We start from the raw sequence: 62,978 nt of genomic DNA, 5'->3' as shown, positions 1-62,978 counted from the left end.
GATCTTGACAAATGTTATCCAGGATATCCTGAATAACATTCAAGAAGTTTTAGCCATCGGTCGGACAATTTGCGTAATGCTAATGCCGGCTGTATTGTAACCTTCGAGCCTTATAACTCGAAAAATACTTAATGAAAAAATATTTTATTATAGTGTTTTGGAAAGCTCTCGAGGTAAGCTACAAGAATATGTAATGAAAAATAGTGGGTTTAATTTAAGAAACTTGAAAGTGACCTTCATGTGACCTTTGAGCGACTATCCAAGATCAAACCAATAGTACCATTTTATGGCCTCCTTGAAACTATACAACTTTTGTCTGAAACATTTTCTTGTAAAATACAAGGGAACGGAAATATTTGGAGTGATAGATTAAAATAGATCACCCTGTGTATACGAGTGTATATATATATATATATATTATACGTATACGTATCTATAATATACGAAAATTTACCTTAGCACTAACAGTTTCGCAAATATAATTTAAAAAGAATATCTTGGTCACATGTAAGAATATCCAATAATGTAGACCAAACCATGTGAACGTTGTAACTATAAAATGGCCTTTCGTTTTTATATGTACAAAAATGTAGTTACATAATCTTATTATTATTATCAAATAAGCTCCTATTTCCATAGTTATTTGTATTCCAAATATTACGTTTAATTGACGAGCGATTTGACACAATTCCAAATGTAGATGCCTATAAAAAAATAATATTTGTTAGTAAAACCACAGTAACAAACATGTGAGCAAGAAATGAAATTATTTCTTTATTATTTGGATAAGTTAAATTTCTGTCAAATCCCGAATGCACTACTTTTAATATTTTAGATCAGATCCAAATGGGTAATCTACCCAAGCATGTTTGTATTCCAATTTACATTGAAGTCCATAGCGCGTGCTTGTAATTGTCAGTACATGTAATATATCGACGCGGGATCATTACAGCTTTTTTCTGTGTACATTTTAATTCGTGTTCCTCTTTCACCAACAGACATTTCACGTATTCGTTTATCTTGTCAAACTTCGTACCAATGTACCTGTGTATATTAAAAAACGATTCCAATTATAAATTATGAAGAATAAGTCAAAACAACAAATAATAAATGAATATGTATGATTACTACAAGATCTGTAAATTTCCTATAACCTGCTTCATTTATATCTACAAGAATATTCTAGATGTTTTTTCTAATCTATGAATTACAGATATATGTTTATATAAAATTTCTTTTTTCCTCTCTCTTTCTCTCTCTCTCTTTCTTTTTCTTCGTTATTTTTACTAAAAAATATTAAAAATTGTTTAAAGAAATAATTGTAAAATTTCTTATAAAATATATATAGAGAAGAAGGTGGTATTATGTGTGGCCAGTGTATATATTATGGCCTCTTTCTCTCTCCCTTAATATCTCCGCTATTATATAGCGAATCCTAATGATTACTTATGAAATTATTAGTTCAGTAGCTCGCCGTTACACCACATGACGCTAATATTACCAATACTCAATAACCAGCACTTATTATAACGCATTTTTACTTTCAAGTATTTCGAAACATTTCTGAGGTACACTTTAGCATTTAATTACACCTACTTCCCCTCATTTTTCTTAAACTTGAGCGTATTATCATATGAATATATGTATTTTTGAGTATGTTATTTGTTATTTAACTCAAAATATATACAGTCAAATAAAATTATTTGACTGTATATATTTTGAGTTATACAAATTTAAACAATAGCATGATATTTTGCTAATGTGGCCCTCCATGGATATTGATCACTCACGACCTCTTCTTTAAGGTTTTCACATCAAAATAATTATTTGATAATCGATTGTAGCTGTATTGTTAATCTATAGCTTTTTTATATTACGTGTACTATTTTTAGTACTGAGCAGCTTATATGCAGAAGTTATGTGAATATATATACATTCATTTGCATACATTTTAAAATATTTTACTTTTTTATTAATTTTGTAACCAAATACTGTTTTCTAAAGAAAATTAATATTTAAGGCTATTTTTATGGAAGGCCACATTACGATTCATTTTTTTCTTCGAGTCATTATGCAATGTCGCCACATTTTTATTAATAGTATTCTAAGTAATAAATATTTCGTAACTTTGAGTCCAGAATCGATTCAACAACATTTTAACGAATGTAATTGTCAAGTTTTAAACTCAAATATTGATTATTAACAAAGTTATTGTGTAAAATATAACTGGGGTGCCATAATACCATCTTCTCCACTATATATTGAATGCATTAATTATTTTGATAATTATATAAAAATTACAGAGTATACTTAAACATTTTGAATAATATACTAACCATAGAATAGTTACAAATAATAAATCCACAAACGTATTGACATGATAGAAATAATTAGTGATATTCGGTATAAGTAAATACCGACGATCTTTTTTTACGTAGATCCACCATATCATGTCGCACATATTTGCCATACAACTACATATTAACCATCCAATTAATATCCCCTTTGCATGTATGTGCAACTTGCGATATAGCTTTGGTATACCTAATTCTTTTAACGTATTATCCACGGCAGCAAGCCTTTTTATGATTATCTGAAATCTCTGAATATAACGTTACGTAACAATTCTATATTTTCCTATATGAGGTATTCTTACAAATCAAACACCTAATATGAGATAACATTTTTAATTTGTTTCAAACTTTTTTTACGCATAAACATAATAAAATAATGACATGATCAATAAATAATTTACAATATTCACTGATTTTGAATTTAGTTATTCACCTCTTTAAAATAACATCAACACACATTTTTTTCCTTATTTTCGGAGATTCATTAACCTGTGATCGTATTATGATCGCAATCATGTTTTCTTTATTTTATATTATTCACATTGCTATCATTGTTATTATTATATATTATTATCGAAATATCATCAATCATATTAATAACAATTTTATTATAATTATTATTTTACCGAATTATAATAAATAAAAGTTAATTATTATCTTTTTAAATTTCTTTTAGTCTTTCGCACACTTACTGGGCTGCGTTCCAAAACCTTACTCTGAGTAAGAGAGTTAACTCATGGACGTTCTGAAACGCGGCGTAACGTACTATATGGGCGGAGCTTGTTTGTTCCAAAACTCGTAGTAAACGTACACAGAGTAAACTCTCCCAACCTTGCTTCTGAGGTCGGTTGAAGAGTTAATTTTGAGGCAAAACGCGTCATTTCAGAAAACATATAAACTGGGTACGTATTACGAAATTATTTGGAATGGATTTCGATCGGAATTATTCCGTTTTTTCTACAAAACGTTAGAGAATAATTAAACAATTCCGATCAGATCCACATGGATCTTCGAAATAAATTCTTATTACTTATATAAACGATTCTGTCGGAGAGTTACATCTTTGTGCTTAAGCCCAAAATTCTATACAGATCAAAATAGATCCATGTTCCCAATGATCTATAACCTCTGCTATCTGATACAATACTGTATTAGGTCGCAGTATCAGTGTTGTATCACATCATTAAGGTTATAGATCATTGGATTAATATTTTAATAACCATGTTTAATGGCTCTATTTTGATCTGTATAGGATTTTAGGCCTGAGCACAAAGATGTAACTCTGACAGAATCGTTTATATGAGTCATAATATTGACCGTAAGTCAATATACAAAAAGATTATTTGCGTCAATTTATTGTAAATTACGTTTATGATTAAACCGTAACGACAATCTTTTCATCTATGTACTTAGGTCCTTTGTATCACGTGCTGACTCGTTTTTTTAAGAAACAAGATACAACAACAGAATCCTGTTATTTCTTTTAGTATCACAAATTTTACTATCACAAATTCACTGCTAATGCAAAGAATTTATGTATTTAAAGCAGTGAATTTGTGTTTTTGAAATAGTACTTTTGTGTTTTTAAAGCACTGATCTTTTGTGTTTTTGAAGCAGTACTTTTGTGTTGAAACATATTATGTTATATATAAATATTAAAGCCTTTAATAAAATGTATAAAATATATTGAAATATTAAATGTAAATGGTATAATGCGGAAGTGTCAATGGAAATATTAATGTTCACCTAACTTGAATAGTCGTTAACTTTAACGCTTAATAACTTCGCAGAGCGACACTTTTTTCTTGTCGAAGCTTTATTTTTACGCGAAAACGTATCGATTCAGTGTATTTTTATGTCATTTTGAGGTGGACGCGGTCTCTTGTACATTTACCAATTATTTTTAATACAATTGTGTATGTCCGCCACTTGTACGTTACTCTAACCTGTTCCAAATTATTCCAATACAATAGCTAACTCTGACTTAAGCTGGAAACGCAATAGACACAGGCAATAGGCACAGGCAACAGGGAATAACGAGTCGTCCAATCAGAGCTCTGGGGTATAAGTTTGATATTATATCTCAGAGCTTTGATTGGACGGCTCGTTATTCCCTGTTGCCCGTGCCTATTGCCTGTGCCTATTATGTTTAAGGCTTTACTCTGCCCCTCACTACTTGGGGTTTTACAGAGTTGACCGAAGATTTGTTCGCGTCACAAGTTCCAATATGCTCCTATCATAGCTCCTACTCATTCTATCAAGCGCGTTGGAGTGAGTAAGAGCTATGGTAGGAGCATATTGGAACATATTGGAGCATGCGACGCGAACAAATCTCGAATAAAGTTTTGGAACGCACCCTAGACTGGTGCAGTCGACATGACGCGACGGCGACGAAGCGGACATGACTCAACGGCCAGCGTCCGTCGCGCCGCTCGTCGCCGTGCCGGGGAAATTATTTTCTTCCGCGCAGATAATATCAAATGACCATTCTAAACAAATATAACTTTTAAGATTAACTTTAAGACTTTATAGAAAATTTAACGAGGAATACGATGGTATTTTTTTTAATTTTTATTTTGGTGGCCTTGAGCAGTAAAATGACTTTAAATACTTTAATTATTTACAATAATTATAATTTAACAATTATAGTAATAATGAATACGTAAATGTAGATAATTCTTTTATTTTTGAAATGAGCCCAATTTGGAATCTGTAAAATGAATAGAAGTGGAGTTATCACGATTTTAAGAAGTACATAATCAGCGAGTTTTTAAAACTTTAACCTTCCGTATTTTCGAAAATATTAATTAAAAAAAAATTATCCAAATACGTGTCGATTTATTTTATATAAGAAAAAAAGTAAAAAAGTTTGAAACAATTTAAAAATGTGATCCCATATTTTTGATGAAATCCGTTCGATTTGTAAAAGAATGTCTCATATATAAAACTGCGTAAAAATGAGTTATAGTATATTTTAGTCATTTGGTATATTAAAATCGATTAATCTGAATATTGTATTAATATGAATATTGTATTAATATGAATATAAATTAATATGAATATTGTATACTCATCTATATATACCTTGTTCAAATACATATTTATAATAACAGATGTAATGCTGGTAAGAATGCCAAACTGCAGATCGATTATAGCATAGGCTGATTGAAACCATATCTCTACTTTAAGTACGGTCACAATATAGTAAAAAAGGCAACCATAAGTAATCCATAATGTCAGATTATAGAAAACACTTAAATAAGGTTTCTTTGAAGAGTAAATTCCTAAACCGAGTAAAGAAGAAGTCAGGATTAGCGGGTGTATAGCCTCTTCTATGGTAGTCACCATAACTATATTACTACCGTTGTTCCGGTCGTAAACTGACGTCGTATATTAATTCGAAGTTGACATAAGCCTCGTTTATTCGTAATTTACTTATTAAGATGATAGAATAACATAATAGATTAATGCATTAGCATTATGAATTATATAATTCTTTTATAAACGTAGGTACATAATGACATAATCGATCAACGTCGTTAAATATTATATTTATACACACCAATAACTAGCATAAGACTTTCAGCTTACAAGCAACTTAGTTAGTATATATAATCAGTTAAAATGTTTATTTTAATATTAAAGTTGTATGATAAGTGCGAATTAGGTAGATATTTTGATATTTTTTTTAATTAAATGGATAGTCGATTTATGAGCTTATATATATTTATAATGAGAGGGTATCTTAAATTCTAGTATACAACCCATCAAAAGTTCGATGAAGTCCATGAAAGTCCGTGAAGTCTTGAAGTCAGAAGTCTAGGTGTATACCTATTTTCTGAATGGTTATCCCTTCGATTTATCAATAAAACACAGATTAATTTTTTTAAATAAATATCAATTTATAGTCTTTTTATGGTTAATCAAATAAGAACTTATCTTTATATGTTATAAATATTTAAAGAGCTCTTATTTAAACTGTACATATAATTATACTTGATAATATATAGTTGTAAAATAAATTGAAATAAATAACAATGTTCAGATGATATAAATACCTAAACTAAATAAATAAATATTTAGTTAGCAATTATACATACAAATAATTTTTTACATTAATTATATTCATAAATAGTACAAGCTACAAAAATAATACGGAAGATATATATTATAATTGTAAATTTCTTTTCTATATAACAACATCTCTTTCGAAACATGTTTCATTAATTTCTTCAGTTTTTAATATTTGAGACATGGGAGAAGTATCCATTTGCAATACAAAAACAATAACGGTAAGTACCCAGATAAAGAACTAGAAGAAAAAAAGAACAATTTTACAATAAATATCGTTACTTTAATTCTTCATATTTATTTATTTTAACTATAGATTATTATTACACACAACACACACATCGAAAGAACGGCTTTACTAAACAATCTGAAAATTTAACCAGGTACTAATCTGAAAACAATTTTGTTAAATTGTCAGAATAATTATGTAGAACGCTCAAGCTAGAATAACAGAATTTTTTTGCAACATTGCTTGAGTTCCCTACATAATTATTTTGATAATCAACAAAACTATTTATCCAGATCCAGGATCAAAACGTTTCGAGGAATAAATATTTTTTTATTTAAACTAAGAGATTTAAATATATTATTATGGCTCTCAAAGGCATTTTACTTATTATTTATTGATTAAATCGTTAGAGCTGTTAATATTTGAATTTAAACTTATTTTTATTTTATTTGAATTTAAAATTATTTTGTATCGACCTACATTTTAAATATTTCAGAAAATCATTCTTTTTCCATATACTTATACAATGTGAATGATATTAAAGACTCACCTTATTAATGAATTTGTGGCCAAAATGAAATATGCCCTTTACGCCGAATTCCAATGGCCGAAGTGATATTTGCAAAAGAAACTGATAAATCTATAATATAATATAATTCTTGTCTAAAGTTACTATATACTTACATGAAGATATTTGAAAATTATGTACAATTAGAAAAGTATTAGAAAATTTGTTTCTCACCTCTCTACGCGTTTCTGTAAAACATATAAGATTTGTTAATTTATGTATCAAAACTTTAGTTTTTTGCACCTGAAATAATATGAAATTAATTACATTATTTATGATTTTGACATTTATAATAATTGTATAACTTTCAATAATAGTATAGACATCTATATGATTAAATGATCTTACAATTTTTCTAAAATATTTTAAAATATTTTAAAATCTAAGAAAATATTTGTCTTTATAGTATTCATTCTTTTTATATATATCAGTTATTATTTATATTTGCTAAAAAAGTTTTGATATTATCTTGAAGAAAGAGAAAGAAAGAGAAGGAGGGAGAGAGAGAGAGAGAGAGAGAACGAGAAATTATATTATAACTTCTATGTACTTGTGAGAATATTTTCTCTTTAAAGTAGTATGCAAAAAATCAGTTTACCTTGGCACTAGCATTTTCGCAAATATAATTCAGTGATATGAATTTTATTAAAAATACTATGCACCATATGTCGTTGGCAAGAATAAGTTTTAGTTTAGCTGAATTGTTCTCATATATATATGTTAGGCACAGTATCATATGGTATTGGGCAAAAAATGTTGTGACTAAAATAAAGAAACAAGATATCATCTGCAATGTTAATTGTGTCCCGAATAAATCGTTTATGTCACGAGCTATTCGACAGAGTTCCAAATGAAGATGCCTAAAATGACATTATATTAATAAATAAATATATCTATTATAAATTTATATTTATCAGATTTTGTTATTACTTTATATTTATTTTTTTAGTTATAGTTATTTTTTTATAGTTATTACATTTTGTGTTTTATATGCGCGTGAAGAATTTGTCAAAATTCTGATTTGGAATAAATCGACGACATATTGTGTTATGATTTCTAATTCTAAAGTATATGAAAATTAAGAAAAATTAAATAATTAGATAATAATTTAAATAAGTAGATACTAATTTATATTAGTGTAATTAATCATAAAGTTCTGATTTACTCAAATTGGACAATTTCGCACAAATAATAATAGTAAAATAATAGTAAATTTTATTTTAATTGTTACTGCAAAAATATATAACATCTAGAATGTAACATATTATATAATTAATTTTTATTCGTACATCATCATGTAAATTATAATTAGAAATTTAATAAATTATTATTAATAAATACAAAATTGTGTGCTATTAAATTAATGCCACGTGTCATTTATTAAACAGATAAATGATAATATACTTATACGTTTAGTAAATATAATAATTTTCTCTTTTTACGAAATATTGTTTTCTTAATTATTATTGTGTCACTTTAGTATCTATCAATTTACATTACGGTCCATATCACACGCTTGCGATTCTCTGAATTACAGACATAATGGCGAACAATGAGAGACTTTTCCCACTTGAATCTCAGCCCACACTCTTCTGTTTCTGACAGTTGTTCAATGTAGCCATTTATTTTATCCAATCTGGTACCGATATATCTATGATTTTTTGTTTAGAAAATATTTAAAAAGATGTTTTTAAATATTATTTTTTCGTACGCAGTAGTTAAAAATAAGAGATTTATCGAATTCTTTTCTTTTACTTAAATTAGAATTTTATAAATTTATATAATAAATCATAATCACTTTATGAATTTATATAATCGATTGGAAAATTTAATTTTAATGAAATAGTAAATAATTGAAGTCATATATGACATCAATATAAAACAATTTAATAAATTTCAGAAGACATGGTAGTGTCTCGGCGCTAAGATAAGCGCAGCAATCTATTCGAGATATATACACATTTAATATAATACTTTTAATTGTCAAGTTAAATATTCAACAATTTTTGTAGATTTTAATTGATCAGATTTAGTCAGATATGATTAACAGCATTTATTCAGAAGTTATGCATTTTGCGGTTTATTTCCTTGCCCAGATAAGGGCGAGGAGCCTGATATCTTATGAAATGGACTGCAATGTTTACGAAATGTTAATATTTTAATAATGGATCTGTATATGGAAAGATAACCAATGAAACGCATAGCTTCTGTCAATCCGTCGAAATCTCAAAAGTATAATAACGTTTATTTTTAAGCAGCTTTATAATCATAATAGTTTTTATCAAATATAGTTTACAAACCTTACAACAAACGCAAATATTATGTTTCCAAGAGTGCTGACGTAAATAGGATATCCCATAATGAGACCAATAAACATGGCTTTTATATTGTTGTGCTTTTCTATATTCCAAATAGAATCGGTAATAAATAATATAAGAACCACTATAAAATATATAATTAACGTCGATCTTATCAAGTTTTGAATTGTGTGATATTCCTTGGGTGTTCCGAGTTTTTCTAATGTATCATCCACGAGACTAAGTTTCTTTATACATATGTGGATTTTCTGAAGACCATTAACAAAAGAATATATATAAATTGTATCGTTTTTAGAAAAATATATAAGGAACATATATGTACATAACAGTAATGCGTTGTCTACAATATGCGAAGCTTGATTTAAGAAGTAAAAGTAAGAAATTGACCAATCACAGTCAATTATTCTTTTCACAATCGACTGTGATTGGTTAATTTATTACTCTTACTTCTTAAACCAAGCTTACTACGTGTATTGTAGACGGGCCTTAATGGGTTCAGTAATAAAACAATAACTTTGATAAGAGCCTTGATAATACTTTTATATTATCTAATGCAGAATAAATTAAATACAAAATTGCTTAATTAACATTTTGTAAAGGTTCTTCAAAAATTAATATTTTTAAATAAAAATTTTTTGAAGAAATACAAGGGTTTATTCTACGTGAATGTAAAAATAGGTTTGCTTAGCTTAATTTTTAATTAAATTTGATTATAATAAAAGTAATTCCAAAATAGCAATGTAAAATTATTGTATATTGTCTGTTCCGCTTTAGATTAGATATTACAGCAATAAGAGAGATGTAACATTTATAAAGAAAAGATATACCTGGTGTTTGAGAACGGTGATGGTTACAGATATTAACGTCACAAAAATATTTGTTTGTGTTGAGTAATAAGACAAATGGTTATTAAATATATGTTTTGGCGTATATGCAATTAACATAGCATCAAACACATATTTATAGAGGCTCCACACAATTATTACATAGAAAACACTCAAGCGAAATCTCCAATAATTAAGAGGATATCTGAGATTTCCAGAACCAATGAGAAAAGCAATTAAGGACAGAGGTCTAAAAGCTTTTTGTATAGTATCAACCATGATCGTAACTGTTGCAATTTCAAGAACAAACTATTGGATGCCAAGTTGAGAGCTATGTAATATACAAAAGAACACGATTATTTGATTAGATCAACTCATTACAATGTCGTTAAATCATTAAACGATATCATATGTACATAAATATATATATGTATACATGTATGTATGTACATAATTAGGATGAGAATCAATATTTTTACAAAGAATGTGTCATTTTTAAACTATATTGTTATTCACAACGCATATATATGTATAATGTAAATGTTTATATATATATATACAATGTATATACATATACAAGGTGTTAGTTAAGTTACTTGAAATAGGGGAGACCGGGGTCAGTAAACTATAGGGGTAAGTAAAATAATCGAGGCTACGTTATAAACAAATCGCGCCAGATACGCGTAAACTCGTCTGAGCACGCAGCAGCGACTGCCGCTCAGTCTGCTGTAACATCTCGTTCCTAACACATCTATGATAGAAGTTACGCTACAATTTAAAAAAATCGTACACCTAAGTAAACATTTTTATTCTTAAAGTTTTTGTTTTACAATTGTATATAATTGTCTGAGATATTTTATTTCCATTTAGGTAGTAAGCATAGTTCTTACTTAATAAAGTCCAACAGATTTTTTTTGTTTATCTGGTTTTGTTGTCGTATACTGTTAATGTTTTTAAAAAATGAACGGATGGGGCTAATAGGCTAACCACAATACGAGGCTATATGATTAATTTAGTGACGACTCTGATAGTATCTACTCCCAAACTTCTTGAAATGAAATCTCGATACAAATTGATAGAAATCTTATCGTTCTCAATCATTCTCTATCAACTTTTTTTACCAGTAATAATAGTTAAATTACATGTATAAGAAATTTTTCATGCATATGTATAAATATGTATAAACATATATAATATGATAAATTATATACGTTTATGAACATTTATACATAAACATGTATAAATATTCATAAACATATATAATTATATATGAAACATATCCATATATGTTCATACATCCTTCTTTCTTTTGTAAAATTATTTTTAAGTGTAATAGAAGTAATAATAATAATGTGAAAATATTAAGAATAATTAAAAGTATAATTTTGTGAACATGCGTGTGGATACTCTAAATGCATAAAGGGTAACTTATCGTATTATGTTTGTTATAACTGTAATTCGGATAACGATTCGGATTAGATAAATTGTCATTTAGTACAAAGTTATACATTTTTTATAATAAATATGTTTGTGTTTAAAATACATTTTTATAAAATTTTTGTTATTATGTAGCCAAAGATGTACCTTAAAATATTTATTAATCTTCATTTTAATAATGTTAATCAAATTACCCCATACCATCAGTCATTTTACCCCGGTCCCGGGGCTAGTTAAATCAGATGGAATGCATTAGAAAAATGCATTTTTTTTCATAGTAATTATCAGTTTTCCCTTATTATTAAAATATTATTAGATAGTCAAATGTATGTAGTAACTGGCGTAGAATTCATTTTTTCGATAAGTCTCTTAATTTCGTCTATAAAAATTCGAAACTAAAAAATGAGTCTACTATCCCCGGTCTCCCCTAAACCAAAGAATCGCTCTGTTGAATATGGCAACATACTTAACTAACCCCTTGTATATATGTACATAATATAAACAAATTTTTTTTCCAATGGCCTTCAAATTATATTCTTATAAAGTAAATTTCTTATTATATTAATAATTTATATTACTTGGAAAAGAAAATTATGATTCGCTAATTTGTTATTATACAATTTACCTTTTTTAAATTATTGAATTTGATTTATTCAAATTTTCACTATGGTAAGAAAAAGCAAGATTATAGGCGAAACAAAATTTTAATCAATTTTACTAATTCAGTTTGTATATAATAATAAAATATTTAAAAAAAATGAATGTAATGTATACATTTTAATATGTTTAGAAAATTTTTATTCTACTTGAACATTAAATACACATGACATATATATAACATGATTTATAAAGAATAATACTTTTTTTTTTAAAGCATTTAAAAGCTCTTTCGTAAACTTTTATTCCTAGGAATAGTAATATTTTAATGGAGATTTATCCAATATTTTCAAATTTTTTTATCTTACATATCACTTTGTTGCACAAGTTATAGTTGCATTCATTTGTATTAGAATAACAACATACGTCGTGACCGTAGCACAAAACTGAAAAAAATATCATATGGTTTTTTCTTTTTCTTCATTCTCAAATATATCATATGATTATATTAAATAATGTAGTTTAGAATTTTAACTTTTTATATATAATTTTATTAAAAAATTATATTATTATTAAGAATAAATAAATAACATTAGCTCATTTAATTGATTAAGTTAAACAAATATATAAATAACATACCTTGCCAGTAAGTGAATTATCAATTGAAAAGAAATCCCAAGCAGTAAAATTTAATGAGTTAAGCGCTATTTGTTGTGTAAATTGATGAATCTGCAAACACATTTTTGCATTCTTATTATTATATGCCTAATTATTGTAATTATACATTACCTAAGTTATGAATAAACAATAAATTAAACAATAAATATAAAACAATAAAGTAAACAATACATTAATTTTATACGAAGGAGAAGGGTCCATAAGGACTGATTTTCGCCCTATCCAAATTTTGTCCAAACTCACGAAAATTTATTCTTTGAGATCAATTATATTCAATTTAAATAATTTTAGCTTAAACGGAGCGGTGATATTGCCATATTTATACGAAAATTAATATTTTGAATACCGCATGTTCTATTGAAAAACCTAAAAAATCATGATAGTTGTGTTGGAAAATGATCTGAATCATTCTAGAATGGCAGTTTTCTTAATTTTCTCTTTACATTTGATACGGATGCTCTTATACAGGGTGTTCCAAAAAGGTCAGGATATCTGAATATCTCAGAAAATATAAGTTTTACAGAAAAGTGTTTCAGACAAAAATTATATGGTTCAAAAAGATTTATTTACTGATCTTATCAATTTAACCTTGGGTGGCGTCACTAAGGTCAGATCAAGGTAACATTGATTTTTTTAAATGGAATACCCTACTTTTGATTCCAGAATCTAATAGCTGGAGTCGAGAACTTCCCAAAACGCTATAAGAAAATATTTTTTCATTAAGTACTTTTTGAGTTATGATGCTTGAAAATTATATACAGTGCCGCCGAAATCGGCCTTCATGGATCCTCCTCCTTTACAATTTATGTCTGAAATAAATTACTCTGTATATAAATATTAATAATGTTTTATATTATGAAGAAAGATCTAATTTGATTTATATAATTAATAGTATATAAACAGACTTACTTCTTCTCTCATATCATTATCGATAATAGACCCTTCAAAAGATTGTATAATTTCACTGGTTTTATACGCCTGAAGTGAATATTAATTTATTCAATGCGAATTTAATATGAAGTTTCAAATAAATCGAACAGTACCTATATGTGCGATGCGTGTTATATAATATAGAGAATTAAAATATTATTTATACATATTTATGTGAGTATTTAAAAGATACTTTGAGTATACAATTTATATATAAGAAATAAGTTATGTAATATTTTTAAACTTGATATGTGTTTAACTATGAATAACTACATTTTAAATATTGTTTGTAATTGTGCAAAATATATTTTTTGCTTATAGCAAAAAATATTTTTATAGCAAAAAAATATTTTTTTACCTCGGTTGACGCACTCGTGCAAAGCCAATTTATTAGTATAATTTTAAGTAAATAAATGCATCCCCATATTGTCATGGCAATAACTTTTTCGTTATTAACCGTTATATGACCAGAAAAAACACAATATAAATAATAAGTATTCGATGTTACTACTGCAAAATGGACTGCCAATTCGAACAGAAATTGCAGACAATAATCAGAATTAACTTGTCTTCCTATTCTCGTAATTTCCAAATGTAAATGTCTTCAATAGAAAAATATATTAATTGATTAGTGATTATTTAAATAATATTAAAATTTTTTTAATGCGCATGCATACGTGCGTACGTGCGGGCATCCGTGTGTGCATGTATAAAGGGAGAATGTTGTAAGTGCAAAAATTATGAAAATGCGTTTTAGATTAGATAAATTGGGTTATAACTTTAAAGTGCTCTGTCCTATTATACGTACTAATGTGTGGCGTAGAATGTGTTGCTATAAGTGGAGAAACATGAATAGTAAAAATCGAAACATTGTAAATCCATAATGTGATTAGCATTTTTATTTAGATATACAATAGTTCAACTTGTATTTTTACTTTGATTTACATTAAAATTTTAACTTTAATATTATTTTATTTTTAAATTATCATTGCTTAATTAAAATTTTTTGCAGAACCGCCTCATATTTTTAGTTATTACAGTAATTTCTGTAGAATTTTTGAAATAACAATTTTCAAGAAAATAAGTTTTTCTTTCTCTCAAAAAATTAAAAAATGGCACTTACAATGTTTTGCTTTAACACACCTTATATGTATATATTACATTACAATTTAATAAATGTTATCAATAAATATTATACGATAAAATGCAGCTGCGTTTTGAAGTATTATATATTTAATCATTATTACAAGATTTAATGTTTATATAATTATTATAATATACTAACGGAAACTTCATAATATAGGATCAAGAATATAATTATTGATCTTACCTTAAAGTTTGCATGAGATGCATTATCTTGTCTTTGCGGTTTTTATAATTTACCATGACAAATGCTACAGATGTATTTTCATGCTGATTATGAATCTTGAAAGTACTTGATTCATTTGCGCAGAGAACTGCATTATTGATTAGAATATTTGTCTTCTGAAATTTGGTTTGGACGCATCTGCCGCATTGTAATTTTAATCAGTACATAAGTACGTAAATAGAAGCATGTTACATGCACTTGTCCATCGCAAACAATTTAAAGAGAAATATCTCGTAATAACTACGATCGACTAAATGTCTTAGAAATTAAAGAAATTTTAACAGTTTTAATACTTCACACAAATTTTTCCTAATATGTTTGAGTATTCTTTGAGAAACATATCACTTGCCTGATAAATGAGGCGAACGTGAGGTCTACTACAGAATTTATCATAACCGGAAAAATAAAACATATGCAGCTATAAAAGGCAAACCAGTATCCAATACTGATATACGCCCACATTATATGCAAGATGCTTATTGTTATAATGCCTGTTAGCCAGAGAGCCATAAGAGACAGAAAATTGCGAAAGAGTTTTTGATATTCTCTTTTTATACCCAATGCCTCTAAAGTATTGTCCACTATATAATTCTTCTTAATTATGATATTTATATTCTTTAAAAATTGAAATTTGTTAATAGAATAGTCAATTTGTTCAACAATACTTATTCGTAAACATAAGACGTTATGTTAAAGAAAAATATATGCGCGTAAATTTAACATTTCTATAATACACAAAATGATATAAAATATAGAGAAAATTTTTTATTATATATTTTTATATCAATTGAATGTTAATATTTTTATAATTCGGTAGTACAATTTTTTCATAACTATCATTGCCGCTTTTACATGAAATTTACGTACCTCTGACTTCCACCAGAACAGAATTATAGCCAAGACGGCAACTAAGATGTTGATTCCCAAGACAACATGAAATATTATATACTCAAAAGCAAACGCTTGCTGGAAGATATAAATTCCTTTGTAAAACATAATGAAATATCCAGTCATTATTGAGATAACGTAGAAGATACTCAGAAAATATCGTGGGCGATTTATGGGTATTTCGAATATTCCCATGCAAAATATACAATTAAGCCATATAATAGGCATAACTGCCTGCTTCAAATTTCTCACGCCTGACATCATTTTAAATTCACTCTAAATTAATTAATTTGTATAATTAGTAATAAATATGTACTTATGTTAAATAATGCTATGATTAACACTTTATGAATAAGTTTATGTTTTTTTTTTTACTTTTAGATACAGTTTTACTGCGGTATCTTCGTTAAAACGATAAGTCATATAAACGATAAATATCGAATAACTAAAATAGACACTGAAAGTTGTCGTTTAATTGCGAGTGTGACCAAATTGTCATAAAGTACGGAAAAAAACGTGTTGCACCTGTTAAATGTCTGTAAAAACTAAATTTAACTTGGACAGGGTACTAATGTGTATTATCCTTAATGAATTCTATCGCCAGCGAACAACAGCTGATAAAAGATCTCGCATGTTAATGTGATATCATCACTAGCCTTCGTAAGTCATGCAATTTCACATTATACATGTTTTATACTAGTAATGTGTATTGTACAATGCTTTCGATTACTTGTTTAATTAGACATAGTTTGCCTGACCTTTTCTCTTTATCAAGAAGCACATTTAACATAGCAAGAAATAATTACAATCTGTAGGATCATCTCTGTCTCGGCAATTTATTATAACATATTTCTGATAAAATGATTGTACATCTTTTGACCTAGTTTTTAATTAAGTGAAGTACAAATATAGACATTTAATATTACTTGTTGAGTTATACTCATGGAGCTCATGGAACTTGTATTAATTGTACGCGTATACAATATGAGTATTACAAATTGAAAAATGTGATAACACGGAAAGTAACACTGTAATTGGTCTACGTGCGAATAGATTATCAAACAATTACGAAACTACATTTTTTTGTAGAACGCAATCAATCTTTCAAGACCGAATAACTATTCAGGAATAATTATTCAAGAGTAATAACTGTTTAATTAGTAGAACTGATCGATAATCAATTACGTTGTTTTCTAATTGTACAGTATTGTGATAAATTATACTGTGTGTTACAAGATTTCTGTTTTCGAACAACTGAATGGTGATTCTTATTACATATGTACTTTCAGCTGTTGAAAAAGAATATAAATAAAATATTTAGTAAGAATAAATATTAAAAAGTTCCATTACCTATAGATTTTAAGAAATCAAGAATTTTATTTTTGAAAATACTTTACTGAAAATACTTAAATTTAAACAGTTTACAAACTTTTTTTTCAATTTACGGAATAAAATGCATAAGAATCATCATTTAGATATTAAAAAACAGAAACCTTATAAATCAATTTTTGATATTAAATATTGCAAATGCAAATAAATTTTATTATTTTAATATGTCACCTAAAATTGTACATAAACAATAAAAGGGACTTTATGTCGTCACATTTATTTTTATATATTGTAAAAAATATTTCATTTTTTTATATTTACATGAAATATATTATAAATTTGCATTATATAAAAAATTCATAGCGGAGTTTTTAAAACTTTAAAAGAAAAAAATAAAGAAATTTTTTGAGAAAAAAGAAACTGGTCGGTTCAATATGTACATCACATTTAGACTAGAGCTCTTCCTCTTTTGCCAGACATGAAAGGTATATTACTTAGAAAAAAAATTATATTTTGTTAATTTATTATTATACTACTCTACCTACCTTTTTTTGAAACATTGCAATTTGATTTATATTAAAATTTTCAGCGTTGCAAGAGAAAGCAAGATTATAAGAAATAAAATTAATAACATTTTACTAATCAATTTACAATGTTAAACATTTTAAATTAATTTATTGTGTACACTTAATATGTTTGAGAAAAATTTTATTCTATATTAAGTACACGACATTTATAAAGAATAATACTTTAAGTAAGCTTTTATTAAACTTCTTCATAAACTTCTGTTTTTTGAAATGCCATTAGTAAAAGATTGTTCATCTAACATGTTTGAATTCTCATCTTACATGTTATTTTATCGTACGGATTGTATTACAGGTACGAAGTTTATTTGTATTAAAATAACCACATACGTTGTAACCGTGGCAAAGAACTGAAAAAATATATGCGATTTTTCATGTCTTTTTCATTCTTCAATCTCATAATTACGTTACATAATGTAGCTTTTCACTTTAATTTTGTTACATATAATTATACTAAAAACATTATTACTGAGAATAAATAAATAACAGAATCTTATTTAATTGATTAAGTTAAACAAATAGTAAATGACATACCTTGCCTGTAAGAGAATTATTAATTGAAAAGAAACCAAAAGCGGTAAAGTTTAATGACCTAAGCATTATTTGTTGTGTAAATTGATGAATCTGCAAACACATTTTTGTATTCTTATTATAGACCTAAATACCGTATTTATATACGTGATATGAACAAAAAGTTTGTGTACTGAATTTTTTTAGCAACACTGTAGATTTCTATGGTGGCGTGGCGTATAGTAGAAAGTCTAATGTACACGTTCAGTACAATTTTGGTCATTAATAACGTTTTTGTGTTAATAATTGTAAGAATGTTTTTTGCACCATCGGAATGGAACGTGGTGTTTTGACAATATAGAGAATCAAATTTCTTGTGAAACTTGAAAAGAATTGGCCAGAAATTTGTAGTCAGACTATTTGAAGCATTTTATGAATTTCTGACCCATTTTTCTTGAATTTCACAAAAAATATTTCTCAGGGTACCTATCATGGAATAAATCAAAATGAATTCTCTGATCAGAATTATTCTGTTTTACTTACAAAACACTTAAAAATCTAGAAAATAATTGAATAATTCCAATCAAAATCCATTCCAAATAATTCCATAGTACGTAACCTATTTTATAAAAAAATCACATTCCATTCGACGGTGCCAAAAAAACTACTTTCAACAATTATTGATACGAAAATCTGCATGTGCAATTGTCAGTGACAAAATTGTACTAAACGTGTTCGTTATACTTCGTAGGAAATGTTTTCATTGTAGAAACCTACAGTGTTACTGAAAACAGTGTCACTAGAACAAAATTCAGTGCAACTTTTTGTTTGCACTCCATACCACATAATTATCCAAGTTATATATGTAAATAGTACATTGAATTTATACAAATTTGTAATTTATATCTGAAATAAATTAATCTCTGTATATTAATCTCTGTATAAATATTAATAATGTTTTACGTTATGAAGAAAACTCTAATTTGGTTTATATAATTATCAATAATATATGAACAGACTTACCTCTTCTCTCATATCATCATCGATAATAGACGCTTCAAAGGATTGTATAATTTCACCGGTTTTATATGCCTAAAATAAATATTAATGCACGATGCAAATTTAACATAAAGTCATGAATAAATCGGACAGTATGATGCGCGTTATACATATTTTCATAGAGAATTATTATGCTCGTATATACATATAAGTATTTAAAAGATACACTGAGTATATAGAATTCATATGTATATAAAAAATAATTTATATAATATTCTTAAACATAATATGTTTAACTTAAATCTAAATAATGCATATATTGTGTACTTCATTTTTATCACAAAAATAGTTTTTTTATACCTCGGTTGATACACTTGTGCAAAGTCCATTCACTAATATAATTTTAATTGAATATATGGACGCCCACATTGCCAAAGCAATAATTTTTTCATTAGTGACCATGCGTAATTGGCCAGAATATGTAAGATACAAACAATAAATACTCGACGTCACTATTGTAAAATGAACCGCTAATTCGAGTAAAATTTGTAGACAATAAATTTTATTTATTTGTCGTCCTGTTTTTGTAATTTCTAGATGTAAATGTCTTGACAACAAAATATCAATTAATGATTATTTGATTAATAAACTTCGAACTTTAAAATACTAAGTTATTTAAACAATCTATATATAAGCTATACGTATTGTGTGTGTGTTCTATGTAAAAAATTGAGACAAAGAAGAAAGGTGTATAAAATAGGCTTAATTATTAGTAGAAGTAATTATACGTATTATCATTAATTTAATAAATATCATAAAGGAATACGTAAGAAACGATTAATTATTAAAGTATCATATATTAATCATTTTTATCAGATTTTTAAGATGTTTTTTTAATTATCAGAGAGAGAGAAAGAGAGAGAGAGAGAGAGAGAGAGAGCACAAACTAATCAAAATTAATAGAAACCAGAATTATCATTAATCTTACCTTAGCGTCCGAATGAGATGTATTATTTTGTCTTTATGGATTTTATAATTTACCATTATAAATGTAATAGATGTATTTTCATGCTTATTACGAATCTTGAAGGCATGTGTTTCATTTGCACAGAGCATTACATCATTGATTAGAATATTTGTCTTTTGAAATCTGGTTTGAACACATCTGCGACATTGCAATTTTAATCAGTATTCAAATACATAAAAAGAGGAATGTTATTGTATTTACTTTCCATTGTGTGCAAACAATTTAAAAAAATAATTAAATATGGCTCAATTAGAATAAATCAATAAATAAAAGTAGGGCTATGAGCCAGTTACAATATAAAGAATATTTAATCATCTTTCATACAAACGTTTCGACACCAATCGGGTCATTTTCAATGTAAACAACAAGCAATATTACATAAATTATCGGAATATTCGGTCATATTATAATGTCCAGTAAAAACGTCGGTTATTTAGTGTTCGCTATATGCGGTCCATATATAAAAGCATCATAAAGATGATCTCATCTCACTTTTCAAAATTCTACAATCTTACAAACAATTCGAAATAATAACTTGACATTGCGTTACACACAATTTTGAATTATCAAGTATGTATATTTTATAGTAATTTGATTCTCGTAATGATGTAAGTCAGACGCCGAGAGAAAAACGCAAAATTAACTAAATTATATAAAATAATAAAATGTAACTTAATAGATACCAAATTACTATAAAATGTACATACTTGATAATTTAAAATTGTAACGCAATGTCAAGTTATTATTTAAGGAATTGTTTGTAAGATTGTAGAATTTTGAAAAGTGAGATGAGATCACCTTTATGATGCTTTTTATACATATGGATCACATATAGCGAATACTAAATAACCGACGTTTTTACTGGACATTATAATATAACCGAATAATTTATGTAATATTGCTTGTTGTTTACATTGAAAATGACCCGATCGGTGTCGAAACGTTTATATGAAAGATGATTAAATATTCTTTATATTGTAACTGACTCATAGCCCTACTTTTTTATTTATTAATTTAAAAAAACATTACTATGATCAAAAAAAAATAAATACCATGGAAAATCAAAGAATCTTATCAATTTTTGTACTTTAGATAAATTTTTCACGAGATGTGCGAATATTTTTTAAAGAAATATATTACTTACCTGATAAGCGAAGCAAAGGTAAGTTCTACTACAGAATTTATTGTAACCGGAAAACAGATGCATATGCAGCTATAAAGAGTAATCCAGTATCCAATATCATGATAAAGCCATATTATGTACAAGACATTTACTGTTATTGTGCACACCGACCAGATTGCCACAAAATGTAGAATGTGGCGGGAGGTTTTCTCATATTCTACTTTTATGCCCAGTGTGTCTAAAGTATGGTCCGCTATACTATTGCTCTTAATTATGTTGTTCATATTCTTTAAATGTCGAAATTCATTAATAGATTAGTAAATTTGTTTAATAATATTTATTCGAAAACATAAAACGTCCTGATGTCAAAGGAAACAAATCTAAAATCTACGCGCGCAAATGTATTACTTAACGTTGTCCTATATTTATAAAAAGGATTTCAAAAGGAAAAATTCTTTATTAACATATTTTGAAATTAGCTAATCCATTAGTAGTGTAGTCTTTTCATAATTTTCATATACCATATCTACTAATTTTACATAAAATTTACGTTTATTACGTACCTCTGACTTCCACCAGAACAGAATTATAGCTAAGACGGCAACTAAGACATGGACCCCCAAGACAAAATGAAATATTATAAACTCAAAAGCAAACGCTTGCTGGAAGATATGAATTCCTTTATAAAATATAATGAAATATCCAGTCATTATTGAGATGACATAGAAGAGACTCAAAAAATATCGTGGGCGATTTATGGGTATTTCGAATATTCCCATGCAAAATATACAATTAAGCCATATAATAGGCATAACTGCCTGCTTCAAATTTCTCACGCCTGACATCATTTTAAATTCACTCTAAATTAATTAATTTGTATAATTAGTAATAAATATGTACTTATGTTAAATAATGCTATGATTAACACTTTATGAATAAGTTTAAGTTATTTTTTCAATTTTACATACAGTTGAACGCAGTTTTTTTTGTTGAAACAATAAATCATACAAACAATAAATTTCAGATAACTGAAACAAATACTGAAAGTTGCCGTTTAACTGTGAGTATGACCAAGTTGTAAAATATAGGAAGAACCGTGTTGCACCTATTCAACGTCTGTAAGGACTAAATTTAACTTAGACGAGATGCGTGTTATTCTTAATGAATTCTACATTGTAGCCAGTTAGCAACTAATAGCTGATAAGCGATCTCGCGTCCTAATATGCATCAGCTTGCATAGGTCATGCAATTTCACTTATTGCACGTTTCACACTAATAGTGTATGTTGTAATTACTTTCAATTACTCGTTTGATTATCCATAGCTTACTTGACTTTCTCTCGATATCGAGAAGCAAGTTTAACTAGCGGTAATAAATAATTGTAATCTGCAACATCATCTTTAACACTTTATTATAACATTACATCTGATGAAATAATGCACATTTTGTTACCTTAATTTTAATAAAATGAAATATAAATATAAAATGTTAATATCACTTTTTGAGTTATATATACACTTATGGAAATTCTATTGATGTACTCTACAAAAATAAATTGAATAATATGATATCAAAAAACAACACAAATTGACTATGTACAAATAGATTGAGTGTAATCTTAATTTTATTATCTACAAAATATAATATAATTGTTGTTTATGCAAAAAGTATTGTACATACAATTGTATAATATTTCTATTTAATCTGTTTAAATTATTAAATATAAATTTTGTATAGGAAAATGATCCAAGAAATTAATTATTTTAATGATCTGTGAATGCAATTTTAGATTATATGTTATGACTTATGAGAACAATAATGGCCTTGCATTACGCGATAAATGTGGTATGTTTGCACTTTATTGATATGATCTGAAATTGAATCATTAAAAATTTCATTTTAATTGAGAGTTATATTGAAATTACAACTGTGCAATATGATATGAATGACAAAAGTAATATCATTAATAGAATTTTCGCGTTTTAGAAAAACTACTTTTTAAAACGCGTTACTGTTATTTTATGTAATTGTTTTAATTTTCATTATTAAATACTGACTGATCAGCTGATCAACTTTACAATATTAACTAATGTAAATGTATAATATACAACACATATATGTACATATACGTAATCCTTATATATTATAAAAAATTTCTAATATATCCCAATATAATCATTAAAAATTATTTTTAATACATTATAGTGTCAAATTGACATTGTATAATGTTAAATATAACCATCTTTTTAGTGTAAAATGACGATATAATCACTTACCTCTTGGGTTAAATTTGACTATATAGATTTAGCAGTATATCAGTACCAATTTTTAAATCGCTCCACTGCGCGTTTCCATTGACGCATTGCATATTGATAATATAATTGCGATTCTTCGTTTGGTTTGAATATTTTGTCCGTTTGACGGAGTTCCAACAGTTCTTCTCTGTTCTTCCAAATTCCTGAAATTATTGTATTAAACAATACATACAGGTTATCATTATAAGTACAGTTATCTAGAATAATTGCATTCAATCACTTTTAACATTCGATTATTATATCTTAAAAAATCTAGAAAAATGCGCGTCCAGTAGTTTTTAACTCGGAGCAATTAAAAGCTAATGAATGTGAATGCTCTAAATTATATTTAAATCAAGGATAGTGCAACACAAAGAACCGCACGCATCTAAGACATCCTATACATAAAAAAAAATAATATTAATTTCTAATAAATTTTTCAATTATAAAATATAAAATATACATATTATATATGAATTATTATAATAATAGAGATTTTTTCGTACCACATTTTAAACCAGCCAGAAAAGCTACTCCTAAAATGGACATTTCGACAGATACCGGACGCTCCACTTCTAATCCCGTCGAGTCAGCTAACGATTGCATAACAAAATCATTTTTGGTAACTCCACCATCGACTCTAAAGAATAATACCGTATTAAGTCAATAGCATATGTATAAATATTATTATCAATATTAATTTATCAATGTTATCAATTATTATCAATGTTAGGTTTATATATAAATACGTATGACATTAAAAATAGTAGAAGTTAGAAATCAATAGTACAGATGAATAAAGCATTTCTTTCTTTTTTATAATATAGTATCATTTTTATATTATTAATTACGCAGATTATAAATATGGATTTTTAAGCACATCAGTGTATAATTTTTACTTTATTCTTCGATACGTAAAAGAAGTTTCCTTGCATAAGCATTCATAAAGTAGTTGTATCCTGAAAATGAGACTCTCCAATAGAGATCGAATAATGTGCTTTTTTTTTGTAGTAGGCTTCAAACCGAAGAAACCAGTTGCAGCTGTATAATCATTTATGGGAGCCTGAAACAATAAGCGATGTATAATATAGATAATTATATATTTTCGCAAAGCTCTATTATTATTTTTTATCTTAATTGCATATCTATATGCTTGAATGTTCTCTTTCTTCTGAATTTTATAAAATAAATAAAAAATATTTCTTAAATATCAGTTTAAGTAGAGAAATAATAATAATATTTTATACATATTTTTTATTAAAATTAAAATGTGTAATATATATTTTTAAATATATATTGTCTTTTATTTTTATAATTAAGAAAAAAAAAAGTTTAGAGAAAATAAGTTTTTTAATTCAACTACAAAAACGTATATTTTTTTGTATATAAGAAATGATTTTATAATATTCTTATATAATATATAAATTGATATTAAAAAATATAATTTAATATAATAAAACATACTTGCAGTCCGCTGAATGCCGGAACGAAATATACTCCATCGGTGTCATTGACCGAATTTGCCGCATCGGATGTTTCCGAAATATTGTCTATAATTCCTGCAGCAAACGTAGAAATCAATATACGGTCAGAGCCAAAAACACTTTTTTTCGATGGATTTTGGAATACAGCCTATACTCACCGAACGATTGGTTCTTATTTGTCGATCCATGAATAAAAACCAATCGTTCGGTGAGTAGGCTGCATTCCGAAACCTATCGAAAAAAAGTGTTGCCACCTTTTTGGCCCTGATCGTACGTTCATTTAGTAATCTTAATTGACATACAACTTTTTAAGATCTGGTACAAAAAATTTACAAGAATTTTTAACAGGGTATCGTTATATGTACAGTATATGAACACATTTTTACATGTATATGAAAAGATTATTTATCAGTATTAAGAGACATAGTTACGGAATACATAGTTAAGGAATCATACATAATTAATACTATATTCTTGGAAATTATTTTTTAAGAGTTTTTTATAAGGTTAAGGCAATATCTTTTCATTGCGATATAAATCATCGTGTATGAAAAGGTATCTTAACCTTATAAGAAACTCTTAAAAAATAATTTCCAAGAATATAGTATTAATTATGTATGATTCCTAAGTGTTACATGAAAGATCTTGTGTCAGTCTCAAAAAAGTATATAGTTACGAAATGATTTATCTTTCAAGTTGATGCAGGAATCTAGCATGAATCGTACACGACGATTTATATCACAATGAAAAGATTTTAATTACTTTAGCCTAATAAGATACTTTTTAAGAAATAATTTCTTTACATGATCGCTCCAAAGTAATAAAGGTATCGATCATCCCAGTAAACGAAATGGAATTATTAAATGAACAGAAACTGGATTCAATATATGAAATGAAAAAGAATGAAGAAAAATTAAAAAATTTGTTAGAATACTGAAGATGACCGAATATATTATCATTGTCTTAATGAATTGATAAATTATAATTTCGCTATAATAACTGACAGGCGTTTTATGCTCCTTTCCCAAATTAAGTTTAATTTCGTCAAAAAGTCGTTATTCAATTTATGTAAAAAGAATTAATTTTTAGCCAAAATGAATTCTTTTAAATCCCATTCAACTTGCTTGTCTATTTTATTTACTAAGATACGAGCAATAAATCACACAAAATTCCAATAGTATTCTTGTAATATTTTCATAATGACACTCCAGTTATATTCTTGCAAGATTCACGTTACATGCGCGCAAGATTCATGTAACATACGTATAAGAGTCATGTAACATAGGTGTAAGATTCATGCAAGATTCTTGATTTATCTATAGGTATCGTATGCGATATATTCTTATACGATGTTTTGTATGTTTCTATCCGAAATTCGTATGTGAAAATTTTTTTGGAAGATCTCACAAGAATTTTTCTTGTAAGAATTTGCAATAGGGTAACGTACACATAAAATTCCTCCAGAGAAATAAAATATTGCTTTTTGCTTTAAAAACTTACATGTATATTATTTATACAGTATAAGTAAAATGCCTATGTGAATCTTCGCGATTTATTAGTGTATAAATTATATATTCACAAAACAATAAGACATGATTCGCAAATAATTGGAATGTACTTAACAAATGAAGTCAACTGCAGATATTTCGATGCTGGATGTAAATCTTTTTCATTATAATAATTAGTGAAACTGGCTTCGATTTGTATTCGACCTCACCAATATTATTGCAACTTAAATCGAGAACTAAAATCAGAGTCGAAACGTCTGCAGTTAACTTTTGTGGTGAAAACATTCTATATTTGCGAATTATGTTCCATCGTCTTCGATTAGCAATTTTTGAATAAAAAGTAAAATAGATTATATATATCTCAAAATTTTACTTAATTTTTTACTTAAAAAGATAAAATGTTGTTGCGTGTTATAATTAAAATACATTATCTTAAAAATAAATTAAAACGAAAATTTCTATTATTTGAACTCACAAAAAGTATAAATAAAGTAAAAATTTTAAATTTAATATATAATATTATATGATACAAAAAAATATAAATACATCTTATGATAATAAAGAAATGAATAAATTAAACTATATATTTATATATAAATTCGATAACGTTCATTAAATTTTATTAATAAATTACCTATTGTTTTAGCCCACTCAATTAGTATACCGGTGTCGCTTGAAGATCCTTCTACAACGTATACTAATTCTTTTCCAATTCGCCATCCGACAACTGGATAAAGTCCTACAAATTTTTCAATTTTAATTCTGTTATTTTTTTATATTAGCATGTATATTTTTAGCGATGTAATATAAATTTGCAAAATTACCAGTAATGGATGCGTGTGGTTCCCGTCCTGTGTTAACATTCATGAAAGTACCTGTCCCCATAGTAATTTTGAGATCGCCAGGCTTAAAACATCCTGAACCAAATAAAGATGCTGCTTGATCGGCCATCTAATTTTATCAACATATTATTAGGAAACTTATCAATTCTAAAATTAATTAATGAGATTTCATACTACTATAATCGTTGTGTCATGAACAATTATATTGAATTACTTACTGAGCAATAAATTGGAATTTCAGCTCCAAATATGTCTTCAGGAATAACTCCAAAATAACCTGCTGTATCAACTACTTCTGGAAAAATGTTTCGTGGCAGTTTTAAAATACTTAACGCCCAATTAGCCCATTCCATTGTAAACGGGTCAAAAATACCAGTAGCTGAGGCACTTGAAACATCCATTATATGCTTTCCTATAACAAATAAACTGAATATTAATCGGCCATAATATAGCGAAATAAAATTATTTTATTATTATTATTATTATTACCGTTATCTTTAGCGTAAGAAAATGTAACTGTTACATATGACATTTTTATATGTATATGTTTATATGCAGGTAACTGTTACATATAACATTTATTAAGTTTTATGAGAGAAATATTATTTAACACTGTTATGAAAATTATTATGTAATTATAAAATACAATTATGTAATTATAAAATACAATAACAAATCTAAAAAGCAAAATATAAAATATTGTTTTACCTGTTAATTTATATAAGAGCCAACAATCCACACTTCCAAACGCCACCTCTTCATTACTCACAGCTTCTCGGAGATCCAATATATTCTGGAGAGCCCATACTAATTTTAAAGTTACCTGAGAATTATAGGGAAATAAATTAAGATTTTAGATGATCATTAATTATTTTGTTAATTGAAAAAATCTTGAGAAAGTCTACAAGTTCCATTATAAAATTATAATAATAATTTAAATTTGAAATATGACGAAATCTAACAATCAAATTTATGACAAAGAATTGATTGTTAAAGCATTTCAACCTGCGTATTCATAAATTTTAGCATGCTGCCAGCTAAAAATCGTTTTCTTCTTGTAAATGTATACAAGATACCCGCGCACATTCTTAAACCTCTCATCATTATTGATTGGTTCCATTCCTTGACTAAAGTGGCCGCTCGTTGATCCTTCCATGTTATAAACCTGTTAAAAATAACAATCGTAATTGTAATATTCCAATGCATCCTTGTTTAACTCAATAACAATTACAGTTAATTGTTGAATATACACTACGTAGAAAGCCTCATGAATTAATTTCGAAATTAATAAGTTTAAACCAAAATGTCTTCATCGAGACATTATCGCATTTTTTGTAGCATTCTTATACCTGTGATAGTATTTTCCAGTTTTCAAATTCCAAGTAACAAAACTGGAGCGTTGCGATGAAATTCCAATGCAAGCAATATTCTTCGGATCGATTCCGCTATCTGCAATCATAAATAAAGCGAATTAATCTAATTACGTCACAAATAAATAAAAATAAGTTGCGAAATAAAATAAAAACAAGCCAAATATACATATAAAGGATATCAGTCATAGGCGGCGGAATCCAAAACTAAGATATATTTATTTATTCTTCATTTCTATTTTTAATTTTTTTTTTTGTGAACAAAAGTGATAAATCATAGATGATGTAGTTAAATATTTGGAGTATGAGATACCCACAGAAAGATATTCGCATAAGTTTTTATTTAAATGCAAAGAAAAAGCATTCTATCATCAAATCAAATCGATATAAAGAAAAGTTTTATTTGTTCGAATAAAATGCGATTTCAATAAGATCTAAAAATACAGATTTAATTAAAATAGCGAAATCATATGAATAACAAGCATTGTTATCTATTATTTCTTACTTTCGATGCATCCAATTGGCGTTCATCTTGGTTTATGGATATCTCTAGAACAGTTCGAAATACAGAAATGAGGTTTGACACACTTTCAATGAGTAGCTAAAGATTCAACTCAAGCCTTAACCCAGACAGCACATGATATCATGCTAACATTCAATATTCATACTGAATGTACTGTATGTGATCATACCGAATAAACCAGAAACGTTAATGTGACGTCTCAGTAAAATATTATTTCTTGTATATTGTCAAGATATATCAAATATAATAATTGAACTTCGATTCTGATGTTGAATATACTGCTATTTTATCGATTATACCCAAGACGCGTCTCTAAATTATTCTTGCGGTATGTCTGTGTGTACGTTTGTCATATATTTTCAGAACAAACTCACAACATAAAATACAGAACCAACGCTGCCTGCTGCATTTAATTTCTAAGCATTGCACTTATAACCCAGAAAAGATCTTCCATTTTTTCTTGGTTATCTTTTTTATAGTAATAGTTTATTATTATAGAAATTATTTTTTGAAATTATATTTTACATTCATATTTGTGGCACTAAAATTCGTAAATACAAGTGCCGGAACATATGGCGGTCATAGCGCCATCAGGGGTACGTTCCAAAACTGGATTATATCCGAGTATCTTTTATCCTTGTTCAACATTCAGTGAACACAAGAATAAAATGATACTTGAGTTGACAAAAGTCGAGTTTTGGAACACACCCCAGTGAGTGATCCTTCTTTTCCTGCTTTTTCGGCCACAGGCGTGTGCAATGGTGTCATGGTGTGCAGGCGTGTGACCCACGAGGTTGAGCACGAGCATTAGTAAATCCAAGGTAAGGTAGGTCCTCTATTTTTATGCAGCTTCTTCCGATGGGTACTATAATATATTAAAATTTCAGCCAAATAAAAAATCTAAAAGTTCACGGGTGGCACACTTGGGATGGAATGCTCCATATATATTATATATATGTATGTATGTGTGTATGTGCATGCATATATGACATACCAGAGACATCACTATGATAACACAGATACTGTAGGAACGTATTGGAGATATAGTGAAGACATACTCATACATCTCAGAATAACTGCGGTATATCACTAGAAGCTCCCTGCGAAAGTCTACGGGATGAGAAATCGCGAACATAGTAGATTTTGAAGAAATACTCTGTACATCACAATACTACACGTCTCGAATATCTTGATGACGTATTCAACATACGTTTGCGATATCGTTCTAATGTTGTCAGAACGTAGATTGCTGTCTGAGTTAATATATTACGCAGATTATATTTTATGCGCTATTATGTGAAAATTTATCAATCAATAATCTTATTCACAAATTAAAAGCGTTTTTCATTGGCACAACTAGTGCGCACTCATTGCACATTAAAGCTGGTGTACATTATTCTAATAATCTAAATGTAATTCTAATAATCTAAATGTAAAAGTAAGATATTTCAATTGATAAAATGCTCATGTGTATTTTATTAAATAGCACAATAAAATGTATTGAATATTTCGCGGTTTAATTCGTTTCTATATTTTTATTAAACGTACATCTTTATACCGATTTTTGTGCAACAGTTTTAAAGAGCACTAAGTGCGCACTAGCTCTGCCAATGAAAAACGCTATAAGTGTGAAAGTTAAAGGACTAAATTCATTAGCTGTGTCTTTTGTAAGTTTTATAAGATTTATGTAAGATTTATGTAAGATTTATGTAAGATTTATGTAAGATTTATGTAAGATTTATATATAAGATTTATATAAGATTTATATATATATATTTATAAGATTTATTTATGTGTAATTAATGGAGATACGATCAATTGTGGCTCAAATTGAAGCTTTATGTATCTACTAAAAATGCGTGAAAAACCAAACTTTTCTGCGTTCATCTATTCCAGATAATAGATTGTGGAGTTCGAAAAGATCCACATCCACATGTTTTTCAAAAACAATTTGATATATTTTACATTTTTATACACTTTTTTTCATTATAGTATTTCTATTAGAGGAGGAGAAACTACTGATCGTAAAATAGATGTTCACATGAAGCCTCATATGGACTTTCTTTATTATTATTAAGAAATGGTTAAGAAAGGATTTTATTAAATTTTGATACTCTTCACAAGAAAATGTTATTATAATAATAACTTACGGTCTAACGTATCCTTGATTACTTTTATTATGATCTGCCATAGCTGATTGGGATCTATCTCCACAAAACCAGGCTGTGGATATATTAGATTTACCTAAATTGGAAAAAAATTTTATTTTCATTTTATTTTTATTTTATCTTTATCTGTTCGATTAGCCATCAACTTAATTCAATAACTTTTAAATAGCTTAACATTTGTTTTATTTTTTTTTTTCGGAAGAAGATATTAACAAAAATTTTGAATTGTGTATATTTTTAATTCTTTAAATATAAATACTTTGTTCGATGATTAAGGGGTTATATATGTTTAGAGGGCTGAAAAAAGCGATTTTTTTAGGATTTTTTAAGGATTTTTTTAAACAAAATGAAACCATATACATATAGTATGTTTAAGTTTATATATCCAATAAAGTTATATTTGAAGTACATTTCAAAATTTTTTCGTACAAAAATATTCAATAATTGTGAATCTGTGCCGGTTTACGGAGACGTGTTTTAAAAAAAGTTATTTTGCGGTGAGCAGCATAACTCGGCAGGAACTCATCTGAAATCAGAAATCCAAAAAAAATTTCATTAGTATATGACAATAGCTAGTGCTTAATCGTTCGTTTTTGAAAAATATTGATTAGAAATAAAATGGCGGTTCATTAAAGAAAAGTTTTTGATTTTTATCTTAAAAATTGTTCTTTTTTCGTTAATAAAAAAAAAACTACGCATTTAAAATATAAATCCTTCGATTAAGCACGAGATATTCATGTCCAAATAAGTAAAAAAAAAATTTAGAAAGATCGATTCATTAGTTTTTGAGATATTTTGCTCACCGACTTAAAAAATGTAGTTTTGAGAAAAACGCGTAAAGTATTTAAAAAAATTTTGTTTTCTACTTACATGGTGTCATCTATTCCAGGCATACAACAGCTCTTCTGCAGTAGCAGCGTCCAAAATCTCAATTTGCCTTTGTCTGCGAGCCGTTCTTACTTCCTGCGTACTCTGCTGCGCTCTCTGTTCAGCGATAGATACGCGCGCTGCGTCTTCACTTTGAGCATAGCGATGCTCTTTTAATTAGTCTCAACAGTTTTCAAATTGAAAACGTTTCTTCTTTTTCTCGGTCTCGACTTCTGAACTTTTTTTTCTTTTCTTGTTTCTCTCGAAATTTTATACATATTGAATGTGAACAGAGAAAATATACGAAAATAAACTGACGAACTGTACAGTATCGCGTCGAATGGAGTTTACAAATCCTGGCAGGCGCACGATTGAGAGAGAAAGCGAATTGGACATGATGCCGGTTCGTGGTGTCCTTTAGCTGTCTCACACATTTGTTATTAGTACGAGTGAGATACTTCGGTGTCTCTCGCTCGCCAATATTCATAATAAACAACAAACCGGGGTATCTCACTCGTACTAACAACAATGAGATAGGCTGTCTACGAGTGTGTGTGTGTCGCGCGCCGAACGCCGGGAAGACCGTTTCTGTCGGTGTGTGTACACAACAGCTCGTATCTCTGGAAATATTTGTCGGATCGATTTGAAACTTTCAGGAAATATTCTTCTAAAGACCTACTTTTAGAAAATGTCATTTTTGAAAAATCGATTTTTTGAAAATTTTAAACATATATAACCCCTTAATTCGATGTTAAACATTTATAAGTAAGTACAGTCTCTTTGCTGTGTTGTGACCTTATTAATTCAGAGAAGAGAGAGAGATACTAAGGAGCACCTTTACACTGCAGTAGGGGAAAGTGGGCGAATTGTGCGCATCTAAGAGAAATTTATTGTCCTGGAATGATTTTCCAAGTTTAAAGCGATATAAGTATGGAAATAGAAACTATAAACATTCTTCTACCATTATGTATCCTCATATCGAACAGATTTTCATTCAATAAGGTTGTATTGGTAAAAAGGAAAAAACGGAAAAACGAAAAAATTTCTCGCGCGTCGGGTAATTGTGCGCATGGATTGGGTAATTGTGCGCTAAGCAAAAGTCGTAGGAAATGAATGAATTATGGAATATGTTGACAAAGAAATCAGAAAATATATTTATATATTGCAATATAAATATATATTAAATATATTTTAAATATATATTACATATATGTATTAAGCAAAAATACAAAACTAATATAATAATAATACACATAGACTTTGGCAAAATAAAATGGCAAAATAAAATAATAATGCAAAGAAGAAACGAAAAAATTATTGCTAGTCATATAGTATATCGAAGATGGGTAATTGTGCGCACTTCAAAACTTGCTTGCGCACAGTTGCCCGCCGCGACCTGGTTCGATATGAAATACGATTACTTCAACATTTCTTAACCAAACTTAATAAATAACAGCTCAAAAAAATGCACATAATAACATACTTTAATAACGTATGCAACTTTAATCAAACAAATTAGAAAAAAAAATACCAACTTACCATCTTATTTTCTGACTGCTAAAATAACAAGAAAAGATGTGATTTCACTTTTTTGTATTTCTCTGATTAGCAACATATTTATGTCGTATCTTTTGTAGTTATATTTTAAGAGGACGATCTCCTGCGTAAAAATTTCACCACAGTGATGTCTTCATTCATTGGAAAAATATCAAACCAGGATGCGCACAATTACCCGCTGTGCACTTTGTGACCTTGAAGGCATTCTATGTTAGCATTCAATTTTTTTTCTACTTTCATTTGTTCTGTACCTGTTAGGCCGGTTATACACGTTCAAGTAACTTGTCGAGCAAATTTACTTGAACATGTGTGTCAGAAAACTGCACTGTTATTTTGACTGCACAAATGACGTGAACATATATGAAAATTCGTTCGATATGCTTGTGCAAGTAACTTGCACAATAAATCGGAGTGTGCATATGTGTAGTACGCTTAAAGTCCAATCAGAACATCTGTCCGCGCACTTTTTATATTTAGCATCTTCGCTATCTCTTTCTTCAACGCCTGAATATATATTTATTTCATTTTAAATATAAAAATTTTAGGAGATTTCTCGAACAATGCAAACAGATCTTAATTACAGCTTAATTAATGCGTTTAGTCACAATAACAAATTTGATCTCTTGCATTAACTGGATTAGTGTATATCAAAAACTGCTGTACATAAAATTAGCTAAGTTAAATGTAAAAGCGTATATTAAATGCCCAATAATGATCAATATATCAGCCATAGTCAATTATTCTTTTCACATTCGACTGTAATTAGTCAATTCTTACAAATTATAGCACAAATTAACACATTACGACCAATATAAATAATCCTTTACGTTCAATTGTTCTATAAGTAAGGCTGATTGTGAGTTTCGAAATTTAAAATGTGTGCTGCAATTTTTTTGCTGACGAGAATATATGCTTATATAAGCATGCTTCTACAAATTTATTGAAACGTGTAGAAGACAGAATTGTACAGTTATCGCAAGGCACTACATGTTCATGCAATTTGCACAAGCATACTTGATAAGTTTGCTTGAATGTGTGTAACCGGTCTGAATAACATTTGCACGCTCTCTCTTCTCAAGAAACTGTAATCAGTTCACTCTAAAAGTACATATCTTTTCCCCGACGGGATATACGCGTGTATTTTTCATAGATCCATTTACATTTGGCATGGAATATTATCGTTTCGTGATTTGGAAATAAATGTAACAAAACTGTACCGCTTAAAAATTACAGAAATAATTGCTCTTTTTTACTCTGACAGAAAATGAATTCTGTTATTATTTACGTTGATGTTATGCGTAAAATCCTTCACAACTCCTTTACAAAATTCTTTACAAACATTGCAAAAAGCATTCCCATTGATTCATAGTTAAGAGAAAAATGTAAATGCGAGTGTAACTTTTTATTATTCAACGTATGTGTGAGATTAACATAAAAACGAATTACGTTTGCTCGTTTTTTAATTCATTGGTGAATTACTGATAAGCATAAAATTAAAAATGATTGAATTGGTACTAATTCCAATTTATCAGTTTTATTATCAACGTTATTGAAATATAGCTTTTACTCATTTTCGTTTATGTAAAATACAGTATTTTACAAAATGTAATCATATAGAACAATTGTATATCATATAGAACAATTATGAGCAACAATGATAAATGTGATATCGGATTTTTTAGTGATATTTTCTTATGTTTTTTAATCTCGTGGGATTAACAAATTTTGTACATTATTATAATCTTTAATTTTAGTTTACTTATAAAGAACATTTAAATTCTATTGGGAGATAATCCAATTTAAAAATGTACACGACGTTAACTACCGCATTGTGATACAAATTCATAAGAAGCGCGGACGATCTAATAACGAGGAGTGCGATCGCTATCCGTATGGAATCAAATTTATAAAGTATGTTATTGCGTGTGTATGAATATGTAGTTTTATAAAAAAAAAAATTTAATTTGGAATTATAATTATTCGTTTTTGTTTCGGTTTTCGTTTTATTTTAATTTTAAATTAATGTAACATTGAAGATGATTTATTATTATAAGGTCGAAACGTTTGTTTAAATATTTTTAAACTATAGACATTAAATTTCTTATTAGCAAAAACATCCAGCTTGGCTCATTAGCCCTTGACTGTTATTTGTGTTTTATTTAAAGTCTATGTTCAAATATAAATTCCAATTCATGTTTATAATTCACCATTCGAGTTTATATAGGAAATTAATCACAACAAACCTTCTCCGTCGAAGAAGCTACTGTAACTGCCTTCTCATTTAGGATGTGAAACTGTATTGTAGTAGTACCAATATCGAGCGCCGCGACGTATCTCATGATAGTTCACTTTTTTCCAGCAAATTCGAAAATTCCACCTTGATTTATTCACGCATTCACGCATTCACACTCGACTCGATTGTTGACTGAATCGCGGCTGCTTGCACCAACAGGTATCGATTAATATGTGCTGTATAACAATTCTACCTCAAGTATTACAAACAAGAAAAAAAACGTTATGAAAAAAAACCTCGCAATAGAAAGAAATAATGACTCGACCAGTATTCGATTTAAAGTACGTTAAAGGAAATTGCTTATCGTGACTCGACTGTTTTCACGTATGACCTCGTAGGAAGTTTTATTGAGACTATACAGCGCGCTATGTGATATAATGATTCGCTGAACTCCCGCCTCGTACTCGCTACAAGTGAGTGGGGCACGTAGATTATCAAAGCGAGTACATCGCGTCGAGTCTACTTCTTGTCGATTATGGGTCGCAGCACAGACTTTTGTATAATGCTATATAACGTATAAGGCATAAGACATAAGAGACTCAACCAATCAGAGTATGAAATGAAGGACTCTAATTGGTTGATTTTCTTATACCTTAGGCCCTGCGCACAATAGAGGAAATATTAGGAACAGGTTATCTAACAATAAATATTAAGATTTTAATCTATCAGATACCAATTACACCGAAATACACGGTTTCTGATAGGTTGAAATCTTAATATCTATTCCTGTTCCTAATATTTCTTCCATTGTGCGCAGGGCCTTAGCCTTATGTATTATGCAGTCTTACGCAAAAATTTATGCTGTGATCTTATGGCTGAAACACGCTGCTAAAAAGTCGTTCACTAAATTCATTCACTCACTAATGTTTTTTGCCATGCAAATCTGATTAATAACCTAACTATTAGTGACCCTATATGACTGCGGCCATAATGTTCACTATAATCGCGATCGATGTAATTGCTCTAACTGAAGTATTCTATAATTTAATAACATGTAAAAATATTTCTGCTATAAAAATTTTGTTTTATTCTTATTATAGTAAAATTTGATAATATCACTAGTTTGGAATTCAAACAGCATAATTATTTTCTAGTCTTCCATGTAGCACGTTTTATCAGAAAGATATCCTACCCAGCAAACATGACTTGGCACTGTTATATAATTTTTTTGTTATTATTCAGACATCTCTGTTTTATAACAACAAGACAAGTGCAAATTAATTATTGAAAACAATGATACGAGATCCAGGAAGAAGGCTATAAATAAAAATCTTTATTTTTAATTAAAATTTGAAACAGTTTTTGAATTTTATTTATGTATTTTAAAGTTTTTCTTTTTTTTTTTAATTTGGAGACTTTACAATATGAGAATTTTTATCATTATTATCATATTGCGCAACATGTAAATATTTTTGCCGATTATCACAATATGTTTTACTGCAATATACATCATCAAATACAAAAATCAGAGTAGTAAGTATTGATACACCAGCAAAGATAATCCACATGATCAACTCTAAAATGACCTGCGAAAAAGATATAACAAATTTTAAATGAATTGAAAAAAAAAAATATATATATAAGTAATAGACAGAAATATTGAAAGAATTTTAAAAAATGTAAAAATTATATTGAATATTTAATCCTTTTTTAATAATCAAGATATTAAATAATTTTTAAACATTACCTCGATGATCGCTCTCAAAATCGTTATTATATATGGCCTTTCAGAAATCCATTCCCACATCATGAACGGCAATAATATAAGAAACAATAATAAGTCAAGTACGTGTATGATAGTTATAGAAATAATTTTGTTTAGTTCAATCACAGTCCATATTCTTGTATACATGCTGATATATAGATAAAATGTATATATATATATATATATAAGTTAGTTATATATTTTAGATAAAATAAATTCTTAAGATTTAAGTTTAATGAATATAAGTTACATTTATATTTATACTTTATATATATATATATATACATACATAAAAATATGGTAAGAAGGTTAATACATAATTAAATAAATAATTAACAAATTAAAGAAATATTTTACTTACGTGATTATTAATGTCTTAATTTTTTACATTTCTTAAATAAATTATCTTCTATTGTATATTTTTAAGTTTAATGCAATCGTTCTTTTAATTCATACAAATAGATTTGGAATCTAGCCTATACTGTCAATGAATAATCGAAATATTGGCGTAATTATTTTAAAGCATTTTGCAATGTATCTTTTTCTAAAATAGCATGATTAATTTTTATCTGTTGTATATTTGGAAACGAAACGAATAGTATTAAGTGTATTATTAAACGAAAATTATAACACGTGCAATTTATATATGCAATTTTATTTAGTACACTGCAGCTGTCAATTAATAAACTTGTCATTAATGGTTAAACCATGATGGAAGAAACTCAGGTGTGCTTGTTCTTGAGACAAATTTCATACGATTCTGCGCAGATTCCAAATGCGGCCATTTAAACATTTGTGCCTCGGTAATTTTGAAATGACAGCTCGAGAGACCAAAATGAATATGTACTAGCCAAATAAAAACATATAAAAATGATCATCAAAAAGAAGAATCTAGAAATATGTATTTTTATCACTTCAAAAAAGAAAGCGTTAATATTAAAATAAGAAGAAGCTCATGGAAAATCAATTTGTATTATGGCTGTGTGGTAGACGTGTGGCGAGCGCCTCTAATAAGAGAAAAGTTAGTATCCATTGCTGAGTCTAACAATCTAGACAATCTAGAAAAGGCAATTCAACTGCTCGTCACGAACAAAACTAATAGCTAGGCTCAGATCAAGAATAAATGCGATTAAGACGCTGGTATATAGATAAAGACAGAGAAATGAGTGCCCTGATCAGAGTAATGCAGTTTCTTTTTGGGCGATCCAGGTCACCACAAATCCGGGTCAATCGATCGAATTCTTATCGCTAAAGGCCGAACCGTTTGCCGACAGACAGAGCGTATCCTCAATCAGCCGACAGCAACAGTAGTTGCAAAACCGTGCGAACACTACATCATTGCGGAGTGCATGACATTATGCGGCCGGCATCATCTCGTGCCCGGAGCACTTGACGTGAGAGTGCAGTGACCATAGAGTGGCCACTTTATGCAGTAACGTCTCAATGAGAATTCTGCTTACTGTCAAAACATCGAAAATATGATTCCATTGTCGAAATAAATTTCCATCGAATGGGTTTTGTGAAAAGTCCATTAGTCCGGTAACTTCAATAACACTCCCGAACCAGCTGCGATTCGTTCACTTTCAGTTAAATCGATGAGAGTATGTTAGCTTCCCCGTCGTTGGGATTTTTACATGAAGAAAACGATTTTATTCAACTATCTAAAAATTTAACTAGATATATCATTCAGATAAATTCGAAAATGTGTGTTTAGATTCCAATCAGCACACAATATTTTTTAAATGTTTTTAAAATGTTTATTTAATGTAAATATATTAAATAAATATTTAAAAAATATTTTTTAAATATTGTGCGCTGATTAAAATACTTTAGAAAAATCGTTCTTTTCGTATATGTACTCTCGGAGTACTGAGCCCTCCCACCACGTCAAGGCCATACCTGTGAGATAGAAGATATTATCATAAAAGGTGCACGAAAACGAAAAATTAATTAAATTATTAATTATACAAACTATATTTTATGAAAATAAGAATCGCATGAATTTTGCGTTATTTGCTATTTATATTAACGTTACTTTTTTATGACTCGTGTGTTACCGTTCAAAGTATAATCGAGAGTTATACTCAAGCAAAAACTTTTTGTTAAATAAAAGTAATTATCGTCCCTAATTTTCGCGAAATAATAATAAATCCTGTCTTTCTATCGCGTTTTGATTCCAAATGATTGAATCATACGAAATATCTATTAATTCCGTACACTAAAAAGATCTTGCAGTTACAGCGAAAATTATCTAAGTACGAAAAATAGCTGGAATAAATAAATTTCTAGCAGATACTGCGATATTGGATATGTATTGCATCTAATCATATAGACGACAGAGATAGAATTTAGATTTGTGCTATAAATTCTATGCGTATGATGTATAATTTTCTATCAGATACAAAAAACAACTATAATTCTAGCTGGATACAGCAAAATATTTTTTTACGTGTAATATATGATTGTTCATGAATAGTTAATCGTGCAAGCTAATAATCGTATATCGTGAGTATTCATAAAGTACTATCACGAGTATCATTGCACAAGTGGCGATAAAGTAGAGCAAGAAAAATTATAATAACTCGATACCGAGAAATTTAAAAATTTGTAAATATATATTCGAAAGATGTATAAGAAAGATGTATCAAAAAGTGCATGACATTATTGCGCGATCGATCCATAGAATATGAGACCTGTTCTTTTTAGTTGAACTTTTGCAGTCGAAGGTTGAGAAGTAACGTGTTATTTGTAACGACGTTACATTTTCGTTACTTTTTGGGGGTAACGATTTGATAACGATGTTATTTTTTTTTTATTAGTAACGAAAAAGTAACGAACATTACATCTTCTTCAGTAACGAGTAACGAAATTAACCCCGTTACTCTTGTAACCATGACTTTTTTATAGGTCACGGCCGTCACGGACAATAAAGATTGTAGGTACTAAATAAGCAAAGAATTTTGAATTCACTAGATATTTCAATTGTGATACAATAAGCGATTAGTTTGTTATAACTTTATTCCTCTCTTTATAATTTTATATAAACTTTATATTACACGAAATATTTAATTTTTTATAATATAAATTTATACCGAAACATTCTGCTTCTTACATTCCAAATTAATTTTACTTATTATAGGATACTAATTCAACATAAAGAGTAAAATCTTATTCAAAAAATAGATATTACGACCCTTATCGTAATAGCCTTATCTAAATAGCCTTATCTAAATAGCCTTATCTGAAATTCTATTTTATTGTTTAATCTAAATTATTTTATCAATAATACTTTTTTATCAATAAGTCAAATTTTTACGTTTCGAGAGGAATAAAATTATGTTATTTTAAATAAATAAATAATAAAATTCAATTTGTAATTTTAATCATTTAACTATTCAAACATTTGCACCGCGGTAATTTTGAAGTAACAGCTCGAGAGACCAAAATGAGTATTTGCCAAATAAAAACATGTAAAAATGATCATCGGAAAGAAGAATTTAGAAATACACATTTTTATTTCTTCTCAAACAAGACAGCATTAATATTGAAGTGGGAAGAAGCTTGTGAAAAATTAATTTTTATTACAAAAAATCAAACCAAATTCATTATATTATACATTGTAAGTAAATATAATTAAAAATCTCTGAAAACATAAAATAATAATGACATAAAGCCTAATTTAGTTTTATTAAAAAACGCATCGAAAAAATGATGAAAAAAGTCTAATCTTTTTTTTTCCAAATAAATTTTACTTTAAAAAATTTTGTAATTTTTTACTCGGAGCGAGGTTTACATAAAAGACTAATCAAATATGATAATATACCTTATTTATTTTGTTTTAGATCGTTTGGATAGGCTACAATGTCAACGGCAAATTATGATCTCGCGAAACACCTTATGCGATATAGCATATGACTCGGCGGGCAAATGTTAATAATATCTTTCGAAAAGTTTGTACTTAACTATTAAAGGTGTATAAAATATATATCTATGTAAATGTATACCTTTAAAATTTATCGGAACGATACAATTTTTCCCAAAAAAATTTCCCCCATTTCTGAATGCTTTATATCTGCAGGATCTCTCTTTAATTGATCTTTTTGAGCAAGTTCATACAACCTATCTTTATTATAATTAAATATAAAATATTTATTTAATAATTTTCAAGTTATTATATAATAAAGATAAATAAGAAAACGTTATCAAATTTATATTTCATTTATTTAATAGCAATTACATTTAGTACGTAAGTCTATTAACGATTTTGTTTAGAATATACGAACTAATTTAGAGACGTAAGTCAGAATATTATCATCTAAAATTAAAATATTAATTTGTATAATACTTTTTGGCATCGTGCATAAAGCATAAGATAATGCAGATTTTAACTTGCATAAACGCAAAATAGTACTTATCAAATTTATAATTTCAAATACTTACACAATCTTACTCCTTTAGTAATGTATAATAAGTTATCACTACATTTATACTTTAATGCAATTATTTAAGCATCATCGATAATACGAAAACTCAACAAAATATGAAATTATAGAGCTGTAGATTTTTTGTAGATTTCATATATTTAATGAAACAGAATTTTTTGTAAAGATAAAGTTTTACTGTAAAGGGTTAAACGTCTAAAAGATTTATAAAAATAATTTTAACAAATCTAAAAGAGTAAGATTTCTGTCTAAATATAGTTACTAAATTAAATATAATTAGTTAATTTCTGTAGAATAAAGAATATATATTCATATTATTCTTATAATAAAATCAATTGGTCACTCGATGATGATAGCAAGGTTGATGCGTCGTATATAAATGTCTGTGATTTCTATGTAATACATTCCTCGCGTGCTTCCGTCTTCAGCTACTTGCTGTCTATGGACGAAAAGCGGTCTAAAAACCTTAGAATCTTGTGCCTGCATATCTTCTGCTTCGCTAACAACCTTCTTTTCGACCTTGTTCTCGGATCCCGTACGAATAGATCTCCTTATTCTAACATTTTCATTTCTTGAGTCTAATTTAGCAGCTTGGTGATCTGTGCTTGACAATGACAATCTTTCTATAAAGCCGTTGGTCTCCATTTTATTCTTCGGTATTCCATAAGCTTCCACCTATAAAAGATTCATCCTTCATTGTATACATTTACAATTATTACGTAGATATGAGATATATTGTTTTATAATTTTTGTAAACATATCTTATCTTATGATTTAAATCAATAACGTAGTGTAATATAATATAATTGCAACAATATATTGTTGTGATATAATATGTTAAATTATATAATTATAGAAATATTTTTTAATCATTATAATTTATTAATATAATTCTTCAATATAATATGTATCTTATATTAACTTATATAAATTTATATTTCAAGTCCCGATATAAGATTAAGATGAAAATTAAAAAAAAATTCAAGTCATGAATTTAGGAATATATTACATTAATTGATTAAACATAATATTTACCAATCGACCACTTTTTAAGCTGCTATCTATGCGATCTTCTCCAAGCTGCAATCTCTCAATAATACCGTTATCTTGTAAATGCTTTTTCGGTAGACCATATGCACGAATGCCTGGTTTATCTTCTTCATTAGAATCCAAATGAATTCTTCGTACTTTACCATCCAATCCAATTTGATTGTAGATTTGCACCCGCTTGATATCTTTTTCGTGATCTAAGAATTTGTCCGATTGTATGTAATCTGGTTGATTGATTGATCGATCGGAATTTAATACGCTTGTGTGGTGGTGACTTCTCGCATTGCTTAAGCTTAGCGAGATAGTCAATAAAAAGAGCTGAAAAATAGATTAATAAATAATAATATTTATATAAGCAGATAACGCTTGTTTGTTTGTAAAGCAATATATCCATAATTTAAAACAACCAAGAGCGAGCAAATAAGATATTTAAATAAGCAGATCCTTTTTAACTATTTAATGAAATAGCAAATATAATAGAATATAAATACGTTTCGACTCACAGAGTCTTTATCAGTTATAATAACATAAAAATTAAAACTTACAATCTTAAATCTTACATCTAATTATAAAGTGACAATGAGAGACAAGTCGGTAACCAGATAGAATTTTCTTTACGCATGTGATGTAGTAATTAGAGCAGGCATAACTGTGTCCAACAATAAAATATAACTGCATTACTTTTTTTGATAACTGTAACGGTAACGTAGTTACATTTTTTTATAACGGTAACGAATTTTACAGTTATTTTTATCGTTACTTTGCACACGATTGGACATGGTTCGATTGGACACAAGTCACTTAGTGCTTGAAACTAAAAATAAGCTCCTAGGCATCCGTCCGCTGTGATTGGTGGTTGTCGATTTTAAAAAAGTAACGGAAAAGTAACGAAAAGTTACTTCCTCAAGTAACAGTAACTGTACTTTTAAAAATTGGTAACTATAAGTAACGGTAACTTTTTACTTTTTCTACTTGGTTACGAGTACCTATAACTTGTTACAAAAAGTAACTTTCCATTTCCTGATTTTTAGTGACTTAAATTTAACTGTCTAGACAATATTGACCTTACAATTTACATAGGACTTAACTTAATTCTCGCTGTCAAACGAATTTGTTATTGGACTTTACATTTTGATGCTAACTACTTATATTTTGTTGTTGGACATGGTGTATCCCTGCATCTTTAATTACCACATCATATACGGAAAGAACCAACTTATCTCTCATTGTTACTTTATAGTTAGATGTAAGATTTAAGATTGTAAGTTTTAATTTTTATGTTATTATAACCGATGAAGACTTTGTGAGCCGAAACGTATTTATATTATGTTATATTTGCTATTTTATTAAATGTTAAAAAGGATCTGCTTATTTAAATATCTTATTCGCTCGTCTCTTAATCGCTTTGAATTATTAAAATAGATTAATATTTATATATTTTGCTTTTCTATTTATGAAGATGTTAATTTTTATATTATTTCTATTTTTAAATGCAGATTACAATATCGTATCAATAAAAATATCTTTTTATTTTATTTAAGAAAAGAGAATAGATGAAAAGTGTTGATATTAATAAATGTGTACGTAAAAAGATATACGTACATGTTAAATTAAAAAATCAGGTCTTTTTAAATTCTCTCGAAGTTGACATAGTCTTTACTACATGACGGAACATATAAATGTTATCTTCTGCGGTTTGACACGATAACTTTAATCACGTCTTAATAAAAACACGGAAAATGAAATATTTCCTTAAGCGAATATACTCTAATGCCATTTAGATAATTGGAATAAAAAATGTCATTCTTTTCTTGATGACTTCTGTGAGTTTATAGAAAATCAATTTTGATTCAATGATAATTTTCCTGTTTATTTTATGTCTTAGTATCTACTAATGAGAGAGAGAGAAGACAATAAAATAGAATTTCATTAATTACATTTTTACGACTTCTATTTTTAGTGATTGATGAAGACATTTCGCAATATGACATCTCTCATCATCATGAATCAAAACAAATAAATAAACTTTATGCGCAAACAAACAAGAAATTAAAATTAAACTTTAATTTAAAAAATGCTTAATTTAAAATGCTTAATAGAAGCAATTAAAACAAAAACGAAATATTGTCGGAAGATAATGAAATTAATATTATTTTTTATTTTATTATTACGTTAATATTTTTTATTACCTATTTATTATTTTATCTAATTACTATATTTAATTAAATCGATTGTTATAATTAGACAAATTTGTTATATTTTTGATGAAATAATTAATACAGCATTACAGTCATATTTTTAAATAATAGTTACTTTTTAAAGAGTTATATAAAATTGGTTATTATAATTTTGTATATTTTATTACATTTTTAATATTCATTTTATCATTTTAACATAATTTATACTCAATTATATTATGTTAAATTAAGCGGTAAAGAAGGAAACAGCAATAATTTCAACTTGATATATTATATTTAAAACTATAAAATATTTTAAATATAATGTCCAATCAAAAAAATTGTTTTTCATATGGAAGAAAAGGTAGAATTTGAAAAATTAGATTAATTATTCGATAAATTATATCATTCCTGATCCTTACCGTCAACGTCAATCTCATTGTACAGTGATACTTCCTCTCTTCCTGTCGCGAATGTCTTGATTGCAGCTCGCTCTCCAGTTCTTGCTCGGACTCTTAGGCAGCGTTTGAGGGGAAAGATTGACCGCACAACGGTTATATACCTAAACCGGCTGCGATCTCGAAGAACGCAATTAAGTTAGTTTCACACAGGAGTCTGTGATATGCAGATTCGTTGTAAAGCAAGAGCAGTCTTGTTCCTGGTAAAAATCCCGCCACTGCACTGCGTGAGTCTACAGTGAATCATCTTCATAAACGAACCGCAAACGGATGAAGAGACTCGAAAATTCATAGTGTTTCTTTTGCTACCCAAGATCGGTGAAAGTCCTCGATAGAAAAAAGATGTCAGGGGAAGGGAAAGGGAAGCAAACTTTCGACTATATCTGCGAAATAATACTTTCAGGATGTTGTGAATTTTACGAAATTTATACAGATGCAGAATTTTTGAACATACCATTACTACTACTATAATTTATTATTATAACCTATAACTTATAATAACTTCTTATTATAATTTATTATTCACTTTATATCTCAAATTGAATTTTTTGGAAAAGTTGTATGGATTTAAGTTGTACATTGTAATATAAGCGAGATAAATAATAAAAAATAATTCTATAATAAAGTAGTACTTATACTATTATATATTAAGCTTACGTTCACATAACTTTTGTATTATTTTAACAAAAAATTAGAAATTTAACAATTGGAAACTGAAGACATTTTTTTAGTTTATTATGAAACTTGGTTTTTACGATGATACAGATACCAAAACTACCGACTTTAATGTAAACTAAGGATTAGGCATTTTCTTGTAATGCACAATGAATTCTGCTAGTGTTAAACGCTTATTCATTGAACGCTAAACATTTGTACGTACGATTCGCACGTGTTGCATATGCAAGTGGTTTTCCCACTCTTCCAGTGATGGTGACAGTGTTTCTCATTTAAAAGTAATTCTAATATAAAGAACAAAAATAATAAAATTTATTTTGTACCTTTTACTATCGATACCTATATAAATAATATGTTGTTTTATATTTAAATTTTAATTAAAATTATTATTGAATGATTTACGAGGTACACATTTATTACTCTAATTAAGAAGTCTAAGGACATCACGAGAAATTAGACAATCACTGTCTTACGTCGCATGAATGAATAGATGAAGGAGTGAGTGACTAACTATTCGCCCCGAGGGCATTAACAATGACACGTTTACTACAGACTGCAGTAATTCTACCGTATTTCTAGTAAGTACGCCAATAATCGTTCAAACGATTTGCCAATGAGACCTTGACGTTCACAATTTTATTGTCATCTAATATTAGGAACTGTACCTATGTTACAAACATTATTCTTTAATATGTTATGCATTTAATATTAAATGGGCCATTAAAGAAATATTGATAATATATAAATATTAAAATTCTACTTTAATAGAGTTGTTATAATAAAATATAGATATTATTTTAATAAGAAATATATAATAATAATTTTTATAATAGTGAAACATAATAATTCGGTATTATCATGAAGCAATGCTTTATTTATTGCAAAATTAGTTGCAACAATTATAATCAATCATACAAGTCATCGTTTAAGGAGTTAAATATTTTTTTAAGCAATCGTTGAAAAATAATATAGATTACTACTTTCTTCATTTCTGTCAGGTAATAAGATTCAAATATAATTATGCACACTAATTACCCTACTTTTTAAGTATTGCAATATATACAGCAATATATACAGTGCTACTTTTGAAAGAAGTATCGATTTTATTCGTTTTTCTCATGAAAACAGTAGAAAGATATTAATCTGCATCCTCGAATTTATATATTTTTTAAAACGGCATATTTATTTTACACAGATTTTATGTTCCGCTTTAGAATATACGTATACTGACACACGTTTCATTTATATCAGACGCTCTGATAAACACTCTCTAAATATGCAGCTATATATCTCAAGATACGATCTAGTAAATGTTAAATTAATTCCAAAGCTTCCTTTTTTAGAGGTTTAAATTCGCGACCATTTAACATATACACACATTCTATTTTGAGGAATCCATACGTAATGTGAAAAAACGTGTTTTATTAAATAAAAAACAAGGAATAATTCTTCGAGTGTGTCAAGTTTAACTCTGACTATGACGCATAACTGAGTTGCGTGTTAATTAAAAACGATAATAACAGATAATTATTGCGATTGCTCATTTAAATATCATATAGTATAGCATATAGATATTTGGAAGAAAGAACGGGATTAAAGGACGGGGGCAAAGCAAAACTAAGTAATTTGTAAATATAATTTATCTTAATTTATTTTTTATTTTCCATTTCATAATTGCTCAGTTACAATTATATCGATATTTTATTAATAAATATTTATTAACTCAAACATTAGTCTAGTCCATTTTATCATTTAAAGACTTAAAAATTTATAGACTTAAAAATCGAGTTAAAAATGTAAAAATCGCAATAAACAATAAATTTAGTAAATTATATTTTTATATAATTTAAATTAACGTATGTAGTTTAACTTGACAATTATGAAAGGTAATTATTTACGCTTTATAAATTATTATAATAATAATGAGAACGTTCACTACTGTTAAAATACTAATAATAATCATTGGAATATTAGGGTCTATATCGATAATTTCGTCTCGGATAAGAGCGGTCTAAAAACAATATCTGCGGCGACTTCCATATCGTGAGGATCCTTGGGATAGTTAATGTCCGCATCCGAAGTCCAAAAAAGTGGTGTTATAATATCAACATGAGGCATTGTGGTAGGCAACAAATTTTCGGAATTAATATCATTCGTGTACTTGGTCTGTTTTATACTTGGTTCGTACAGTAAAGGTGATACTTCCTATGATAAAGAAACATTTTTTAATCTTCCTCTGAATATATTCATTTTTATATCTTTAAACGCAAAATTTGTAACTAACTTTAATTTAATTACTTATAATTGTATTGATCGTAACGATTATAATTTATTGCAATTTTGAAATATTATCTATAAAATACGAGTATACTAATGTTTTTATAGTTTAATTTTAGATTTAAATTTTTTCTGTAGCATTATTTTCTAATATCTAGTAACGTACATATAATGTAACGTTATGTAAATTTAATCATAATAATTGAAGTAATGAAGTTTCTTTATAATTACGTTTTAAGCAATTGTCCATCAAAATTTCATAGTTCCTAAAAAATAAAGAACTTAAAGAAATTATTTTAAATATTGTGAGAAATGGATTTACCTTCGAAGAGGATAGACCAGGTCGCCAATTATTAGGATCCACGCTCCACGAGCTTTCATCGACGTAATTTTGAACATTCCGTTGAACTTCGTCACGGTTGTTCTCCAATTGACTGTTTAAGATTTCATCTTGCGTTGGTAATACTGTCGCGATTGGCACATTAATTTTATCATCAGAAATTTTTGCGGGTTCAAGGAATGCAATGATTGGTATCGATATTGTGAGTGGTGAATGTTCCGAGGGCACTATTTCCTGACTCGGGTTTGGCACGAGATATGGAATTTCTTGTGGAATGTTATCGATAAGGAACGGCTTCTGCGTACTTTCAGATATTTCGGTTGATGCTTCGTATAAATCATCGTGCTGTAATACATAAGACGAAAGATCTTTACTTTCCTCGAAGATCATATGCTTGATAACATTACGTCAATCCACCACATGTTCTTTAATAATTTTTTTATAAGTTACATAGAACATCGACGGTTGATATACATCAGGACAAATGTCGATCATTTATATACACAAATTTTCAAGGTTGGCAAGTAACGCGTTACTTGTAACGCCGTAATTTTGTTGATCATTACCTTGTTATAATAACGATTTGATAATAACATTGTGAATTTTTTATGATGCTAACATCAGAGTTAGAAAAGTCAATCGTTACTTGTAATGGATTGAAAAAGTCATTACTGAAAAAAATAACTCCTAATTTGTAACGCGTTACTTTTTAGTAATGAATAACGTTACGCGTTACTCGTTATACTTATAATTTTTTCGGTGTAACGCATAATAGTGACAAGTTACTTTTCAATGTGACTTTTCTAACTTTAGTACAACCTTAGTGTTTAGTTAGTTAGCATTACCGTCATAAAAAATTGCAACATCTTCATCAAATTATTTACTATAAAGAGTAATGACAAAGTAACTGAAAAGTAACGTTTGCCAACCCTGCAAATTTTAAAAGTACAGACACGACACTCGATATTATTAGTGAAAGTCATTTATTAATTCTGATATTAAAAATATATAATCTAAACGTTTCGGTCAGATTTTCTGACCATCATCAGTAAAAAAATTATTTCCCGATATTCTAATTAGCGCTGGTGTTACAATAGTTTAAACCTGTCTTCACTTCTTCCGTTAAAATGATGGCGAATGTTCCATATCGATTTCGAACAAATCACTCTACTGTGTCCATAAAATTCCTTTGGTTAAGATAAGGCTGTCCTTATTGTACACGGAGAGAATTTTTTCTTAGAGTTTATCTTGAAAATATGATAGTCGTGAGACAACAATGTATTTTCAAGAATTTTAATATAAATCTCTCTCATTCATTAATAAAACTTCAATAAAGTATAAAATAAGTTTGATTAATTTTACTGAAATGCATTGTAAAAATCTTTAAAATATTGTATTGTATCACAACTACCATATTTTCGGGGTAAATTTTAAAACAAAATTCTCTCCATGTATTAAATGGATATCCTTGTGTGATAATTTTTTCCCGAATGTTATGCATACGCAATATTACCAATTACTATATTAAAATTAATTTGAGTCAGAAATTACAAAAATTTTTTACAAAAATATTAGTTTGAACTTTACATCAACAACAATTAAACATACCTGTGCTAGCAAACGAACAGTAACGCAATTAATAACGTTTAGATTACATATATTTTTAATGTCAGGATTAATAAATGACTTTCACTAATAATATCGAGTGTCGTGGCTGTATGTACTTTTAAAATTTGTTTATTTATTAAAGCCATCTTATAACTTTGAATTAATTTATATATAGTTCCCAGGCAACACGCATGTTTATAAGACGGTCTTTATGGCCAGTATTCGTAACCCGTTTTTATTTCAAACCTGTCTTGTAATAAGATGCTAATAGTTCTGATTGATTTATGATATCTTAAGACTGTATTTAAGACGATCTTATATATAAGAACGAAATATCAGCCTACGACGTCTTAAACATGTATGTTATTGGGATATAAAAAAAGATATGTTACGATAATGGAATATCAATATCAACATAGCATTTTTACATATTTTACCGAGTTTATGTATCCATTTTCGCCGTTTTCAGTAAAAAATTGAACATCTGTAGGTATTAAATCATCTACATCAGTTTCTGCATTCACAGTCTCTGTTATGTTTTTCCGTACATCCTCTAAATCCGTCATGGGAACGATAAGAACCTGCTCACTCTGTGACACCACCTTAAAAAGATTTTACTTTTAAATAACAATGTAATAAATTCGAAAAATTAAATATATTATAAACATATGCTAAATTTTTTTTTATTTTCCTAAAAACAGTTATTTATCTTTATACTAAAAATAAATCAGTGTAATATAAAGCAACAATTGATAATTGCGACAACAAAATTATGTAATTCTTTTTAATAACTAATTAGCATTTCCAAACTTCTGTTATGTAAATGATTAATCATGAATCATGCTATGAATTAGTTTGTTATTGTTAATAAAAGCTAATGATACTAGTCAGATACTAATAATTAACAAGTATATCATTAATAGCAGCAGTATTCATTTGTATTTTTAAATACAAATGAATACCGTGTTCTTTATGAGCAGATGTACAGAAATGTTGGAGTAATATTTATAATTAATTGTATATACATATAAAATATATAGAATATGATAAATAAACCTTAGTAGGTTCAGTGGCGGGCATAACAAGTACTTTCTTCTTTATCACCAAGCCTTCTAAAGATCCATTGCCAACTATATTTTGTACAGCATCTTGCACTACCGGATCCCGCACAACGGCGGCCAACGTATCATTCGTAGTCTGAGGTTCCGTTGGTAACAAATTTGCAACATCTTCATAATCAATAGGTTTAGCATCCGATATGCACACGAATAATACGAAGATCACAAAAAACATGATACTTCCAAGCTATAAAATGCAATCAATGATATTTTAAAAATACGAGCTTACGTTTTGATTTGAATGCAATTAAAAAGCAGTATACTTTAAACAGATTAAAGTTTAAAATAGAATTTACTTTCACGAGATTTTAATTCGATAAATTTAATTATTAAAAAAAATGTATTTAAATTTTTTATTAATGCACACATATACATATATTGATTTGTCATTAAAAAAAATTTTATCATACTACTATCAACTCCAAGTCAATAATTAAAGTGATTAAAGGACTTTTTAATTTAATAAATATTATACGTTCATGTACTTTTTATATTTCATATTTCTTATTAACTTTATAAGTATAAATAATCTTTTTCAAATAAAAAATTTGTATAGATTGCAGTCGATGACGCAAAATTTAGCGTATATTCTTCTTACATTTATATATATTGTGTTAATTGCTATATAAAAAGTGGACTTTTCAAATGAATTAATCTAAAAACGTACCGATGAGTCGTTTTTCATTTTGATAATAAAACTGTGCAATAATCTTCCTGTAGCTTCAACGACACTGCTTCGCCAAAGATTTTCCAGCTCTGTCAAGGTATAACGGATCATACTGGTTTTATATGACATGCTGAAAGAATTATCATTTCTCTGTTAATAAACGTGAGTATCAACCTCGCGGTAAACTTCGTTGCACGGATGCTGCATCATGAAGATCATACAGACAGACATAATTGTCAATCATATAATAATTAATTCAAATGAGTTATAATCTTGTATTTTTCATATTTTTTCATGTTGTATTAAATATTGATTTTTTATTTTGATTAATATATATGTGTTAGTATTTTATTTCTTATATTTTAGTAACTTTAATTAAAATTGTAGAAAATTGTCAAAGATTGGATATTCATTATATTTATCGTTTTAAATATAATTTCTCACATTCCATAAATTTATGAAACGGTTATGAAATAATATAACGTACAAGAACATTTGAATATTACATCAACTACTATTTGATCAACCACGAAAAAATATTGTACTTATGATTAGCGGTCTCTTAACGATATCGAGACTCGATAGTGTTTAGCAAGTAATTTAGCAATGAATCCTGAGTAGCAAGCTATAAAAGACTTGCTTCAACTTTCTGAGCCATTAGTTAGCAATTGGAAACTGTACTCTTTGTACCATCCAGAAAATCCGTGATTCAAATGGAACGCTTGAGCGTTATCCTCTTCAGTTTCTATTCTCTCGCGATCCTGACAGAATCAATGTCCACTGGATCGTCAGCAATGATTGAAACTTCATGGGACGATGTACATGACGTAAGAGATGTTAAAAATTACGTAGATCTGAAGCAGAATGTACAAAATAATACTAATTGTAAGTATCCTTTCATTGAAAATCCCATGAAGAACTCTACCCAGGTTGAAGAACACGCGAAGGATCCGTTATATTTGAATAACGCATCAAATGCATTCACAATTTCAACTGATGACTTTTCAAGCAGCAATATTAAAGATATGGAACATTTAAGACACAATGAGGATAAAGAAAATGATGCAGATCGTAAAGAAGAACCATCTGAAGATTTGTCGTCGCATGATATCCTACTGGATCCTAGTTTAATACCGGCTCGTCTAACTCGTCAAACTGAAAAAGGCGACGTAGACTACTCAAATCTCGCATCGATCTCCAGTGATGTTAAGTCTAACAACCATGACGATAGTAGAAGTGTTCTTCCATCGAAACGGAATCTGAACTACGAGGGTGATCTCAGCATGGCTGAAGATAGATATTCGTCTGCATATCCGTATTATCGAAGAGAGTTTCCGAATCAAAGATATCGAGCGAACGACAGAAGGGAACCTTATCGTAATTACTGGAGATACCCTGTATTTTCGGGAAAATAAATGAAAGTTTCTGAGTTTTTTCTTTTCCATTTCATTGAAAGGAAATTAAATTTGCATAGCTATGTAAGTAGAAAATAGTGATGACAAATATTCCTGATAGAGAAAACAGAGAAAGAAATATGTATTAATAGTAAATGTAAAGAAATAATCTTATAAACTTTTATAATTAAAATGATAAAATCTAAATTGTAAATCTCGAAAAGAGAGAAATTACTCCTAAAATAATTTTATCAAAGTTTTCTAATTAGAATGACATTTTTGCCAATAAAAGTTGATAATTTATAATTAAATTGAGCTGGTGTTTAATTTTTTTAAATCTTATATTTAAAATTTTTTAAAACAAAGCTACACTATCTTAAAATAAAATTAAATAATAAATTATTTTATTATTTTATTAATTTCTGTGTTCTCAATTCTATATTTTATTATTTTAATGAACATTTTCTTTTGAGATTGTATCAATAAGTTTTAGTATTACAAGAAATAATTAAGTATGAATTATATTAAGACATAAAAAATGTATCTATTATTTTAATTTATTATATGTTATGTATTTATGAATGATGATAGGAATAAGAAGTAAAATGAACATATAATTAACATTCTACATTTATTTATAAAATGCCATACACATATTTATTTCATTACGTAATGTAACATTTAGTCTCAAAGAAATCGTATCATAAATAATACTCTCATATGTACATTCGAGTATCCATTCGAGTAATATTATTAACCTATTTGCTTGCGTAAGACAACTTTGGTCGATAGCTTTTAATTATTAATGCTATTTTTAAGTAACAATCGATTTATAATTAAAGAAAATTCTAATTACATTAGAAATTATAAAGTAAATATTGTATATACTGCCGCTTCCTCTAATTCTTCTGTTTATTATTTTAATCAGCTCACTCTCTTGTATGTTTAATTTTAATCCGACTTAAATCTATAGGATTTTTATAAGAGATCATATGATCGTAAAATAACTAAATGCTTTCTTGATTTTTTGCTCTTGTTGTTCCGCTAATCGTTAAAAGAAAGACTCTTCTGAATCAGCAAGATTAGTTCACACCCGTTAATGTGTACCGTTAATCTCCATCGAAATAACGTCCACAACCTTTTAGCATAATTATACTAACAAGTTCAATACTCTTCGCTGATATTTTAAAGTTTACTCATTTTTCGATACAAAAGCTTCCTTTCCGTTACCGACTCTCTGTATTTTTTTCTATACTTCACATATTTTTTTTATCTCAGCGGTAAGCTCCGTCGACAAGAAAACAGTTTTATTTGCGCCCCAAATTTTCATATTGGAGCGAGTCTTCCGCTCCGCTGTTTATAAACTTGAGTTTTTATTCTTGTATGCTCGCGGCGCACCTATAAATATCTGCGAGCAGCAAGCTTTATCTCATACAGTCCTGGCGAGCTGTAGATATCAGTTTTGTTTAAAAAAAGTTCGTATCATAGCTTACTATTTTTCAAAATAGATGTCCGTATTTTGTTTAATCGAATCATTTTAATGGAAAACCATCTTAGTTTTTCCATAATTTATCCATTTTTCTTTGAGCTTCGCGTATCTTTATTTAAATTTCATGAAGTTTTTCTTGCCCAATCTTCTTTCAATCCTTCTTTAGGACTTTGAAGATCTTTAGGACCATTGAGGCTTTATATGAAAGTTCTCAAGTATCTCGAATGTATTATCCTCCCGATAATACCAAAATGAGATACATAACAATTAATTGCAATTGTTGAAATCTCCAAATCGGCTTTTGGTTCTTTTGTTTATATTCGTCTACCTCTACCTTGTCGGACAGCATCCCTGGCACGTTGTCGATACGCAACCTGTTGCCGATACACGAAGAGAGGACGAAGAACATTGGTACCAGCTGCAGTCTCAATATCATCATCATTTGCTTCCTCTATACTTCGTTTTTCAATGTTGGGAGTTGCGATACTATTCGCAACTTTAGAACCGTCATTTAATGCGTACATCGATTCCTTATTTATCAAAACTTGCGGATCATCTAGTTCTTGAACAACGAGCGGCACAACAAGTATGGGAGAATCATACATGCTCATCATTCTAAGAGGTGATGCGTAAGAACAGGCGACGAACAGCAGTGCGAAGACGATGAATGTAGCAGTCATCTGAGAAAGAAAAAAAAATTGTCTTTATGTCCACAGCATCGATGGATGTCTAAAGATTTGTAGATCAATAATTCATACTGAAAAAATATTACCCCAAATTTCAAATTAAACATAGGTATTTTAAAAAAATTCTTAACAGTTAGTAGATGTTCTCTGCATATTCCCAGTATATGTATATATATGAATGTATTTGTTAAAATAAAACGGATTTGCTTCTAATAATTTTTATGCATAATTTAAATAAGTTTCGAAATCAATTAAATTTTTTATTTTTATAAAAAAATTTTTTTTTTAATTTTTTTCATAAATCATAGAAGACATTAGATTTGTAATAAAAATAAAAACTATATACGTATATTTAAGAAAAATGATTTGTTTAAATTTGAGGAAAATATACTTACCATTCTGTATTTGAAAGTATCGAATTATATTGACGATGTGTGTGTTTAGCAAAAAAATAATCGTTTTCCCTCAAAATTAGATTACGCAAAAGAGGAAGTAACACGTTTCAATGCAAAGCATTTATTTAAAAATGCAATAGCACGTCGAGACAGCTCTCTCACGAGTTTATGGTGGCCGGGATCGGGCATTCAGTATTTATATGAAACAATGACGTCAAACCACAGCACGCTAATTATACCATGACGTTCTACGATGGGTGATAACTGACCTGGTAAACCAGCTAGACATGACACATCGGTGATCTATCTTGGGTGTACTACGATGCTCCTTGTTTTGCTGGCTTTGCAGGTGTTAACTTTGCTACAAGGAAACGTCCCCCTCGATGCTTGTCTATTTACACGTAAAATGTTGATAATTTAATATATGTCGATTCGCGCATGTATTCGGGATTATTCAAAATTACCGCGCAAATATCTGTATACGCTTATTGAAACAAAGTGACAGAATCATTTTACATTATTTTGCTAGTACATTCTAAAATATGGCTTTTTATTATCTAGATTTACAGTATCTTGCTTGTATCTACGATATATTTCCTGACTCATAAAGTATACCTTATTTAAATAAATTTATATTATTTTTCTTTTTATTTTTTATATTACAATATTATTGTATTTTTTAACTTTATTGAGTTTAAAATTAAGAACAAATTTAAAAAACTATATTTTTTGTTGTGGCTAATATTTTTTCATAACGAAGAAGTAATAATTTATTCAAAATAATTATAGAACAATCGATATACAGGGTTGCTTCTATATCAAAATCGTAATATTGAATTAACCGTGCATATATTTTATTATCTTAATACTTATTGTCGATTATTGCAAAGTTTAATTGAAATAAAAATAAATTCCACATAATTTGTTTTATTTTTAATTCATTACACAGGACATATTCTTGCAAAATATTTCATTATCTAAAACGCAGTGGTTAGACGTCACGTGATGCATGACATAAGAGAGAGCTATCTTTAAAACGCCACGTTATACAGTGTTACGTCACAACGCATGTGAAAATTTAATCTTGTTCTAATCAATATTGCATAATAATTCGTCATTTAAAAAATGTTCTCTCTTCTCGTTAATGCAATTAAAAAAAGTTTTGGTCCTTCGATGAAATAACCACGTAAATCTTTGTTTAATTTCAGCTCATTTTCAGCAATTATCCTATTTTGTGATAAAATACATTTATATATGAATTAATTAATGGTAAATCAAATGGAGAAAACGATGAAATTATATTAAATTTCATAAATGCATTTGTTGCTTAATTTTTATTCTCATTATTCTCAATTAAAAATTTTTGCTTTCTTTCAGTTTAAAAATCACTAAAAATTAGGAAAGGACAAAAATCGCGAGTCATTCATCCTTAAGTATAATCCAGGACTCGAGAACTCGCGAAAGCGAATATATGTACATCGTATTTCTGTGTAGCAAACAGTCTGATTTATTTATTTTTCTTTATTAAGTATTTTTATTGTACTAAAACAGATTCTCTAGCATGGTTTCCTTTAAAATGTGACAAGGCACACAACAGGATAATTATTCTATGGAAGGACGGTTTTTTCTGAATTTTTTTTCTTTCAATTTAGATGGTGGACTCAGCTTCCTCGTGCACAGATTCGCCGCTTTCGGTAGTTTCGCTTTTTGATCTGAAAGAAATTATCAGATAAGGATCTCTAAGGGCTTTAGCTGGATGTGAAAGACTAAATACGAGACGAAAAACGAGGGTAAAATAATTTGCGCTAGGTGATAACACGAAGGGGACTGTATGATTCGCATCGCTTATGAACATATATGTAAATATGTCGGGGTTTATATAATTTGAGAATTTCAAAATCTAGATTGCAAGGTAGGACAGAATCAGGGTCGTGAATCAAGGTGTTTATTTCGAAAATAGTGTAACTTAGATTCTTCAATATCAAGAATTGATGAAGTTATCAAGATTGCTTTTATGCAATTTTAGTATCTATATTATGTTTATACAATTTTCGAAATAAACGATCTAATCAACTCTGAGATAGAGAAAGATATCAATAACTGATGTACTATTACCATCTATCAGTAATTCACATAATAAAAATCAGATTCGTGACTAATTCAAAGTAACACCCAAAATATTCACTCAATTATATTGATATTAGTACAGCTGTTACTGTTGCCAAGAAACTAATCTAATTGGAGAATAATATGCGTACCAAGAGTCGTCAATTTTCAACATTATTTAAAAACCAAAATTGAACGCTATTTACAAATAAAATATAAATGCAGACAGATCCAAAACACTGTGATTTTTATTAAGATTTTACGAAACTCCTGGTAGACACTGAATTTTTTTGATAAATCATTAGACATTACGGATATTAAAACAAATCGTACTAAACAAAATGTTCCTACCCAATTTAACAATAATTCACCGCGCTAATTCTAATTAAGTCTATGTTTTTCTGAGCATATACAACAAAAAAGTATATCAGGTTAAACAATTCGAAATGCCATTGTCATGATTGTCTGGGATCTACTACTATTTGCGTCGATGATTCGTAAGAAAACATATTACCTGAATCCATAGTACATGAATCCGGACTATCCGCAGAAATGTATTTTGCGAAAATAAAAGTCGCGGTGAAAAGTACACAATTGTAAGAAATATGTGTTTTAAATTCATGTATAAAATCTATAATGTGAAAAATTCTACTCTCACAATGCTACTTCCAATTGTGTAAAATATCTGCCAAGTACTGCCTCTACGATAAGAGCGTTCTCGCAGGAGGGAATCATTTTGAACGAATCGGCCTGATGTATGTGCATATTTGCGAGATCATTGATCTTGCCGTTTCATTACTTCTGTATAAATAATTTTATTGTATGCAAATCGTCATGTGTCATCCATCGTGCCTATCCGTGTAATTTGTTTATATAAATGAAATTTCGATGAAGGAGAGGAACGATTACAGCGATTTAACGTTGCTTATATCGTTAAAATCCAATTAATTATTTGTGAACAAATAATATCTAATCTGATATCCAATATTAGTACATACTAAATAACACTTATTCGTAACGAATAAATATTAAAGAACAGGCTTTCTGTAAACAAAAGAATATTCCTAGAAAAAAATATAGGTATATTGCACTGTTCAAGAAATTGATGAGATTATAAAAATGTAGTGTTTAATAAAATTTCAAATAATTTGTAAAATTTTGCTCATAGTTTATGCAGCAAATTGAGACAATTTCTTGTTATGCTCTTCGTTCCTCTCTTCACTCCTATTCTCTTTTTTTTACCCAATTCTTCCTTTCACACATGTTTCCAATTTCCGTTTCCCTTCTTTTACTGTGCATTCAGTTTTCTATACATTAAAATACCATTCGACACTATAGCTCTACAACGATACATTGTAAATGTAATTAACTACTTCGAGTTGTGCAGGATGCAGAATGGGCTAGGGAGAGATATTACCCTTACCGACGCTGTGCGATTAATTGATCGCTTTTAAAAATCTTCTTTAAATTTTTAAAATAATTTTTAATATATATACAAGTATAATAAAAACAGCGTCAAAAGAAATTACGTTCTTCTATATAATTATTTTAAAGTATGGCCAGAATTTTTGATTCCATTAGCAAATTTTACAAATTCTTCTTGCAATTCCGCTGTCTTCTATCTATATAATTTTTAATATAATTAAAAATTATGAAAACAATCGTATATAAAATGCCCAATTGACGGTCTATTAATCGGACAAGCGTACAGCTTTCTCCACCTTCACATACTTTTGTCTTAATCCTTTCAGAAGCACGCTCACAATTATCTATTTTTTGTATTGAGATAAATCCATGTTTTTTCGCGTCGATAATCAACGATTGATAATCGTCAGTAATTGTAAAAAGGCCCCGTCGTATAAAGAATGCATTATGTAGATTAAACGACATCATGATTTATAAAATGTATGCTCTAGCTGATGCGCTTCTAAGAATCAAGGATCGTCAAATTCCTTTGTCTCCATTCTTACATCTGCCTAATGGGTACACTCGATTCTTATTATTAATCCGGCTGCCAAGCGTATCGATCGAATCATAAACATTCGATATCACCACGATGATTCATGAATATTGCTTTAAATTGAAGACATAAGTTCCTGCGGCTGTCAAAATTTCCTTGCACAAGATCAATCGCGCCTAGTTAATGATATAAAATCGATTTTTCTATCCGAGAATAAGCTCGATTATCGCTCACATTCCGTCGATACCCTGATGCATGATCGCTCGGCAATCCGGAGATTATGGTAGATTGATCAATTCGAAATGGCCTTTCTCTATAGACGAAAGATCTTTTATTTAAAAAAATATTATAGAATAACATGGCGAGAAAATTGTAGTCTACAAAAATCTGCTATTTTCATTATAATTGTTCCGTTCCAGAAATATCTTGCCAATAGTTTTTATGATTAAAAGACGATTTTATTGAAGAAACTATGTTTTTAATTATCAAAAAATACGTGTTATTCATAAAAATGTTGTGAATACAAAAAAAAAATAAAATTAATAAGGAGAAAAGTGATATTTTACGATTACTTAAATATAATAGGAGCACTTTCGAAAGTACCATTTCGAGTAAATCAGCCTTAGATTTACTAGATAATTATCTACTTATATATTGTCGGGTAATAAAAACGACTCGCTTTCACGGTGACTATGCTCTTCCAAAAAGGGGAGAAGTCGCTAATCGTTACACTATTCACCGATCGCTGTGATTTCCCTTCCCTCCCCTTGTTTGTACGAGTAGGCACTTAGCTATGTTTCTGTGTTTTTGTTTGTATAACATTATATCTATTGTATGCATACGAATAGTATAAAAGACTGTGTCGCTGGATCTGTTTTTTCGTGCCTTGTCCGATGCTGAATGTGAAGTTCATAGATACTTTTTCAAAAGTTTATAATTATATCGTGTGAAAATGAAAATAGATTGTCATATCTAATATTATTGACAAAAAACGATATTTTCAACGTAAAAATGAGAAAAGCTACTTTAAAATTGTATCTGAGAAATCAATTTCTGGTGTCAATGCAAAACCGTGCTTGCATTTTCTTGAATAATGCTTCGATTAGCAAGTTGCACGATCAACATCGGTGACTGCTCCCATCGTTCCTTCGCATTCACTCTCTCATACACGCGTTTCTCATCTCGGATCCACGCATGCACGCACGAACGCACGTACTTCGAAGCGCACATCGGTTTTGGAACTCTTTTAAATTAGCACCGTGTTTTCATGACCTGTGAATTTTCATAAATGTATGTCCCATTTTCGGAAGCTTCGCGCGATCGTCAACAACAGGAGAGAGATGAGCGTCTACGATCGTTCATCCTGATTCTTTCATACGTAAAACAGCTAATAGATAATTGCGACTTTTTTTTTAATTATGCAAACTACGTGCCGTCCTCGAAATTTCAACATGTTTTCGGCTCAATTTCAAGGCGCATGGAACGATTGAAAGATCTCCACACTATAGTGCGTTTCGCCAATGACACGATAACGATCGTCACGAGATTAATTGCGTCGTTTCCGTTTAATCGAATCGTCGCAGATTACGGTTTTTATATACTTACATAAATAATATCTTGATAAAAATTAGATAACAATAGTATATTAGTGCGTAAAGTTAAAACGTGTTGTTGACAATAGAATACTGCA

The 62,978-nt window shown here is 28.3% G+C and overlaps 9 protein-coding genes and 1 long non-coding RNA gene across 12 annotated transcripts in view; 1 reads left to right on the top strand and 9 right to left on the bottom strand.

Moving 5' to 3' along the window:
• Positions 1-6,543: 6,543 nt before the first annotated feature.
• LOC108731896 (uncharacterized) lies at positions 6,544-7,904 on the bottom strand (the record flags this gene model as incomplete). The annotated part of the gene is made up of 4 exons (XM_018462451.1): positions 6,544-6,666; positions 7,205-7,294; positions 7,397-7,465; positions 7,821-7,904. Coding segments are annotated over 4 exons (366 nt in total), but the record flags the coding sequence as incomplete, so codon positions are not given.
• Positions 7,905-7,954: 50 nt separating this feature from the next.
• LOC108732147 (gustatory and pheromone receptor 32a) lies at positions 7,955-15,392 on the bottom strand. The gene is made up of 5 exons (XM_018462812.1): positions 15,337-15,392; positions 14,365-14,608; positions 13,986-14,054; positions 13,038-13,127; positions 7,955-7,984 (listed from the first exon to the last, which is right to left on the bottom strand). Exons 1-5 carry the CDS (start codon positions 15,390-15,392, stop codon positions 7,955-7,957), a joined length of 489 nt encoding a protein of 162 aa, XP_018318314.1.
• Positions 15,393-18,448: 3,056 nt separating this feature from the next.
• Positions 18,449-20,729, bottom strand: LOC108732165 (putative gustatory receptor 28b). Its single transcript, XM_018462845.1, has 5 exons — positions 20,674-20,729; positions 20,046-20,292; positions 19,710-19,778; positions 18,711-18,800; positions 18,449-18,526 (listed from the first exon to the last, which is right to left on the bottom strand). The coding sequence occupies exons 1-5, from the start codon at positions 20,727-20,729 to the stop codon at positions 18,449-18,451; spliced, it is 540 nt and encodes a 179-aa protein (XP_018318347.1).
• Positions 20,730-23,655: 2,926 nt separating this feature from the next.
• LOC108732002 (putative glycerol kinase 5) lies at positions 23,656-37,131 on the bottom strand. 2 transcript variants are annotated; one of them, XM_018462600.1, is made up of 13 exons: positions 36,692-37,131; positions 32,007-32,100; positions 29,313-29,412; positions 28,969-29,128; positions 28,672-28,786; positions 28,182-28,375; positions 27,946-28,072; positions 27,756-27,860; positions 25,594-25,688; positions 25,029-25,192; positions 24,636-24,769; positions 24,112-24,293; positions 23,656-23,706 (listed from the first exon to the last, which is right to left on the bottom strand). In XM_018462600.1, the coding sequence occupies exons 1-12, from the start codon at positions 36,785-36,787 to the stop codon at positions 24,151-24,153; spliced, it is 1,527 nt and encodes a 508-aa protein (XP_018318102.1). In that variant the 5' UTR covers positions 36,788-37,131; the 3' UTR covers positions 23,656-23,706; positions 24,112-24,150. The 2 variants fall into 2 exon arrangements, with proteins under 2 accessions (XP_018318102.1, XP_018318094.1); XM_018462592.1 differs by lacking the exon at positions 23,656-23,706 and having other exon boundaries at positions 24,079-24,293.
• Positions 37,132-38,163: 1,032 nt separating this feature from the next.
• Positions 38,164-38,969, bottom strand: LOC108732014 (uncharacterized). Its single transcript, XR_001937046.1, has 3 exons — positions 38,808-38,969; positions 38,429-38,594; positions 38,164-38,267 (listed from the first exon to the last, which is right to left on the bottom strand). It is a non-coding gene; the product is annotated as an uncharacterized lncRNA (long non-coding RNA).
• Positions 38,970-43,166: 4,197 nt separating this feature from the next.
• LOC108720359 (uncharacterized) lies at positions 43,167-46,693 on the bottom strand. Its single transcript, XM_018444335.1, has 3 exons — positions 46,538-46,693; positions 43,924-44,256; positions 43,167-43,563 (listed from the first exon to the last, which is right to left on the bottom strand). The coding sequence occupies exons 1-3, from the start codon at positions 46,553-46,555 to the stop codon at positions 43,228-43,230; spliced, it is 687 nt and encodes a 228-aa protein (XP_018299837.1). The 5' UTR covers positions 46,556-46,693; the 3' UTR covers positions 43,167-43,227.
• A 2,532-nt stretch (positions 46,694-49,225) lies between these two features.
• Positions 49,226-53,342, bottom strand: LOC108731888 (uncharacterized). Its single transcript, XM_018462439.1, has 5 exons — positions 53,259-53,342; positions 52,530-52,778; positions 51,911-52,075; positions 49,848-50,210; positions 49,226-49,453 (listed from the first exon to the last, which is right to left on the bottom strand). The coding sequence occupies exons 1-5, from the start codon at positions 53,274-53,276 to the stop codon at positions 49,226-49,228; spliced, it is 1,023 nt and encodes a 340-aa protein (XP_018317941.1). The 5' UTR covers positions 53,277-53,342.
• A 587-nt stretch (positions 53,343-53,929) lies between these two features.
• On the top strand, positions 53,930-54,700 carry LOC108720366 (uncharacterized). Of its 2 annotated transcripts, XM_018444356.1 has the most exons (3): positions 53,930-54,085; positions 54,176-54,422; positions 54,459-54,700. In XM_018444356.1, the coding sequence occupies exons 1-3, from the start codon at positions 53,972-53,974 to the stop codon at positions 54,671-54,673; spliced, it is 576 nt and encodes a 191-aa protein (XP_018299858.1). In that variant the 5' UTR covers positions 53,930-53,971; the 3' UTR covers positions 54,674-54,700. The 2 variants fall into 2 exon arrangements, with proteins under 2 accessions (XP_018299858.1, XP_018299849.1); XM_018444347.1 differs by having other exon boundaries at positions 54,176-54,700.
• Positions 54,701-55,545: 845 nt separating this feature from the next.
• On the bottom strand, positions 55,546-57,372 carry LOC108720381 (uncharacterized). The gene is made up of 2 exons (XM_018444368.1): positions 57,223-57,372; positions 55,546-56,821 (listed from the first exon to the last, which is right to left on the bottom strand). Exons 1-2 carry the CDS (start codon positions 57,223-57,225, stop codon positions 56,456-56,458), a joined length of 369 nt encoding a protein of 122 aa, XP_018299870.1. The 5' UTR covers positions 57,226-57,372; the 3' UTR covers positions 55,546-56,455.
• Positions 57,373-58,854: 1,482 nt separating this feature from the next.
• The window catches only part of LOC108720318 (tyrosine-protein phosphatase non-receptor type 1), a 14,074-nt gene continuing 9,950 nt past the window's right edge, over positions 58,855-62,978 (bottom strand). The window contains exon 9 of the mRNA XM_018444261.1: positions 58,855-58,934. Coding sequence (XP_018299763.1) covers positions 58,871-58,934 — 64 coding nt within the window. The 3' untranslated portion in view covers positions 58,855-58,870. The remainder of the gene's footprint in view (positions 58,935-62,978) is intronic.

Source organism: Mycetomoellerius zeteki, unplaced genomic scaffold (genome assembly GCF_001594055.1).
Source record: "Mycetomoellerius zeteki isolate Tzet28-1 unplaced genomic scaffold, Tzet1.0 scaffold102, whole genome shotgun sequence".
NCBI lineage: Eukaryota > Metazoa > Arthropoda > Insecta > Hymenoptera > Formicidae > Mycetomoellerius > Mycetomoellerius zeteki.
Note: the sequence above shows the minus strand (reverse complement) of the source record. Positions and strands in the feature narration are given on the sequence as shown.

Excerpts from the sequence above, each read along its gene's own strand:
- LOC108732165 (XM_018462845.1), bottom strand. The coding sequence starts at position 20,729 with ATGGTAAATTATAAAATCCATAAAGACAAAATAATACATCTCATTCGG. Across the intron at positions 20,293-20,673 it reads CATCTCATTCGGACGCTAAG|ACATTTACATCTAGAAATTA; the intron begins GTAAGATTAATG and ends TTTGTTGTCAAG. Across the intron at positions 18,527-18,710 it reads ATAATTCTCTTACAGGCAAG|TTCTTTGCCACGGTTACAAC; the intron begins GTATGTCATTTA and ends ATATTTTTTCAG.
- LOC108731888 (XM_018462439.1), bottom strand. Across the intron at positions 52,076-52,529 it reads CCGCCACTGAACCTACTAAG|GTGGTGTCACAGAGTGAGCA; the intron begins GTTTATTTATCA and ends AATCTTTTTAAG. Across the intron at positions 50,211-51,910 it reads AAAATGGATACATAAACTCG|CACGATGATTTATACGAAGC; the intron begins GTAAAATATGTA and ends TATGTATTACAG.
- LOC108732147 (XM_018462812.1), bottom strand. The coding sequence starts at position 15,392 with ATGGTAAATTATAAAAACCGCAAAGACAAGATAATGCATCTCATGCAA. Across the intron at positions 13,128-13,985 it reads ATAATGATATGAGAGAAGAA|ATTCATCAATTTACACAACA; the intron begins GTAAGTCTGTTT and ends ATGTGTTTGCAG. Across the intron at positions 7,985-13,037 it reads ATAATTCACTTACTGGCAAG|TCACAACATTTTTTGCCCAA; the intron begins GTATGTTATTTA and ends TCTTTATTTTAG.
- LOC108732002 (XM_018462600.1), bottom strand. The coding sequence starts at position 36,787 with ATGAGATACGTCGCGGCGCTCGATATTGGTACTACTACAATACAGTTT. Across the intron at positions 28,376-28,671 it reads GCTCTTATATAAATTAACAG|GAAAGCATATAATGGATGTT; the intron begins GTAAAACAATAT and ends TATTTGTTATAG. Across the intron at positions 24,294-24,635 it reads TCTGGCTGGTTTAAAATGTG|GAATTTGGAAGAACAGAGAA; the intron begins GTACGAAAAAAT and ends CAATAATTTCAG.
- LOC108720359 (XM_018444335.1), bottom strand. Across the intron at positions 43,564-43,923 it reads GCTTAAAAAGTGGTCGATTG|GTGGAAGCTTATGGAATACC; the intron begins GTAAATATTATG and ends AATCTTTTATAG.
- LOC108720366 (XM_018444347.1), top strand. The coding sequence starts at position 53,972 with ATGGAACGCTTGAGCGTTATCCTCTTCAGTTTCTATTCTCTCGCGATC. Across the intron at positions 54,086-54,175 it reads CATGGGACGATGTACATGAC|AACTCTACCCAGGTTGAAGA; the intron begins GTAAGAGATGTT and ends AATCCCATGAAG.